General features: G+C 44.7%; 2 protein-coding genes and 1 long non-coding RNA gene across 6 annotated transcripts; 1 reads left to right on the top strand and 2 right to left on the bottom strand.

Annotated features, from left to right (window-relative positions):
• Nucleotides 1–14,464: 14,464 nt before the first annotated feature.
• On the bottom strand, nt 14,465–52,607 carry Samd13 (sterile alpha motif domain containing 13). 4 transcript variants are annotated; one of them, XM_029474875.2, is made up of 5 exons: nt 52,558–52,607; nt 52,054–52,261; nt 47,832–47,917; nt 30,578–30,689; nt 14,465–14,667 (listed from the first exon to the last, which is right to left on the bottom strand). In XM_029474875.2, exons 3-5 carry the CDS (start codon nt 47,882–47,884, stop codon nt 14,524–14,526), a joined length of 309 nt encoding a protein of 102 aa, XP_029330735.1. In that variant the 5' UTR covers nt 47,885–47,917; nt 52,054–52,261; nt 52,558–52,607; the 3' UTR covers nt 14,465–14,523. The 4 variants fall into 4 exon arrangements, with proteins under 4 accessions (XP_029330735.1, XP_029330736.1, XP_085691565.1 ...); XM_029474876.2 differs by having other exon boundaries at nt 52,054–52,216; nt 52,558–52,599; XM_085835439.1 differs by lacking the exon at nt 52,558–52,607 and having other exon boundaries at nt 52,054–52,530.
• Nucleotides 14,603–19,826, bottom strand: LOC110291441 (dnaJ homolog subfamily B member 6-like). The gene is made up of 2 exons (XM_021158606.3): nt 18,936–19,826; nt 14,603–14,667 (listed from the first exon to the last, which is right to left on the bottom strand). Exons 1-2 carry the CDS (start codon nt 19,610–19,612, stop codon nt 14,640–14,642), a joined length of 705 nt encoding a protein of 234 aa, XP_021014265.1. The 5' UTR covers nt 19,613–19,826; the 3' UTR covers nt 14,603–14,639.
• Nucleotides 16,853–17,993, top strand: LOC110291442 (uncharacterized). The gene is made up of 3 exons (XR_002377567.3): nt 16,853–16,916; nt 17,160–17,215; nt 17,795–17,993. It is a non-coding gene; the product is annotated as an uncharacterized LOC110291442 (long non-coding RNA).
• Nucleotides 52,608–62,808: the final 10,201 nt, after the last annotated feature.

Raw genomic sequence — 62,808 nt, 5'->3', positions numbered from 1 at the left:
ACGATGGGCACAAGGCCTCTGGACAGCAGGACGCAGGGATGATATTTACTTTGGACTGTGTAATTTCCTGACTCTTCCAAATATGAAAACCTATTGCTTTCATGATCAGAGGAATTTAAGCATAACTGATGACTTCAAATGGGTTCAGAGTGGAAAGGCAATTAGCTTTATATCAATCACAGACATTACTCATGTACATGTTATTCTATAAAGTTTAAAACAGACGACTTTAGAAAGCCACGGTTAAGACCTGTGCATATGAACAACCAAGTAACTTTTCTGTGCTTTGAAATGCTCTCTTTGTTTTTAGCATATTGATTTTATCATGTGCATGAATGTTTTGTCTGAATGTGTGCCTGTGCACTATGTGTGTACTTGGTGCCCAAAGATGCCAGAAAAGAGCATTGATCCACAGGATTGGTACAGACAGCTGTGAAACTCCATGTAATTGAATTCTGATCCCCTGGGAGAGCTGCCAGTGTTCCTCACCATGGAGCCATCTCTCCAGCCATTCCCTTATTTTTAAAACAACAAAGTCTACATTGTTTTAGAAATATCTCTATAAAGCTCTTAGTATTGTTGATAAATTTATTCATTTCGCTTTATTCTACTTTGGTCTCAGGTGCGTTGGCAGTAGACTTCCATTGCTATAAAGAACTACTTGAAGTAATTAACTTTAAAAGAAAAGGGGTTTATTTTGGCTCAAGCTTTTAGAGATCTCTGATGACCATTCTGCATTGGGCCTCTTGCAAGGGTGGCACATCCTACGGAGAGGACACACACAGAGGAACTTAATGCCACTGCTCAGAAACGGAGACATAGAGGACAATTCTGGGGTCCTTGAATAGTATACCCTAGTGACCTATAAGAATGACTCACAGAGGTCCAGCTCTTCAAGGCTCCACTGTCTCTCAGCAATACCATCCTGGAGGCCAAACACCTTTGGGAACACTCATCCAAGTCATAGCAAGGGTGTGGCCGATGGACAGGAAAACTCACTAAAATCCTGGCTGCACCTTATACACAGCGCAACAGTTCTCAACCTTCGGAGGTCAAACGACCCTTTCACAGGGGTTGTATATCAGATATCCTGCATATCGGATATTTACATCACGGTTCATAACAATAGCAAAATCACAGTTATGAAGTAGCAGCAGAATAACGCTATGGTTGGGGTCACCACAACATGAGGAACTGTATTCAAGGGCTGAAGGATCAGGAAGGCTGAGAGCCGCTATGTGCAGTACATGTCCAGCCTCTTTCCATTGCTGTGAGACCCGAGCGTAAAGTTAGCATCAGCCTGTGTGCATCAGGTGAGAGGTAAGAGGCCTGAAGACTGGTAATTTACAAGATTCTCTGTACCTGCTTAGAGAAGAAAGATCACAGGGCTGGACAAGGAAAATGCCACAGCAATGCTCATGTTACAAAGCTCGTGAAACCCCCTGGACTTTCATAACCAAATGTGGCGTGTAATTTTAAATTCACACTCACCCCTTGCTCTGTGCCGCAGCCCCTGAACTAGCTATACTTGTTATGCTCGGAGATCAACCACTGCCAAGGCCAGCCGCCCACCCCGCCCCCACAGCTAGATTCTCCAAGTCCCTTCTGGCTCACTCAACTTTTCCTTTCAATGCTGGGAGCTGCAATCACTCTACACCTGACCAACCAATCCTCTAACAGCCACCCAGGCTATGCCCTTTCTCTTGCCCATCTGAGTCTCGGCAGATAGAAAACACCAGACAGCCTTATTATTTTAAAACCAGCCATATAACACAACCGCTGGGCGCAGAATCTATAACCCTAAACTCATCAGCTATCCTATGTTAGAATTCCGCTGGTGGTGGAGGCCGCTATTGGTTCAGTTGCCCCCAGGCCTTACATGCTTCCTGTTTCTCCTTCCAAAGCCTGACTGAAACACCCCCTCTCTATCTCTTTTCCTCCTCTTCCTCCTGGGACCTGGAAAACCCACCATTTTTTTCTTTCACCCAGCGATTAGCTTCTGCTGTCTTTGTTGACATAATCTAGAAACAATTAGGGAACCAGATTTTAGTATCAGCTCCTCCCCCTACAACCAAATTACTGGGGATTCAGCATCAGAAGCCCATGACAGGGCAGAACAACCCTGTTTCAAACACACAGGCTTTCCCCTTCCCTTGGATGCAATGCTGTGGCGACCGAGATGGATAGCAAAGGAGCCCTGGGCATTCTACCCCAGATGTGTGACCATGAAGTCCACAGACTGTCCTGTTTGGTGGGGGGTGTTTTCTTAGAGTTAGGATACATTATTGAAAACCAGCCTGTAGTTTCGGCTACTCATTTTGGCTATAACCAAAGGGCCTGAGCTGTAAACATCTGTGAAGTCCTTTGTACCGCAATGCTGATAGTTTGCTCTGGGAGTCTACAGGGGTAATCCTGTAAGCAAACGAAAGGATGGACCATCTAGAGACCGCCATATCCGGGGATCCATCCCATAATCAGCCTCCAAACTCAGACACCATTGCATACACTAGCAAGATTTTGCTGAAAGGACCCTGATATAGCTGTCTCTTGTGTGACTATGCCGGGGCCTAGCAAACACAGAAGTGGATGCTCACAGTCAGCTATTGGATGGATCTCAGGGCTCCCAATGGAGGAGCTAGAGAAAGTACCCAAGGAGCTAAAGGGATCTGCAACCCTATAGGTGGAACAACATGATGTACTAACCAGAACCCCGGAGCTCCTGTCTCTAGCTGCATATGAATCAGAAGATGGCCTAGTCGGCCATCACTGGGAAGAGAGGCCCATTGCTCGTGCAAACTTTTTATGCCTCAGTACAGGGGAACGCCAGGGCCAAGAAGTGGGAGTGGGTGGGTGGGTGGGGCAGTGGGGGATAGGATAGGGGGGACTTTTGGGATAGCACTGGAAATGTAAATGAGGAAAATACCTAATTAAAAAAGAAGTCCTCTCACCTGGAGCGTGTGGTTGTAGCGGTCCAGATTCTGGTATTCCATGTAAATCTCATCCCATCGTGAAAGACTTGGGCCTGTATATCTCTCTCTTTTCCTTCCTGGAATAAGCTCATATTATTCTTCATTTTTTTTTAAACCCTGGCTTCCCTTTTTTTTCTACCCTGAATTAAATAAATTGCCTTTTTGAGATAGTGTTTTACATATCTGCCATTGAAATAGAATTCAATGTTTGCCAATTGCTTCCATGTTTTAAGGGTAGAACTTTGAACTTTTCTGATCCTTTCAATGCTTTTCTTGTGGGAAGAACACTTGGCTGTGTGACGTAAGGCCTGGTAAGTGGCCTTTGCAAACCTTTGCCTCCATGCCTGTCCTCAGGAGGAAGCCGAACACTGTTCCAAAGCCACGGATTTCAAGTGTTCCCACCAGACACACTCCAGCTCCTAAACTCCATCAGTTTTAAGACTCCACCTCTTGTGTGTCTCATGGCCTAGTTCTGGGCTCTCATGGAGCTCCGTGGCCTCCTTTCTTCCATGTGCCTTAGCTTCGTTTCAGATTTTCCTATGAGTTGTTTGAAAGTTTCATACAAGCTTTTTAAAAAGCATACCTCTGTTGATAGCCAGGCCAATCCAGGGCTTTCCCAGAGGCTCTGATACATGGAGAGGGAGCACAGTTCCTTTTCTAAAAACAGGAATACACTGGAAAAGGCCAACAATAGCCTGAGGCCTGAGCCGTGGGAGAGCTACAGCTTCAGAACCTGAGAATCCAACCCTTTGCACCCTAAAGGGCTGTGGCTATCAGTCCCAAGGCCACTGTGTGCTGGGCCTGTGATGCATCTGTAATATCCTGTGTTCCCTTTGTACAACACTGCTTGCTTAGCTTCCTGGTGACTTCATCCCATCGTAGTTAGCTTCCTGCTGATGTTGTCCCATTTTCTTCTGCAACTAGTGCATAAGATCTTTGTACGCTTGCTTGGCTTTAGGCATAGCTTATCCAAGACCTCCTGGTCCCAGGTTTCTGTCTTCTTTATCTTCCGATTGTGCCCCCCCCCAAGACTGTCACTGAAGGTGACTGGACTGAACCATGTCTTATCACCCCCAACTAACTCCCAACTCATCACCCTTTCCCTTCCCACCATGTCTTTTTTTTTTTTAATCCTTAAAAACCAAACTTGTACCACTCAAATATTCTTGGATGTGAGGTCTTCCAGTGTGGTACCAGGGGCTGTACTCTTAGGAAAAATGTGTCTCTCCCTCTCTCAGCAGCTAATCCTTGCCCACAGCTCCATGGCTATGCATTGGAAGTGTGTGCTCATATCACCCACCTTTCCATTCAGAGATTTGTCTGGCTTTAGCTTGTACAGGTAGTAGGACTACTGTGTCGTACTCAGGGGATATTGCTTCCCGATCTGAAGTTACCTACTACACCAGAGTCTTACCTTCCTTCTGCCCTCTCTTCCCTCTGAGGGATCCTTGAGCCTTAGAAGTGGAGTACAGTGTAATGTTCCTCTTAGGCCTGAGAACTCTGCAGTCTCTTGCTCTCTACACTGTAGCTCAAGGCTGGTCATTAGAACCATTAGAAACAAACAGAAGCTTCTCAGATAAGGAGTGGGAGATTCCTTCATCTATGAGGGTGATGACAAGAGATAAGGAGTCAGTTTACTCTTATGTCCATTTGGCAGCACAATAATAGAAGGCCTATGACCTGTCTGGCTATAGGTGCTTAGCTGAATAATGGTGCCAGCTATGGCTCTCATCCTATAGAGTAGGACTTAAGTTCAATCCAAAAGTTCTTCAATGCTCCAGGATGCTCACGCCACTATTGCAGCTGTCGGCATGTCTTTTCAGATCAGTCATTAGTGTATCGTACAGGGCTCATAGCTGTGTGATGGGAGATTCCCTTTCCCCTGTGGGAGCTTACACTGCTCCTTCCAGCATCACGAAAGCTAGCCAATAGGGATGAAGCTTCCAGGCCAGTACACCTTGGTTTGTGTCATCTTCCATGACTCAAACATGTAGTGTCTTCAACAATAGAGTCAAGTTCTGAAGAGTCATTAAGATCAATAGAAATAAATACCTTTTAATGTTTGGGGAGGAATCTATGCTATGGTGCTGAGGCTGGCTAGTTTTCTGTCAACTTGACACAAGCAAAAGTCATTTGAGAGGAGGGAATCTCAGTTAAGAAAATGCCTCCATAAAATCTGGTTGCAGGCAAGCCTGTAGGGTATTTTCTTAGTCAGTGATTGATGGGGGAGGGCCCAGCCCATTGTGGGAAGTGCCCTTCCTGAGATGGTGGTCTAGGGCTCTATAGAAAGTGGGCTGAGCAAGCCATGAGGAGCAAGCCATGAGGAGCAAGCTGGTAAGCAGCACTCCTCCATGGCCTCTCCATCAGCTCCTGCCTCCAGGTTCCAGCCTTGTTTGTGCTTCTGTCCTGCTTCCTTTCATGATGAACTGTGATGTGGAAGCATAAGCTGAATAAACCCTTTCCTCCCTAAGTTTCCTCATGGCAACAGAAACCATAACTAAGACGGAACCTCACTGACCGGCAACTCCAAAAGAAGCCAGTTATACCCAGCACTGAACTCTTATATCTTATGTATCCTCTGTCCAGTAAGAGAGTTGTTGCCTGTTATAGGTTAGCTGCATATTCTCTCTCTCTCTCTCTCTCTGTTCTGTCTTCTCTCTCTCTCTTTGTATAGGTGTATGTATGCATATGTGTATGCATATTTTAAACTGTATGTGTACATGTACATGTCCATGTATGCGTATATCAGTGTGTTCTATCTTCTCTCTATTGAGCATCTCTCCCCATAGCCTTTGTCCAGACTGGCTCTCAGGAACGCTTGAGCATTTCTTGAAGCCTACTCAGACTTTTCCCCAGGGGAAAAAAATACAGGTTCATGTCTCTGTAAGGACATGAACTTAGTTCCATTGAGGAACTAATTTCCACTCTATCCTTAAAGCATAAGGGGATCTAATAGAAATTTACTGCTACATCCACTCCAGTAGTGACTCGCATGACAGGCCTAGAAAGCCTGGAAGCAGTCTCGAGGCAAAGAGTTTCACGCATCCTGTATAACGAATGCACCAATAAAGTCCTTGCTTTAGTCGGGTGTATGGATCTGTGTGCTTTCCCTCAATATTGTTTTCTTATAAGAGCCTTTAAGGATTGATTTTGACATATAGCTAAGTTAGATTAGCCTCCATCAGTGTCCTAGGAAGTCCTTGAGCTGACTCTCAGCTTGGAATTCAGTAAGAATGTTACCTATTCAGTAACATTCAAATTTACCTCTAGTAGAGACAGTGAAAGTAATCAGGCATTGCAGTTTACTTGAATAGAGCTAGAAATCAGGGCTAGTTACATAGTAATTACTTAGAACAATAGCCTAGTCATACCCATACACAGGAATTTACAATGGCCTAGGAAAAAGGTAGGTTATGGTTTTAGAAGGAACTGTAGTATTATTCATGAAAGGGCTAGTAGATGGATTTCCCCTGGTGCAGGTTTTTCACTAGGCCCAGAGGAATAGCATAATCAGGCATTTACTAATCAGATCCCTGGTGGTGGGTTTGAGCATTCACCTGGCTCCTGTGTTTAACTGATCTTAATTAGGGATTGTTCCTAATCTCAGTTGTAAACACGGCCTGGCTCCCCCTAACTTTTTATGTATGCATTTTCTTTGTTTTTTGTCGATGTACCTTGGAGGATGTATTCGCCTAGCTTTCTTGTTTTTCTTCTGTATTAAAAGTCTAGTGTTTGCTTGGAAAAAATGCATTCAGATACACACTCTCTGTGTGTCCATGTCTGTTTGTCACCCATCTGTGCCAACCCCTTACTCGCCTGTAACCGGAACACCGGAACACCGAGTTCTCCTGTGGATTGAGGACCCGACTGAGGTCTGTCTGCAGCAATTTAATGCATGAGGAATGCAAGCAACCAAACCTGCAGGTAAGCATCCTGCTCTCCATCTTTTATGAGAAAAAGAGTAAACACATGAAGAACAGAAGAGGGGGCTCCCTGCTGGATTAGCTCCTGGGGTTGCCTAACAAATCACCATGAACCTGGTGGCATAAAATAGGATATTTATTCCATCTCCATTAGTTTCATGGCCAGTTGTCCAAAGTCAATGTTCTAGCCTGGTTGTGCACCCCCTGCAAAGGCCCCAGCAAAAATGATTCTGTTCTTGTCTCCTTTAGGGGTCCTTGTCTCCTACTGCATCACCTCCATTTCTACTTCCTGAATCACAATGATTCCTTTTCCTCTGTCAGGTCTCCCTGTATGACTCTTATAAAGACATTTGTCATTGGGTTTGGGGTCCATTCAGACATTCAGTTAATGGAATCTATAACGGCTATTTCCCCACATAGCTTCCAGCAATTAGGAGGCTTACTTTTGCATTTAGGGTTAGTAACCCACTACAGTAAGACGATGGCAGCTCTGCTGAAATATGTGGCTTGTTAGATGCACACACGCCATAGTTCCCCTCAGAGCTGGAGAAGGGCCATCACTCTTTCCATGACCAGGCATCACACAGACACGCATACACTCATGAGGAGCTTGGACTTTGGGTCCAGATGGTACCAAGTCTCAGGATAGGCTCTCTCAGTCCCTACCTGTGTGACCCTAATCACGTTCCACTCTCAGCTTTGGAGCTGTCATGGCTGAGATTGGACTGATGACTCTACTTATTTCCCAGGACACAGTGTGACAGCGTTATCAGTGGTGGTACCAGTGGTACCGAAGTTATAATGCCTTTGATTCCTGCAGCTGGATCTCTGTGTCCTCGGAAGAAAGGACATTTTATTTGCTTAAGAACCACAGAGATAGGCTGCCCCAGACTGACTGACGGCTCAGGGACGGTGCCAAAGCTCAGGCTCATCCACCTGTGTTCTGCCATCTCATCCTCAGAGGTGATAAGGCTTTGTGATCATGAGAGGGACAATAAAGTGACTGCTAAAGAGGATGGGAATGTTACCCATGTGAGTCCAAAGAATGCACTCCCTCCAGCGCTGGAAGTTTTGGTCCATGGTGGCTGACTATCAAATCCCTCTGCCGAAGATGTCTTTGGCAGAAGGAAGTGGTCTCATCCAAGTTTGTATGTATTCCCTGGGAGAGTTTCACAGTCAATATCTAGTCACACATGAGCACAGAGGAATGGGATCTGGCTTTTCGCATCCAACCTTCTGGCAATAGACACTAATATTGACTGGGACTTTGATGTGGCAGCTAATACTAATTTGGTGGCACGTTAAATACACTAAGCTCTTTTTATTTAAAAGGGGGCAGTGATTCATCTTGACTAAAATGGATACTCATTTCCCACCCACAAGGACTCAGCTGGCACAATCCAGGGACTTCCAGAATCCTATGGAGGGCCTCACTTAAAGGTAATGAGGCCATCTGTAAGTGGCCATATATGACCCTGTTAACTAGGGAGCCATCACAATGCTGCCGGTACAGTAGTGATGGAAGGACCCCTTGGAGGTGCAGCTGTACTCCAATCTGGAGTTGGTACCCTGTGATAATAGGATACTGTCCTGAAGACAAGGATAGCCTCTAAACACTTGACTTATGTGTGGTTTTGTTCCAAGTAGACAGAACATTTGGGTTTGGTAGCCTGAGGTGACAATGGGAAGGCTCTACTTCCCTTCCCTTCTAGTAACTGGCTTGGAAAATGGTGCCTCTCGGTCTCAACGTTAGGCTGTGTGGCATATTCTCAGGGTGACACTCGACTAGAGGACACAACAGGAGTGGTTCAGACAGGATCATTCAATCGACAAATTTGGCACTTTTCAAGAAATACAGCTGTTCCTAGCGTTCTTCCAAAAGAGCCATAACCAAACCAAATTCTTAGAACTCTTCTTGGCGGGGGTGGGGGTGTGTGTGTGGGAGATGCTGTACATGCAATGTGTCACTGAGTGGCAACTGCTTGGTGGAGACTGTGGATGGACACACAGAGTCCAGACCTCTCCATCCGTAGAGCACAATATAATCTGAGGGTAGAAACAAACCTGAAGTGATTTTAGATAATGGGGAAAACCTCAGAGATTTGTACAAACTGGACTTGTAGACAGGTCAGAAGTGAGCCAGAGGCCAGAAACCAGACCCCTGACTTTTATCTCAGTGTTCCCCCTCCATTGGGAATCTGTAGCTCTGGGAGCTTGCCCTGTCAGCTGTGGGCAGGTAAAAGCTGTGGTCATGATCTCTAGACTCTGCATCAACACGGCAGAAGGCTAACGGCACACAGACGTTCTGGTGGCCGGGAGAACCTCGGCACTAACAACATACTATTGCAGTCTTCCCAAACAGACAATTGAGCAGAGCACTGCCAACCAATTTGGCTCAGATTAAATATTTTATTCAGATTTTTAATTTTTGGTTGTTTGTTGTTGACCCAAACCCACCTACATTGCAATCAGAAAGGCACCACAAAGCCTCTCTTTTATGAACTTCACGAATGCCTTTAAATGCCCACTTTGAGTTAACTCATCAGGCTTCAAATTAACTCCTCTAGATTCTGGAACCCAGTACAAATTCATGTGTAGTTTTCTTCTCAATGTTTCCTTTAACTGACCGTAATATGTTTAAAAGGATCCATGCGGCTTTACTTCGTTTGTTTGGTTTATGTGCTCTTACGATGATAAAAACATCTAAAGCTATTCAATAGCCTAAAGGAAGTAACTGTCTCAGTTCTTAGCCATGTGCTTCAAGAGGCAGCAGCATGGGGCAAAGCCCTTGTTAATTGTGGGATGGTACCAGACTTGAAGTGAGGGGAATTCTTAGCAATAAACCCACATTTGAGCACACTTTTGGGTGTGACTCCAACGACGACCTAGGCATAGCCTTTCAGCCCACAATGTTCTCCCAGCCTTGCTTGTCTGCCACTGCTGCGGACAGAGGCCGGCCTATATGATCTTACTCTGCAGAAGAGAGGCACATTCTGTAACTGGAGGAGGCTTGGCATTTCCTGATTCCTCCGTTGAAAACGGTAAAACATCCCCACTTCATGGGTGTAGAGTTTAGCTTGTGGGTAAACAAAGACTTCTGTGTCCTTACTTGCAGGCTCCTCCATCACTGGACATCACTACTGGTCTGTACCCGACTCTCCCCCAGGGGACATCACTACTGGTCTGTACCCGACTCTCCCCCAGGGGACATCACTACTGGTCTGTACCCGACTCTCCCCCAGGGGACATCACTACTGGTCTGTACCCGACTCTCCCCCAGGGGACATCACTACTGGTCTGTACCCGACTCTCCCCCAGGGGACATCACTACTGGTCTGTACCCGACTCTCCCCCAGGGGACATCACTACTGGTCTGTACCCGACTCTCCCCCAGGGGACATCACTACTGGTCTGTACACGACTCTCCCCCAGGGGACATCACTACTGGTCTGTACATGACTCTCCCCCAGGGCTCACTGAGGCAAATTGTCATAATCACCAAATGGACTTGGATTTCATTATCTTTTGCTGTCACACTGCCACAACTGGCCAGAACTGGTACCAGGTTAGTGATTGCCCATGGAGCTCCTGTATAGAACATACAAGTGGCTTGTTATGTGCACAATATACTTCCTCCTTCTTCCTGGGGTTTCTCTTCCCTGTCTCAAAGCAGAAGGAACAAGATTTTCCTAAGAAGCATTTATGTCCTGGAGTAGTCAGCTCTTTGAACATTTAACTTCACCCCCACATCATTACCGAGAAGCAGCTCGTGGCTCTGGGCCCAGACCTGACCCCTGCAGATCCCATTTGCGAGGACTGTCAGGACAAATGAATCACTCACTACCAGTAAGTACTTTCTTCCTTTGGCTTCCAAATCCAGCAGAGGCTGGCAACAGTGGGTCATTAGACTTTTGCAAATTAAATTCCCCCAAAAGACAAATTTTACTAACGCAGTAGAGAGATGATTTGTGGTCCTGAAAACATATACTAAACTCCAAGGACAAAAAAATTTTAATATTCATTTGGTTATTTGTTAAAATCAAGATGAAGAGTGTGCCAGAAATTGACCTTTCTCTCCACATCGATGTCCATTAGCTATCTGCTACCAAAAATAAATCTCATGAGGGATTGGAGGGAGAAAAGGGCAGGGACTGTGTAATTATATTTTAATTGAAATTTCTTTTAAAATAATGCTCATGCTTGCTGCAGGCTCCGGTGCAGTACGGCAGCCTGTTTCTTTTCAGTTACATTGAATTGTAATCTCTAATTCCGGAATTATCTTAATCTAAATAGTCTCTTCTCTCTCTCTCTCTCTCTCTCTCTCTCTCTCTCTCTCTCTCTCTGTATGTATATATTCTTAAAATAGTGTGGGGTACAGTTAGTGTCTAAAACTCAAGTGCCACAGACAGTAGTAACTACAAGTTGTTCCCAAATAGTCCTTACCCTTCATATGCCTTAAAAGGAAAGCAAATCCTGAGGTTTAAGAAAGCTGAGCAAGAAACAGGTTCTAGAAACAGGCATTGCGGCAGCCTGAGGATGCTATCGGATGCCTTCTGACCACGAGGGGCTGCTTTCATAACCACACAGAGAGATATGACCCAGTTGCTCCAGTTTGGTGTTACACTTTGTTAGTGGTATTGACAACCTTCAGTTGGGATTGGCTCAGGCTCAGTAGCCCAGTTACTAGGGTGTTCTAGGCTTAGGTTACAATGTTAACAGTTAGGGTGCAAACCTGGGGTCAGATTTTATTGCTCATGCAAGCTGGCTTAGGGCAACTATGTTTCAGTTTGTAACAGAATAACGAGGCTTGGGCTTTTAACTAGCTAGGTTCCTCGGTTCCCAGTAAAGGAATATTTCTATATTGCTAGTGTCTTCCACAGCTTCCGAATGGCAATGAGGCTGGTTCTGGTTAGGTGCAAGATGAAGCATCAGAAATGTCCTAAAGGAGGAAGTTCTAGTCCCTTCTTCCTTTGTTCTCTTACTGGTTAAGATTCATGTGGTGATGGCAAGGTCTATGACAGCGATTTTGTGCTGTACAATGGCGGAGCAAAAAGATAGGAGGAGCTACAATGCCATCCTCACCAAGGGTGTGCCATCATCTGCTCCCCTTCCTTGGACATTTAGATAGGGACAACGTAGGTCTGGATCTTGTCAGGATAACTGGAAATGAGGGTGAGGTGGGCAGTTCCTGTTCCTTCATAGATGCTTGTTTCCAAGCATCACTGAGCTAAGCTGATGAGGTTTGGCGTACCCCTTGAGCGATCACTTGAGCCTTATGAGCTCAAACGCCAACGGAACTTCACAGCTGCAAATTTCTTTACACAGACTTGATAATCAAGTTCTTCCTTCTGCCATCCTTTTCCTGACCAGGTCTCCACAGGCTCTGGCTGTTGACTTAGTTGCCTCTGTCACTTCTTATTGCTGTGTTCTGTCTACTGTGTCTGTGCCCTAGTTGGGAACTTGCCCTACGTGGGTGGAAAATATCCCGTTGATAATCACTTTTCCTATTTATAGTTCTAGATACCCCAGAAACTCCTTAGCTGATATAATTTGAATCTCATTTTTTGTTTGAGAGAGGGTATCCTGCAACCCAGGCTAGCCTGGCACGCAGTCTACCAGCCCAGGCTGGCTTGAACTCCTGATGGACCTGCCTCCACCTTCCAGTGCTAGGGTTCCATATGCTTGCCACCATTCCTGGATTATGTGGTATTGAGAAGCAGATTTAGGGACCGGTGTGTGCTAGGCAGGCAGGCAGGCAGGCAGGCAGGCAGGCAGGCACTCTACCAACTGAACGACATTGCTAGCCTGGAACGCATCTGTGAATTTTGAATGATTTCAGTTTCTAGGTCTTTCCCCTCTCGTCTTTAGGTGTTATGGTCTCACAAAGAGCTGGAGAGCTGTTCTTCCAGAGCCCCGGGCTTTGTTTCCCAGCACCCACACACTGGCTCACCTAAGTCTGTAACTCTAGTTCCAGGTGACCTGATGCCCTTTTTTGTCTTCTGTGCAAACCAAAGATGACATGATACTCAGACATACATGTAGAAAAAAACATTCATATACATAAAATATAATAATAAAAAGTAGAATTAGACTTTCTATAATTCAGAAAATGATCCCAGTAGAGTTGCAAGGTACTCTCTAAAACAGGGAGAGGCAAACCCAGAGGCCCATGGACCTCTTGCTGAGCTTTTTGGCAAAAAATTATGATGTTGATAGGCAAGTTAAAAAAAAATTGTTAGAATCCTACCAAAACCTGATTGCTGGACTATAAGAAAAAATGAGATCTGCTGGGGTGATTTAATTTATATGAGGCTCAAATTATATAGTTTTATTTTATTTAAAATTTTAAAATTTATCATCATCATTCTTATTGTGTGTGTGTGTGTGTGTGTGTGTGTGTGTGTGTGTACACCCAGGGCTTGAACCCAAGTCCTCAAGATTGGCAGCAAGCCACTGAACCATCTCATTCACTCTAACGTTTTCTTTTGAAGGCTTAGCCTTCTCCCTGTGTTTTGAAGGCGATGTTAATCTTTAATCCTCAAAGGAGGGACCAAATGAGAAGAAACTAAAGACATACTTGGTGAACTGAAATGATGCTTTATTGCAATCACAAATCACCAACTTTATGAGACACGGCCATACATCACTCATAAGTGTCTCTTGGAACAGAGATGGAGAAAACCTACTTGTTCAAGTTCTGAAAGATAGGTACTCAAACCAGGGGACCAAACACAGCAGAGGACAGCCAAAAAAACAATTACAGCATCATGGAGGGCTATATATATAATATAAAAATACTCTGTGCTATCAACAAAGCTTTGGGATCATCTATTAGCTCTTGGCAAAATTCTTCAAAAGGAAATTATTATAAATATAAATCATAAAAAATCAAAATAACAGCAAAAAACGCTAACTGCTTTCTTCAGCAATAGGGAACTGACGTAAGCAGGAAATATTCTTACCCCCGTGACAGTGAGTTGATCACGATAGATATCTCCAGTGCAAAACAAGTCTCTCTCCTCAGAGTTCTGCTCCTGAAGGGGGCCTGGTGCGTGCTCGATTCAAACACAGCGCAGCACATCCCCGTGAAACCTTAACAAGGTCAAGTGGAGAACCCTCTACAAAAAAGGGTATTGGCAGTTTCATCCAAAGAACATACGTCTAGGAGCAGAGCGATGACTCCAGGGAGAGAGCAGTCCTCCCTCCTCCCTCCTTTCTTCCTCCCTCCTCCCTTCCTCCCCTCCCCAGAGAGCCTTGTTCATTCTCATTTCTAAGTCTATAGCCCAAGGACACATATTCCACTTCTACCCTTTTTAAGGGAGTTGATGGAAACCACTCTATGATGAAACAAAGAAAGTTCTTGTAATATCAAAGCCCCTGAGGGGAGGGGTACCAAAGCGTCCGAGACAACTTGGTTTGACAAGGACAACTATCTTACGTCTGCTCTGTCTTTGCTCCTCCAGGCTGAGTCAGGCCAGCTAATGGCTTGCCTCATCTATCCAATAGGATAACACTTTGTTGGATGGAAATTCCTTACATACGCACATCTACGCGTTCCGTCTGCAGAGTTTCACAACATGAAACTAAGTTACAACCCAGTGTGTTTTGACTGAGACCTCAGTTTGATTTTACTATGAAGAGTTGTTCTTTAAATGCTTGGTCTGAAGAGGTTTTACATGATATTCATAGATTTTCAGAGCAGGCCCCAGTTTTAACTGAAGTCCTGTCAACACGTCATTTCTCGTCATCAAGAGCAGGGATTTTCCATCAATTTCCTAGAAGGGAAACAGAGGGGAAAGCCAGTGTGTGAGTAAGCCCAGGCACTCTGGGGGATGGAGATAAAGGGAAGGCTGAAGTCACACACCACTTGTCCCTCGACTAAAACTACTGTCGTGGTGTCAACATGCAATCTTCTATCGCATCTTCCATTTTCTCTTTCCGTTTTGAGATTAAGCACAATTTGTAGCCGATATTGTTTTCAAGACCCTATTACAAATCCTAAGAAACTCAGGGGCAAGTTTAAAACAGTGTTACCCATCTCAGGGAGCAGAGGTTGCTTCCGAAAGAGATACAGACATGCTCCAACCATAAAATACACGGAAAGTTATTAGAATTCCCTATAGACTTTACATGTCAAAACCACTGTATAAATTACAACAGGCAGAGATTATTATTCCTAGTTTACAGACAAAAAAAAGGACATAGTAAGAAGGCTACTGGCCTGAGACAAAAAGAATCAGGAAAGACGGACATGAGACCCGAACTCTTGTCTGTCCACATCCTTTGTATACTTTTCTGCTGTCTCCCTCTCTCCCGGTTCCTCTCTCTACTGTTTTTGGGGATGTTGGGGGGAAACACGCTAGGTCAGCGCTCTACCCCCAAACCCTTCTCCTAGCCCACCCCTACTTAATGCACAATTAAAGATTGTTATCAAGTCTTGTGTCTGACTGGAAGGTTTCTGAAAATCTTGCCAATTTTGATATCGGGGAATAATAACCATGGCCCACCCAGTGGGAGAGTCTTTCTTCTGGTTATTCCTCATTCTGAAAACCGCACTCGCAAGCTGAGGCTCCCTGCCATGCTTCCTTTCACCAAGGGTGTGAGCACTAGGACCCAGCCAGCTGCCCGTCCCTTTCCCCTGGTGCTTTAGACTCCACCAGGCAGGTCCCTCTGGCATTGTAGGGACTACAAAGGATGAGAATAAAGTGGGCTTCTGGGAAAGAGATGAAGGCTGTGAACGGAGAGGAGTCTTTGAATTTACAGAGTGGAAGCTTCGTGCTGTCTGTGGACCTGCCTTCATTATTGTTGGCTTGTGGAAGTTTCATGTCTCTTAAGGCAGAGATGGTCCTTAGGAGGCATGGCTCAGATGTGCTTAAGAGTTTTGTTCATAGTTTTGCCTGAGTACTGGACTGATGATCTGGGCTAAAGACGCAAGGACCCTGAAGTGGCTACTTAAAACTGTGACCCTGTTTACTCCTGCGCCTAGGGAGACCATTGCTCCTAACTCTCATTGATCTTGTCAGGCTGTGGAGAAGATGTGTTGGATTCTAACAGTGTGGAGAAATTGCACCAGGTCGAGGGCTGGAAAACCCTCCCATTCTGCAGCCCTTTCTTCTGTCTCCTGGGAGATGTGGGGACTCGGGGTTCCCAGAAGGTTTCCATGTTCCCCGCTACATGTGCTCCTTCAGCTGAGTGACACCTGCCTGTCATTGTCCCCTACCTTGCTCTCCATACCTCAGGGGACATGTCAGTCACTGTCACCGCACCAGAGAGGGAACTGCTACTGTGGCCCTACAGTGCTTTTCATTTGGGGGAACGTTTATTCTTTTCTTTATTTTCCAGCTACTAAACCATCTGCTGACATGTGAGAGACAGCCACCGCCCAGGACAAAGCAGCTGCTTCAGGGCAGAGTTGAGCATTACGCATAGACCCAGGAATTGACTCTAACACTATAAAGCTGGTACCTCACGCTGCAGTTGGTGGTTATGACTGCCCATCAATGAGATGCGCAAACGTTCCAGCCACCTGTTAACTATTTTGAGGTGAACTTACTTGAGAAGGGTTGTTGTCCCTACTGAATCCCAGGAGCAGAGCAGAAGGTGATACGTGATGGCAGCAGAACCCAAGACACTGTGTTCTCAAGGTGGAACCCAAGACACTCTGTTCTCAAGGTGGAACCCAAGACACTGTGTTCTCAAGGTGGAACCCAAGACACTGTGTTCCCACAGTGGAACCCAAGACACTGTGTTCCCACAGTGGAACCCAAGACACTGTGTTCCCAAGGTGGAACCCAAGACACTCTGTTCTCAAGGTGGAACCCAAGACACTGTGCGACCACAGTGGAACCCAAGACACTGTGTTCCCAAGGTGGAACCCAAGACACTCTGTTCTCAAGGTGGAACCCAAGACACTGTGCGACCACAGAATTCTAAAGTTTGGTGGCCTCAGCGTTCATCTCAGCCTCTGCTCTGGATAAGGTGCGCTTGACTGGGAACCCCTGTGGAGCTAAACCTTACCTGCTAAGTAAGACACAACCCTCTATATCTTTCAAACAGGCCCCTCTGTTTTCAGACCCTGTTTTCAGTTCTACACACACAGACTTCCTTCACTAACTGAAAGTAAATCGTGGGCAGAAGAAACCAGTGATGGTCAAGCATCCCTCTGCGTTCCTGCTGAGTGTGTCTGTGAGGTCTAGATTTCACTTGAGAAAAAAATGGAAAGTCATGTTTTATGTTCCAATTTGATGCCTTTTCTGATGTCCTGCAGGCATTACAGCTCACAGAGGAAGTGTATTGGAAGAATCCATCTGGATGCGTCACTATGTAAGTGTTGAAACGCATTGACATCAACTCCCACACTTTCCCCTTGACCCCCAACTCTCACAGCTCAGACACGGAATGCAGTACTAGGTGCTTGTGAGCTTTGGGTCAGGCAGTTGGCCATCTGAATCCAATCCCCAGCAGCAGGGGATTCTGTTCAGTCTGAGCTACGTATTCATATGCATTTTGCATATGTATGCAGAGTGTATCCAGCAGCCTGATACCCTCATCTGTGGGTACTAAACACATATGCCCTTTTCTGAATACGGTACCTAGCAACATGTGAGCAACCTTGGACCACCAGCTGCACATACGAGCCCCACTCCAAAGCAAGGGACATTTATCCTCCCCTTTGCAAATGAGAGGCACCGATAGAAAGCAGTATGATCTGAGCCCAGGTCCGCTCTCAGCTTCCTTTCTGCATCACTGCCAGGGGGATGTATTCCCACTCGGGGAGAGAACATTCCCCAAGACTAAAATTTTCAAGAACTGCATAAAACATGCCCCTCATCAAAATCGCACATACGGGAAAGTCCCTTTGATTAGGACAGCTAATAATCTGTTATTTAACTTCCATAACAGACTGAAGTTGCAAACGAAGCCCACATCTTGCCAAGCAGCTGTGACTGTACTATAGCATCATCCATAGCTTTCCTGAGGAGGAGGAAATCGCCCCGATCCCGGCAGCTCATTGCTACAGACTGAAGGGGTGAAATGCCACCAGTCGACTCCAGCTCAGAGGGACAATCAACCCAAGATTTTGTACATGATTAAAGCCAGAACAAAGAGATGATTCATTCACAGGCTGGGTTTCTGAGTTACTAGGCAAGCATTTGCTAACTTCACTGTGCTACAGGGCTCCTGTCTTCATGGTAAAGCAAACACCACATTCCTGTTGGGTCAGAAAGTTAAAATGTTTCTCTAATTTGAAAGTTCCAACAAGTACTGATTCATTCCAGCAAGGCATAGAGAAGACAGGACTGAACTCCCGGTGGAGACAAGGGGGTCCCGGACTTACAAATCAAGGAGACAGAGTGGTCACTATTTCACTGGGTAATAGGCAGGGCCTAATAACAAATCTCTTTAAGCCCGGTTTCCTCACCTGTTAGGTGAGGAGAGCAGCAACCTGATTGCACCTGGCTGGATTCAGAGAACATCTACTGAGTAGCGAACACACGACATGCAGATAAACCCTTAACCCAGTACTTCTCACTGTCTCTGTCAGCATTAATCTATGTGGAGGACATGCCTCAAGTTGGACTTGATCATGATATGAACCATGGGAGACTCTTGGGAAGAGAGAGAGAGAGAGAGAGAGAGAGAGAGAGAGAGAGAGAGAGAGAGAGAGAGAGAGAGAAGACACAAAAAGAGGCTCAGGGAAAGAACAGGAACAGTCACCAAGGAGGAGGCCGCTGTGTGGGAAACAGCAAGGGCAGAGCACCATGAGTCTGGTTTTCACTGTGGTGTGGGATCCAGCCCCCACACCCTGACTGAGGGAAGAAAGCTCAGTTTTGAAAAGAGGCTGGAAGGTCAGCTCTGCTCCTCACGGGTTCTCTGTGTTAACATCTGACCCACAACTCCCCTCCACAGTGGAGAGAGCTTTGAGCTAATCAGCCCTCTGTCTAGGCCATTCCCCCTCAGATTTCTACTGTTTCCAACAGGAATCAAGACACACAAATCTCATTTGCAATTCCTGGTGAAGAAGACAATGGCAGGTCCTTACCAACCACGTGAAGGATTGTGACGAAATAGCCGTTCGTTCTCTATTTTCTTTGGTCCTCGAATGTTCTCTACAACTCTCTTTGTGACAACTCTCTTACCATTCACTGTCTTGCTACAAGTGGTGACCAGTCTGAACTTTCCCATTCCTTGGCTTACATATGGCACAAATGTCTCAGGGTCATCAGAATAAGATCTGGATTCATGGGACACAAACGTAGAAAATCCTGTGTCCATGATGGGGGTGACAGTAAAGAAGGGGGAAGAGGCTCTTCTGGACCCAGTCATGGGCCCTGCGAACAAACAGTCTCCTGAAAACAGGTCTTCATCTTCAATGACCTTCTGGAAGGTGTGGCGTGGCCTCCGAGAGCATATTTTTTCTTCCCAATCCGTTTCATCTCTGCTGTCGTCAACTCTGATGGTCTCCCCTTTGCCACGGCCGTCACCTCTGATTTCCCCTTTGTTTCGGTTCCATCGGGACCTGTCATAATCCTTTCGCTTCTTGGCGTCAGATAAGACGTGATAGGCTTCTGCTACTTGTTTGAATTTCTCCTCGGCTGCTTCCTTGTCTCCTGGGTTCTTGTCTGGGTGTACCTGCAGAGCCAGCTGATGAAAAGCTCTTTTGATATCTGAGGACGACGCGTTCCGTGGCACCCCTAGTACTTTGTAATAGTTCACCATGTTTCTTTAAACAGCCTTGTCCCACTGAGATGCAGGGTTGAGATTTTGAAGAATTTCCATACAACTTCAGAAAGGAAGATGGTCACTTATTCAAGTTTACAGTTTTGAATTTCCTCACATGGTTTTTGGGGTGAAGCCTCTTCTGGTGGAGAAATTCCTCTTCAGCTAGTTGAACCTTCACATGCTACCACACCCCTGTCCTGCCTTTGGTCACTGTGGGCTGTGACTATGAGGTCATCACTTTAGCATCTCCCAGACTCTCAGCTGAGGTTCTGCCTGCCTTGTTTCCATAGTGGTGGGGAATCTGAGGTGGCCACTATAAAAACTGGAAAGACCTTCTCTGTTTCAAAGACAAACATGCACACAATAAACAAACACCCAGTGTCTTGTCAACAGAGAGAAGCCATTTGTGTAGCTTAAAAAGCATTTGCCTTGTTTGTTTTTAACAGCCACACGCCAGCAGATCTAACATCCAATTTGGGTTACTAAGGGAGCAAATGTTTTTAGTGTCCTCTTCTGTGTCACTGGGACTTGCCTTTGTGGTATTTAAAATGATTTTATTTTACTATTTTATGTGTCTGTGTGTTTTGCCTGCATGTATGTCTATGTACTGCTTGTGTGCAGTGCTGGGTGCCATTTGCATGCAGTCTCTGTAGAGGCTACAAGAGGGTATTGGATCCCCTGGAAATGGAGTACGCACAGTTATGAGCCATCATGCGGGTGCGGAGATTTGAATCTGGGTCCTCTGGAAGAGCAGCCAGTGCTCTTTATTGCTGAGCCAGCTCTTCAGCCTGTCATGATGGGGATGATGGGTTGGGGGTTGTCATAATATTTTAAATCATATATACATTTCTGATGAAAGAAAAACATCATTCATCAAGTAAGAAAACTGGATCAGAGATGACTCTAGGTATGGCTGTCAATGGACACATTGTTAATGGGAACGGCTACCCATTGAAGCTGGGCTGACTGTACACGGAGCCAGGGAGCCGAGCCAAAGCATGTAGTCCTGACCATGGATCCCATGTCATCAGAGAACACATTGTTAGTGGAGACATCTAGGGAACCCAATCTGAAGTTGACTCCTCATTCAGAACATACTAATCTATCTATCAGTGTGAACCCTTTGGAACTTTGTCTCAGAATTTAAACTAAACTAAGTAGCAATATCAAAACCACAAATATTTTTTTTTTAAGGAATGGCATTGGGCCTAGCAAGGCAAGGGCATTCACTACCTGCCTTGACTTATTCCTTGTTGCTATAGCAAAATGCCTGCGTGTACGATTGTGTACTGCTTGTGTGCAGTGCTGGGTGCCATTTGCATGCAGTCTCTGCAGAGGAGAAAGGGCTTACTCTGGCCCCTGTTCAAGGTGTCTGTCATGGTGGCTGAGTCAAGGCAGTAGACCTGGAAGCAGATGATCACATGGGATCCATGGTCAGGGCTACATGCTTTGGCTCGGCTCCCTGGTTCCATGTACAGTCAGCCCAGCTTCATTGAGTGGCTCTTCCCATGTCAGTTAATACAAACAAGAATAATTCCCCACAGGCAGGCACACCCCAGGCTTGTCTGCCCTAAGCATCTCCCTACCTGTTCCATAGAACACATAACTTCACATCCCCCAGACTGCATAGTTTGGTATAGCCTTCACTGGCTTTTGGCTAAGGAGATAAGAGGGGTGAAGGGGAGAGGGGAGGGGCAGAGGGGAGATAGGAGGGGCGGAGGGGAGAGGGAGGGAGAGATGGGAGGGGTTGGAGGTATACCTCTTGCAGGTAGACTATGTTGCCACCTGCTTGAGGCCTTCTTGTCCTTCCTTCTTCCATTAGCGTCAGTGACCAGAGGATATTGAGCACTGCCACCAAGAATGACATAGGCTCTCTCCCCTGGAATTTTGAACACAGTGAAGCAAACCATTTCTATCACTCTCCTCAGACTGTTGGTCTGAGGAAGAAATAAACCAAGCTATCCGCCACAGTGGCCTACTTACATTGAGAATCTACTCCTGACGTGCTAGCAACTCAATGAGCCCCTCGCTGTCTTCTCTCCCTCTTACAAGTCTACCTTTCATTTCAGTGCTCCGATATGCAGTGTTCCAAGACCCTTCAATCCTTCTATGTCAGGCCCATGGTTGACAGGGGAGCCATTCTTCCACTAATCCTACAACACAGCCTGAAGACTAACAGACTTCTTGTTCCCATGCCATGAGCACCCAAGCCAGGGGGAGCCTGTGATTTTGTGTCTTTAACTCCTAATTCACTGCTGCTGACAATAATGGAACAAAACCCCAAACATGACACACTCCACTCTCACAACCATAGCAGGGTAGGTCCAATATCGAGGCAGATTTTATCTTTCCCCAACTCCCTTTCCAGTCTCCTTGATGGTCATTTTTAACTATTACTACTATTGTCTTGTTTCTAATTAAACCTCTATTCCCTTTGATCTAAGTGGAACAAACAAGCAAACAAAAACAGAAAACAAAAGGAGGAACTGGCAGGAATTTCCTAAATGTCTCCCCAAAACAGAGCACATTGGGTCCTCCAAGGAAATAATACAAATGGTGGTTCATTAGTCAGGTCTAACTAAACTGGAAATTTGGACTCTAAGAAAATTTGTGGTGTTGATTCAAAAGTCTGGAGACTGGAAAATGTTGAGGTAGAGGGTGGTTGAGATCTGGTCAGCATCTGAAAGCCTGAGAACTAAGAGCTGCTACGTACGTTTGATGGCAGATGGCAAACACCTCAGGTCACACGGGGGGATATTCACCTTCCCCCATGTTCTAGTTTCCTTCTTGTTGCTGTGAAGTAGGAAGCCTGGAGGAAAGCTGCTTGCTGACTTGCTCACAGGCTCATCTCAGATACTTCCCTGGGTACTCCAGGACTACGGGTGCAACAACACTGCCTACATGGGTGAGGCCCTCCTCACACAGTTATCAAGGTAGACAGCCCCTCTCAGACACGCCCGCAGCCCAAGCTAATAAAGATAATTCCTCAGTTGAGACCCTTTCTTTCCAGCTGACCCCAGGCTATGTAGAGTTGGCACTTATGTTAACTGGGCTACTCTACCTTTGCTTTCTACTGGAGCCATCATTTGCTGAGATGATTCCCACCCCCACTGGTGCACTGATTCAAATGTGAAACACCCCTGCAGATGCTCCCAGACCGTGATCCCGGACTGGTTTCTGGGCTTCCCTTGGTCAAGCTCAGGTAAACTTGGTCATCACCTTTGTCTCCAGTGCAGCTTAAAGCAGTCTTGCCTCGATCATTCTGTCATATTTTAAAAATAAAATATTTAAAAGTTTTATCAACTAACAACCATTATATATAATGGTTAATATTACATTATAAATCTTTATTATAATAAAAATTATATCATAGGCTGGTGAGACCCCCAAAACTATGATGACCTTAGCATCATTCATAAAATTCATGTAAAGGTGGGTAGAGAGACTTGACTCCTTAGTGTTATCATTTCATCTCCACATATATGCTATGAGATATGTGTTCTACTATACCATATATACATATAATTAATAATTATAAATAGTAAATAAATAATGTAATCGTTTAATTTTTAAATTAAGTTTTATATCATATAAACTATGCAATGTTAATCATTTTTAAGTATACAGTAATGGAATTATTCTTACCATGTTGCTCAGTGATGACTACTATTTATTTTTTTTTTTTTGTCTTTTTTTTTGGTTTTATTGAGACAGGGTTTCTCTGTGTAGCCCTGGCGGTCCTGGAACTCACTTTGTAGACCAGGCTGGCCTCGAACTCAGAAATCCGCCTGCCTCTGCCTCTGCCTCTGCCTCCCAAGTGCTTTTCTGTCATTTTAATAAACCTTACATTCATTACAGGTGACTCAGCTCCTGGTGACCATTAATCTGCTTCTGTGTCTATGAGTGTCTACTTCAGATATCTCATATAACACTTATATGACAATTACTTAGCATGTTCTCAAAGTTCATCCCTGTTGTACTCCTCCTTTTATGGATGGATAATTGTCTATTTTATGCACAGACCACATCTTGTTTATCTATTTCCTTGGTTGTGGCATTTGGGTTGTTTCTGCCTGGTTATTGTGAAGGATGCCTCCATGGCCCTTGCACAAGCACAGGCAGCTGAGCTTTCCTCTTTATTTTTGAAGAACTGCTGAGTCATGCTGAGTTATGCTAATTTACGCCTGACTTTCTGCAGAGCCACTGAGCAATTTCCTAGAGTGCTACACCATTTTATATTGATATCTTCAGGACACAAAGCTTCAGTTTCCCCACATTTGGGCTCCTCCACAAGCAGGGTTGAGCTCCCTTCGCTGGGGGAGTTCTGCTTCATTTAATTGGTCACCACTTCCTGTCGTTTATTCGATCTGATTCTTTTGGGCACTTCCTGCATATCAGTAAGTCTGGACTTCCAGTCTTAGAAGAGAGGCCACGTCCTCCATGACATTCTGGTGTCTGTCTCTCCCAGCATTTGTTTGCCTTCCACTCACTCCTGTGTGACAAAGGCAGGGTTCTTCACCCTCCTCCCCACCTGCACCACTGAAATTCCACTGGCCAACTTCCCAGGCCCACTGGACATGACCTTTATGAGGTACTTTGAACTTGTTGATGAGTTCATTCTCCATAAAACCCAGCCCTTCAGAGATTTCTAGAAAACTTCTCACCACTAGTGTCCCCCCGTTTCTAAGGGTGTCTTCTCAATTGTTTCCCAAAGGTTCCACAACTTCTGAAATAGTGCCACGAGCTTAGGTTCAAGTTTTCAAGTGTGTGTGTGTGTGTGTGTGTGTGTGTGTGTGTGTGTAAGAGAGAGAGGGGGGGGTCCCAGCCATTACCCTCACCGACCCTTGACTGTTGGATCTGAGCTCTCAATACAAGTGTCTTGGAGTTGCCAAAACAACAAGTGTTTCAGGGCCCCCATGCTTCTGTGTTAGGTCTTCCACTGCATGGAACAGTCTGGGCTTCCTTCAGGAGGTTCTAACAGCGACGGTGTTAGGCAGCTTTATTAATGTCTGTGGCTACTATTACTTTCAGTGTTGTCTCCTTCTTCACAGGGATTGTTACAACTACGGAAATCACTAACTAAGTAAATTTTCCACACTTGGCTCTCTTGCTGTTTCTCGCTTGGTTTGTCTCAAACAACTAATGTAGCTGCTTAGCTTAGTCTATTCAAATAAAATAAACTCTATAGAAACAAAAATATTTTAAGTATTTTTCATTACCAATTTTGCCTTCAATTAACTCCCCTTGGCTACTTTCTGTTAGCATTACTTATTTGCTTGAATTTTAACCTTTTTCTTAATCTTTCCAAACGGAAGAAAATGAGTTGCCACATCCCCTATATATTCATTATACTATAGAATATTGTAAGCAATTCAGAGATTCCACCAACTGTTAAGAAATAGCAAGCATCAGCGTACCTTGGATATTTTCACTGCTAGTAGTACAAAATGCTGACTTGTTAAGTGAAGTCCCCCTTCTTTTCCACACCCCCCCAAAGCGTGAGGTTTTAATTGGCCCAATTTTGAGCTGAATTTTTCACGAAGCTAGAGAAAGTCATGTGTCACTTGAACAATTTTGTACATAAGTTTGTCGTAATTTTGTGACATATTTCATCGCTGTAGAACCAGAAGCTCCACAAGAGCAGGGCCTGTCCCTGGTCTAATGAGAATCATAAGTCTCGAGTCACTGCAGTTGCCTGAGTTTTGGCACGGAGCTCACTGTTGTTCTCATAGGCTTCCCACCTAGCTACCTGCATTTGAGAAGTGTATTTGGCAAAATGCAGCAACTCAAAGCTCTGTTTGTCGTTATTAAGATGGTGCCTTCAGAACTTGTTCAACGTTAGCAGCAAGGAGCCAGGTGAAGGCAAAGTCTAGTCTTCAGCTTTCAAATTATGTCTTATTATGTCAGACGGGCATTTTAAATGAGGAATTGTTCCTTCCTGTGGCTGAGGGAAGGGTAACAGAGTGAAATTAATTTGCCACTTTGAGTTGCATGTTATTTTGTCATACTCTGAGGGGGAAAATTATCTCGGAGGTACACAGTGTTCCAGCAGTAAAATGACTGATGTCACTCACTCACTCACTCACTCACTCACTCACTCACTCACTCACTCACTCACAGGAACGGGAGCGTGGAAGGGTTGGAATCACATGACAGTGACTGAATGTCAACTCTCTGCCCGTGTCTTCCTTCCACACTGTACATGTGAGTTAGAAGGATGGAGACAGAGAAGTGAAATAACTGCACAAACCTTGGAAGGATTACCTCTGTGACCTGGGATCGACTCCAACTTGAGTGGTGAAGGGCTCTGGAGAATTCACTGTCAAGAGATGACCCTGCTTAAACCAGAACATGTTGCTTACTGCCTTCAGAGTCTAATACAGTGAATCCCACCATAACGTTCTGGGGTAGGAAGAGGTATTTTTGCTGAGATCAGGACCCACGTTCATAAGTAGGCAGCTGTTATATTTTTTTAAATCATCCACTTAGAAAATCACTAATTCTCAAGTCACTTTCGTGTCTCATTCTATGCCATGGGAAGCCTACTTCAGAAGGGCCCATCTCAAGATAGCATCTTGGACTCAAAGAAGGAATGTAGGCAATATTCCATTGTTTAGCTTAACATTAACTGTGTAGACATCTGAGTCCTATCTAAGCAAACATCCTAGGACCACCAAGTGACTATGAAGAAATTAGGAGACAATAAGCCAAGGGTAATGACTCCACTCATGGCTGTTGCTAAGATACTTGGGAAACTGGTCACTTTATCATAGAGTTTGTGGGAGGGTGGTGCTGGCACTTGGCCATCCCTGCCTCCCACTTTTCCTAACCAATGCATCCTCCCGCAGAACCTTCTTAATGAATCCAGTGATTTGCCATAAAGTCCCCAGAGGTTGGAGAGCAGCTGTCTAATGCCAGAAGCTAGCAGCTGACCCCAGGGAGGACCACATCCCTAGTCAGAATAGCAGTGCGGCCCAACCCACATGTGGTCCTGATGCCTAGACTTCCTCCTTGGTGGTGCTGATGATGTGCTCTGGCTTAAGCTTGGCTTTTGCAAACCTTAAGAAAGCCTGATGCAAGTCTTTGAGCCGCAGAGAAACTTAATGGTTCTAACTGCTAAAGTCAGCTGCAGGTGCCCAGCCACCTTTGTGGTAAAGCCTTCTGTGGAGGCAGAGTGGACAGAGCAGTACAGAGAGCTACTTCAATTCTTCTAGAAGGGCACTAATCCTATCATGGGGCCCCATCCTTAGGATCCCATCCAAGTCTTCCTCCCCAGGATTTCCTCCCAAGAGCCTTTATTCTAGGATGATCCCATGTGGTGTTAGGTCTTCACCAGGGGTCATATGGAGAACTCAAACATCCAGGCTGTAGGGATCGGCCCTGAAGCAATGTGCTCCCCGAATCACTAGCAACTATGCTGCCACTTGGGACCTGTTCTTTTCAAGGGTGGCTTAGTGGTTGTTCTCTGTCTTTGCATGGCTCCTGCCAAATGGCCAGGCAAATCTAGCACTGAGGAGATGCTAAAGATGTTTTCCTATGGGTTTTTTGGTTGCTGTGACCTAACAATGCACCTGAAAGGGACATGGCTTTGGGCTGACGATGATCTTCAGTGTTCATATCAGGATATACCCAGTGAGTGCTGACGTCAAAGTAACTGCCAGGGAGATGCTAGAAGCAAGACGCAGGGGGAAAAGTCAGGTAATGTGTTAGAGGACATGCCTCCGTCCACATGAATCAGAGCAGGACGTGGCATACCATCATGTGACGAGACCCCTATTTGTAATCCCTTCGACGGGGATGAGAGCTGAATCACTTCCAGAGATTAAGTCAAGGCCCACTCCTTGCCCACCAAGCTACACTCCAATGGATAAAGGAACTGAATTTCAGGACGGGCACCATTTTCTGAGAATTCCTTTATCAAGGTCTAGCGTTGACAGACTAGATTCATCGGCGTTGTGAGGGATTTCTCAATGACATGTTCCAATTACATCTCAGTGTTCCCAGTGCCAGAATGAGGTCATCCCTGGGAAGAAAATACCACTGCTGGGCCAAGCTCTGTGCTGGCCAATCTCATTCGCAGGGTTGTGTGCAGAATCTGCAAGGCCCACAGAGCAGGCTGTGCCCTCACCTGGGGTGTGTCTGGCAGTAGTCGGTGCATAGATGCAACGTGGGGAGGCTCTGGGCATCAGGCACCTGGCCAGAAAAGTGTTTATTTAAGCCCCCTTTTTTGTAAACCTTTTAAAGGCATTATTTAAATTTAATTTCAGAAGAGAGCTACTCAATTACAATGACATAAATGGACATTGTACCATTAAAAACCCAAAATAAAATATGCTCTAGACATAATAGTTTCTACTTTCAAACCTGAGCGGTTATTTTCCACTAGAATTTTATTATAAAAATGTTCAGACATGAGGAAAATAACTTTTTGCGAATATGTACATCCTTCCTCTTAAATTCTACAATTACTATTTTCTAAACTTACTTCATTTTACATATGTATATATATATATATATATATAATGTCATTGTTGAGTATTCTTGTAGTTCTTTTCCTTCTCATATAAAATGTATAGGCTATGAAACATAAAGATATGAGTAATTTGAACAAGCCAGTGTCCATGCAGTGGCTACATATGTAGACACTGACAGTCCACAGCCTGATCAGGAGACAGTGGTGTGTAGCTTTCTTGTCCCAACTGTAGTGGTTTGAATGAGAAGGCCTCCCATAGGCTCAGATTTAAATACCTGATCCCTGCTTTGTGGTTCTATTTGGGAGGGTTAGGAGATGTGGTCTTGTTGGAAATATAACACTGTGGGCAGGCTTTGCAATCTGACTTTCAGGCTCTTCCCAGGTCTTGTTAACTGGCTCTGCTGTGTATGTATGGTTCAAGATGTGAGCTATCTGCTTCTTCCTGCTCCTGCTGTCATGCCTGCCACATGCCGCTATACTTAGTCACCCTCGATAGACCCTTTGGGACCAGAAGTCAAAACAGATTCTTTCTTCTATAAGTTGTCTTGGTCATTGTGTTTTATCACAACAGAAAAGTAATAAATACACTAACCCTAAGTAAGATCACACACACACACACACACACACACACACACATACATACACACACGACCACACGTAGCCTTTATCAACATACAGAATGTTGGTGTCACCAGAAGGTTCCCTCATATCCTTCAGAAATCATTCCCCATCTCTGCCTATTCATGACCAAGCATTTTCTTTTAAATTGGCTATTGATCTGTTTTACCAGTCTGATAATGTATCATACTCATTTGGCATGAAGTCTGGTGCATAATGCTTCTCTCATTCAGTATGTTATTGATATTCATCTAAATGCTGTATATGTCAGGCATTCCTTTGTTTTCATTACTGAGTGCTATTCCATTATGTAGACATCAAGGTTTGTACACTCATTTTGTATCCAACTGTCAACCCAGGCTTCCTCGAGTTTTGCCGACTGTGGGAAAAGCTGCTGCTGACAGCTTCAGGCACATCTCCTTGTAGACAGGCGGTCGTTTTCCTTTGGTGAATACCCAGGAGTGAACCTGCTGATCTTGGTAGGTGTGAGTGTTTCTTTCACACTCTAACCAGCAGTGTGGGAGCATCCTGTTTTGCTACACACGCTCATTTGGCACCAACTCTCTTTCTAATTTTAATTCTTCCAGTGGGTGTATGGTCACTTAAGCTTCTATTTTGGCAAATTTTCCAAGCTAACAAAAAAATAAGTATGTATAACGATCAAGTTTGAAGGAAATATTGCTGGAGGAGACTGACCTACGTGGCATTTAAAGGGTTACTTATCTGAATTTGGACTGTGCTAATAAGCTCTGGTGAAGGGATGTGACACGGATAGCCAGACATATTCTTCAGTTTCTAATTCTCTCACCTAGATTATGAGACAATGAAAGGAGACTACAGGCTGTGGCAGTAGAGGGAGAGCTTTGTGTTCTGAAGGGAGGACCATAAGCTCTTCCCTAGCCACCTCTAGGAGAGCCATTGCCAGAGAGCTGGCTCAGCCTACTTAATGGAGTCACACATTACCCAGAGAAGAGATGCCTGCTCTTCCCTGTCTCTAATGTCAACTCCTGGGTCCCAGAGAAAGAAATTGACATTTTTGAACATCAATCCTGTGCCAAGACCTTTGGGGGGAAATTTGTATATTTTTCCTTTAAACTGTCAGAGCGACATCACTGCCAATCAGGTATGGACAATCTCATGTTAAAGACGTGAAACAAAGACTCATGGTGCTCCAGTAACCTTCCTCCCGGACAGACAGACACATGTGCAGGTGCACAGAAACCTGAGCCTGACTCTGCACCCTATGCTCTGCCTTGACGAGCACCCACAAAGCAAATCACTAGGGCTGAACCATCCCTTGGGACCCGGAGCCAGGAGTGGTAGCTAGTCCCATGTGTCTCACCAATGAGTCTGTCTCCCTCTCTCTTTCCTGCTGTCTACTGCCTCCTGCAATGAAGACAGAACTGGTTCTTTCCACTCATGAGCATGATCAGTCCTTTAGGGGCCTCCACTAGAAATGATCTTAGCCAGCCTCTGTGTAGCTCTGCTCCAGCCGCAGGGCTTTATGCTTGCAGAGAGTGACCACCAGCTGCCAGTCTCTTGCTGCTGCTGTTGCTGCTGCTGCTGCTGCTGCTGCTGTCTAGGTGCCTCTTGGTCCCCTCACTGCTCTCTGGTCTCCCTCTTCATTCCCCTCTCAGTGTGAGGAGTCAGGGAACTGTGTCTCTTCAGTCTGTGTTATCTGTTTTATTTTGTTTTTTGGTTTTTATTTTTTGGGGTTTTATTTTTTTTTTTTTTTTAGACAGGGTTTTTCTGTGTAGCCCTGGCTGTTCTCTACTCTGTAGACCGGGCTGGCCTCAAACTCAGAAACCTGCCTGTCTCTGCCTCCGAAGTGCTGGGATTAAAGAGTGTGCCACCACGCCCGGCTGAGTTACCTGTTCTTGAAATGCACCGGCTTGCTCCTCAAATCCTGCTGTTCGGAAATAATTGACAACGTCCATCACGGCCCAGTCTGCAGGATCGGGAGGCCTCCCATTTTCCATGGAACTGCAAAATACAAATCCTGTCAGAGTGTGGCGTGTGTGCAGGTAAGCACAGGCTCACTGCCTTGCCTCCCAGGGCTGGCCTGAGCCAGCTCACCAGGAGCCTGGTGCTCATTTCCCTCGGAGTCCATCCCGGTCTACCCACGGAAGGACTCATGATGTTTCCTCTGTGTCTTGGTTTCTTGTGATCACTACTCCTGTTGGTGCAACCAATGCTTTCTTAGTGAGATATTTGAGCTTTAATGAAAGTGATTCCCACAAAGACCTCTTCTCTACTCATTTTTGATAGGCTATAGCTTAATGTGTCTATTGTAATTTCAGTATGAATGTTCATTGTACAATGTGACTCAGAAAGCCATTCCTTTAGAAGGCCTCTCTGCTGCATTCTGCCCCTCCCCTTATGACACTCTTTCTACCTGATGAAACCTTACCATTCCTACCTATTCAAGGGTCGCCTCTGTGCTAAGGTACTTCCCGGCACCACAAGGAAAGTACCTAAGTTATAATCTGCTCTGAGATTCACTACTCTATTCAAATCATCATCATAGTACCTGTCATACCGAGGTAAACACTTTTTTCAGGACTCTAGTGAGAGATGTGGATCAAAGATACACATGTGAACCTGACTGGTTCTCACTGTATTATTCTGAGTGTCAAGCATGTGCTTAAGGAAGTCAGTCAACATTGTTCAAAATGAATTACAGTGACTAGGGAGATGGAATAAGGCAGCTGTCTGAGAAGTTCAGGTAACCCTTCTCAGTAGTTCAGAGAGGTGGGAAAATGACAGTGAGAAAGAAAAGCAACGGTGCAGCATCTGGGATGATCTTACTTCAGGTGGGTCTGTCTACACCTCACCCAAGGAGTTCCCAGAAGGGCCATCTGAGCTCATTGTTTCTCTGATTAAATCCTTCAAAGGCCTCCTGATCCTGTGGTAGGTGTCTACAAGCTTAACGGAAGTCCTTCAGGACAAAGACCTCCACCTTTCCAACTAGGAATGCATTTGGGAGCAAAAGACAGAACAACCCCTGTCTATGTGCCTCTCAGTGTTCTGAGAGGACACTGACCACCAACAGACTGTGCACGTACAGCTGCAAGATCCTCCAACAGCTGGGAAGGACATGAACCTGCACTGTGACAGGCCAGACCTAGACCATTTCATCTGAAGCAAGGTCTAAAAGGCCATCAGGGGTTGACTATAAAGACGTCAGGTGAGGATTATTCCAAGATCTGTGGTAGGGATGCAGCCAGCCAAGGAGCCATGACAGTCTTGGAGACCACACTGAGGATTTCGGACTTCTCCTAAGAGAAGCGGGAAGTTGGTGAATGGCCTTATGGGAAATGGGTAATGTAGTTGAGGCACCTCTAAAAGAGTACTAGAGAGGAGGGAGAAGGGGAGACAGGGTGTGGATGAGAAATGTACTATAGTTATCTCTGCAGGTCAGGATCTCAGGCAAGAGCACTGGCTAAGAAAAACAAGGTGCATGCCTTAAAACAGTCAACAATAAAATCAGCACTGCTTGGTGTCGGATGAGACACAGAGAACACAGGGGTAGACATGCCATGAAACCGAATGGATGGTGGTGCCTTCACTGGCATCACACCCCTGGGTTTTTGTCATGTTAGGGTTTAATGGCTCTGGACTCAGAGTAGAGGGGGGAGCTGGAGGACATCTGGGAGACAGAGCCTTGATGGCAAGCAGACACCCTCACCCGCCCACCCCCACCCCCACCCCACCCCCAGTGTGGTGAGAAGACTGCCATTCTGGAATTAGGTTGCTCAAATATTTAGTCCAAGTCAAAAAGATCTTTTTTGCCATTAAGACAAAATGTCTAGATTTGGAGAGATCCCAGAAGGTCTTCACACATCTAAATGGCCAGAATCTAGACATAATGTTTCACTCATAGCAAGAACCTGAACACTCAGTTACAAACAAACAATAACCGCTACAATAGAACACCAACCAACCAACCAACCAGGCCATCCGATTTCCATTCTTAGAGAAAAGGGAGCCCGTGGCTTACCAATGGACATGCCATTGCTCATTTCTCAATGATCCTTAGTTTATAAACATTTAGAGCCAACTAGTTAGATGGGTTTCCTCTTTAAGTTTAGCCTGAATCATAAGCAATGTTTGCCTATGTCTTCAAGTTTCTATTCCTGTGAAAAAACACCATGACCAAAAAGCCACACGGGGAAAAAAGAGTTCATTTGGCTTCTATTTCTATGTCACAGTCCATCAAAAGGAAGTCCGGGTAGGGCCCAGAGTCCTGATGCTGATTACTAGCTTGATCCTTGTTGCTTGTTTATGTTTTGTCTTGTTCTTTAGACCCTGAGACCACTGCATAGGGGTAGCGCCACTTGTAATGAGCCCAACTTCAATCGTTAGTCAAGAAAATGCCCATGGACTTACAGTAGGAACGCTGGCTAAGCTCAATTGTTGTTCCCTCTTCTCAGATAACACCAGCTTATGTCAAGTTGACAAACAAAGCAACAACAACAACAAAACTACCATGTGCTAGCTGGTTGTTGTGTCAATGTGACACAAGCTAGAGTGAGTAGAGAGGTAGGAGCCTCAGGGAGGAAATGCCTCCTTGAGAGGCTGTAAGACACTTTCTCAATTACTAATTTGTTGTGGATGGCCACGGTGCTGTTTGTATTTTGATGTTAATTCTGCTTTCCCAGGAGAGGTTGTCTGGACCAGGAATGAGTCACTGAGTCACCCACTCAGGTAACTTCTTGTGAACGTTCCTCTAATGAACAAAGGAACCAACCAATCACTGGGCAAGTAGGCGGGACTTCCAGGTTGGACATAAGAAGAGAGGAGGCAGGGGAGAGATAGGGTTTTTGTTTGTTTGTTTTGTTTTTCAAGACAGGGTTTCTCTTTATAGCCCTGGCTGTCCTGGAACTCACTTTGTAGACCTGGCTGGCCTCAAACTCAGAAATCTGCCTGCCTCTGCCTCCCGAGTGGCATGTGCCACCACCGCCCGGTGAGATAGGGGTTTTTGAGTGGGGATAGTAACAGGACAAGATGTAGCTACTAGTGTCTCCTGGTTTAGATGGCAAACCCACCAGGATTTGCCACTGGAAGATTTAGATTTAATATGGCTTACAAGATTAGGATTCTAGTTGATGCACCCGGTGATTGAGTTACCATTGATTCTGAACTAAGTTTGTGTGGTATTTTCCTTCACACGGCAGCTCGACTGGCTTCCAGAAAGAAAGGTACAGCAGTAAAGCATGGCTTTGCAAGAAATGCACCCCAAAGGCTGTGAGAATTTTGAAGCATGGGGCTGGTGTGGTAGCCTTAGCAAGTTGGGTGGAAAGATTTCAGAGCTCTGAGTCAGAGAGTCTCCACAAGATGCGAACAGGCAGGCCATTGCCTGCCAGTGCCTGGCTGGCCAGCCCATCAGTGCCTTGCTGCCAATAGTGTGGACTCAGTTTTTAATACTTCCCTTAACACTGATTGAGGAGGAGGGCCTAGTTCATGGGGTGTGGTGCCATCCCTGGGCTGATAGGCCTGGGTTCTATAAGAAAGCAAACTAAGCAAGCCATAAGTGGCAAGCCAGTAAGCAGCAGTTCTCCACACCCCACGCATCAGCTCCTGCCTCCAGGTTCCAGTCCTGTTTGAATTCCTGTCCTGACTTCCTTCAAGAATGAACAGCAGTGTGGAAATATAAGTCAAATAAACCCTTTCTCCCCAACTTTCTGTCTGGCTATGATGTTTGGTCACAGCAATAGAAACCCTAAGTAAGACGACCATAACAGCCTTATAGTTTTGAATACAGGACTTCCTACTACTTAAATTATCAGTGATATTTCTGAGGGGAGGAACTCATTTTCACAATAATAATAATAACAATAATCAAGTACATTTTTATACCAATGTGATTTTGGGGGTGGGGTGATCTGTGTGCTGAGATTTTTCATCACCTTAGCAAAATAAACAAGCATGAGCTGACCCTGAGGAATGTCTTCAAGGCTCCACTTTCCTTGCGTCACTTGGTCATGATGCGCCTGAAGAATGCTTCTGCAGGAGCTTGCTAGTCTAACAAATCTTTTAGGTTTTCTAATAGTCTCACTTTTAGCAACAAGCAGAGTCCCACAGAGCAGACTTTTAAGTGCCTGGGAAAAACTCAAGTTCACATTTTCTGTGGTTGACTTCAGTTAGCCATCTGTCTTCAAAAGCATGGTATTGGACTGTGATAACTGTGTGCTGCAGTTTGATTTCAAGACCGAGGCTCTCTGGATTCCTTTTGGATTGCTTTAACACCATCACATCCACAACTCTGAGATGCCCTTGACAATTTGAAATGCTGTAGAAAAAAAGGCTGGCGAAAGTGCTGGTGGTGTGGGCAAGTCCTGGGGCACTGAGAAGTGTCACTTTCTCATTGGCAGGGTGAGGGAATCCACCCAGGGTAAATGGGGTTAGTAACTAATTAGTATACATTTATGGTCTGTCTAGTTTAAGTTAGATAGCCAAGAAGACTGAGGTAATTTAGAAAAATTTAACAATATGGGACTGCTCATACCCTAAGAGGACAGACCTGTTTAACGCCATGATTGTTCTTTACCAGCATCAATCGCAGGTTTGTGTAGACACACAAAGACGTGGTACGGGAGATGGACTACAGAGTGTGATATGCTTCTCTTGGGTCACAAAACGTCAGTCTTGCACCCCCATCTGAACTGGAAACCCACTTTTTAAAACCCACTTTTAGGAAGTTGAAGCTCAGAACAGGGAAGGAACTCACCCTAAATAGCACCCTAAATAACCCTAAATAGTAGGTTAGATCACCCCAGAACTAGACTCCAGAGACTCTTTACTGCAAGTCTGTGCTCTTCCTCTGAATTCAGCACTGGACAACTACTGATTGGCAGCTATGCTTTTCCCAGTATTGCACTAGGTGCAGGATAAAGAACAGAGAATGCACAATTCTTGCCTCTGGAGAGGTGCCAATTACATGAGAAAAAACAGAAACAGCCAAGCAATGCTACAACTAAGGGGGTTACAACGTGCTAATTAGGATGTATGCAACAGAAGGCTGGTTAGCTGTCCCACTTGAACAGTTAAAGACTGGTCATTTAAAAAGATATTTGTTGGCCCTCAGGGCATAAAGAATGCAAACAGGCAACCTCAGGAAATAGGAGGCTGGGGGTACCCCCCAGAATGCACCAGAGACCTGGGAGGTGAGAGACTCCCAGGACTCATAGGGAGTGACCTTTGATGAAATGCCCAACAATAGGGAGAGGGAACTTGTAGAGCCCACCTCCAGCAGGAAGACAGGACATCAAGTGAGGGATGGGGTTGCCATCCCACAGTAACATCTCTGACCCATAATTGTTTCTGTCTGAAAGAATTACAGGGATGGAAATGGAGAGGAGCCTGAGGGAAAGAGGGCCCAGCAACAGGCCCAAGGTGTGATCCAGCTCAAGGGGAAGTCCCAAGGCCTGACACTATTACTGAGGCTATGGAACACTCACAAAAAGGGACCTATCATGACTGCTCTCCAAAAGACCCAACAAGCAGCTGAAAGAGTCAGATGCAGTTATTTGCACTCAACCAATGGACAGAAGCAGCTGACCCCTGTTGTTGAATTAGGGAAGGCTGAAAGAAGCTGAGGAGAAGGGCGATCCTGTAGGACCAGCAGTCTCAATTAATCTGGATCCCCGATATTTCTCAAACACTGGGCCACCAAGCAGACAGCATACACCAGCTGATATAAGGCCCCCAACACACATACAGTAGAGGACTTCCAGGTCTGTGTTCATTCAGAGATGATGCACCTAACCCTCAAGAGACTGGAGGCCCCAGGGAGTTTAGAGGTCAGGTGGGATGGGGGTTGGGGACATCCATGTGGAGACGGGTGGGTTGGGAGGAGGTGTGGGATGTGGAGCAGTCAGAGCGTGGATGGGAGGGGTGAGGAATGGAATATGGAGTGTAAAAATGAATTACAAATAAAATTAAAATTTAAAAACCTTTAAAAAAACAAAAACAGGATTGCTTTGCACAATAGACAATAAATAAACAAACAAACAAATAAATAATAAAAATTTTAAAAAATTGTTACTCCAAACGCTCAGCTTCTGAGCTTCAAAGAGGGTTGAGTTTGCTGACCCCATCAGGGTCTTCAGCGACAGTTCTGAGGACAGTACTGTATCATTTAAGGTCATCTTAAGGGAATGTGGAGAGGCAGGATTTAAGACCGAATGGTATCTGTAGCTGGGTGAGTTTGGGGGTAGGTTTGCATGGCCCTTTGTTTGCTGGGGTAGTACTGTGCCTGCTTCAAAGCCCTTTTTTGTTGCCAAACTGAGATATTCAACTTTCTCCACTCTAAATGGACTGTTGTCTTCACATGTTATCACAAGTACACATCAGATTCCAGCAGGAATTTAAATGGCACCATTCCATACTTCTGAGATGGTGGTTCCATTGTGGCCGGAGTTTTGCATTGATGAAACGAGACAGAAGTATGCCATGGTCTCTTTAATACTTCCTACTTACTATCATAGTGGAGTCTTTCCTTGAAAATGTACATAAACGTGTTACATTATAGGCACGACATCTGAAAATGTATGAATATTATGCTTCATTCAAAATATCAAGAAAGTAAAGGGGCAGAGCTGCTCTTCAGTTTTCTTACTTTCTCCAGTCCGTGTGTCCATTACCCTTCTTCTAGCTCATGGGCATACAGCTAGGAACGCCACATGCCAGTGAAAATTACATCATGACTGAATAACGAACACTAGAAAATCCTTCTCCTTTAATGATATAACTCACTTTTAAGAAGAGATAAAGATGCAATAATTTTGATAGTCAACAAATAAAAACCTGGCATACACACACACACACATATATGCAACTTTACTGAGATGTTCTTGTGAGCATTTTCATATCTGCACAATCATGATTTTATGAGACCAATGTGCTGCCCACCACACCAAGTGGACGATACACCATTATTTTTAAGTGCTAGCAGAAAAATGTCTCCATTTCTCTTTCCATGGAGGCTGGCCAAAATAGCAGGACCTTTCTCAGGATCTAGCTCAGATATAGTTTATGGTGTTTATGATGCATAGACGCTGGGGGTTGGTCAGAGAAGAAAGATTATGATGGCTGAATGATCTTCACTGTCAATCTGCACACTTCTGGGAATGTTGGTGAGGGTATTCACGGAGAGAAAAGACACACACACACACACACACACACACACACACACACACACACAGAGAAAGAGAGAGAGAGAGAGCTCCTCAAGCAAATGCTAATACAATGCTGTTCATTTTGATATTCCCTTAAGTGTGTTACATATCCATCCTACAGCAACTGAATGAACAATGGGAAGCCATGGGGATGTGGTGTCCTTGTGTCTGGTATTTGATAAAGAAAACTGGTACCTGGAAACCGAGTTGTTGCCACAATTTTAGTTGTCCATTTGAATTAGAAAAACTAGGAATTAGTTTGTGAGAAAAACTAGAAAACCGTGGAGCTAAAGGTTGGAGGGGTCTAGAATGCTCTAAGCAGAGTCTGATGGAGAACCAGAGAGCTGAGAGAACTTCAGACAGTGAGTGCCTGGCCATAAGGTCACAGGGTGAGAACTATAATGGAATCGGATTAGCGGTCTTCAGGTTACATTCTGGCAATGAGTTTGTCTGCATTTTGTGTGTGCCTTGAGACTCTGGGAGTGCAGCAGTTAGTCCATGAGAGGGTATTTTATAGCTGCTCGGCACCAACGCTCAACACTGTTGTAAGGCTATGATTTACTAGCAGAGCCGCAGTGCAGATTGGGAGCAAAAGCAGACTGGATCGACTGGAAATACTTGTAGTCTGCCCAGAAAGGGTGTGTGCTCAAGGTGAGACCGAAGCATTGTAGTTTGTTAGAGATTGACCACTAAAAAGAAGCCAAGTACTTTGTCCTGGGCATAAGAATGAAGCCTTGAGGATACTTCATGAGAAAGCAAGACTCTGACCCATTTTATGGTTACATTATAGGGTGCAGAAATGTAAATGCATCCAACAGACTCTCCCTGGAGGAGAGCTATCTCTAGGACATCCTATGTGTACAGTCGATGTAGTGGACAATTTCCCAAGATCCAGCCCCTCAGAAGTCACAGCCCAAGAGACCTGGCTGCTTTTTGAGCTTGAGGCTAACTCTGGTTTGGCAGGCATGTGGAATGTAATATTCTAGAATCCCAGAGCCTTCTGGAGAACAGGAAGTGTGCAGCTGCATTGGACTCCCTGGGGGCAGCTCCTGAGAGGGAAATGCACGAGACTATGAGAGTTTCTGAATATCTCCAGTAAACATGAGTGTCTGCTGGGAAGATCTGCAGGCAGGGAATGGTACAAATGAGTGGACAGGCCCTAAGGCCTGAACTGGCAAGACACAGGGTGGGGCTGCCTGCCAGCTCTTTGGATCCTACATCCTTTTACCCTGAATAAGCTACAGACTTCCTATTTTTCCTGCTGGGTTATGTCTTCTTTTGACTTTATTCATCTCTACTCTCATGTCAACTATCTCCTTTTTTAACTAAGAATGATTCCTGGGTAATTGTGTATTGTAAGAACACAATTTTTAAGTTGTGTTCACAGGGGTTCACAGCTAAGGGTTGCAGCCCATCTCAGAGAAGACTTTGGGCTTAAACTTTTGAACAATATTGAAACTGTTAAGAATAAGGGTCTTCTTGGGGTTTAACTAGGTGCATCTTGGGTTATGAGAAGGCTGTGGGCCTCTGGGAACCAGAGGTGGAGTGCTGAGGTTTGACATGGAGCACACCACTGAATTCATCCACTGGTGGATCCATAATTTGATGGCAAGATTGGCAGGTGGTTTGTTAAGGGATGGGGCCTAGTGGGAGGAAGTAGGTCACAGAAAGTTAGATCTCGCCCTGCATTCTATCTCTACTCAGCCACCATGAGTTGACCAACTTTGCTGCTGGGTACCATTGCACCACCATGATGCTGTGTCTAACTTCATGGAGACTGTTGACGCTGACTAAAGCCTCTGAGATTCATGAGCCCAAATAAACTCTTCTTCAAGTTTGCATTTTTCAGATACTTGGCACACAAATAAAAGGCTGGCCAAGGACACCGTGGATAAATATAATCTGTCTGAATTCCACAACTCTTTTATTTTTTTTTAACCATTACAGCTCTCTTTCAGTTTATGAGAGAAAAGGAGCCTCAGATCCTGGCTAATGATTACAGCAATGTATCAGTCATGCTGCTCTTTCCCTAAGACTCTGATTACGGCAATGTATCAGTCATGCTGCTCTTTCCCTAAGACTCTTTCTATACGCTACTTATTTTTACACTCAGAAATGGACTCTAACTTTGCACTGCTTTTATTTTTATGACTTATTTTTAAATCAAATTATGCCACTCTTTGCCCGTGTTTTAAAATAGCCTCTGGCTAAAAGTAATTTAACTCCAATTATAATAAATTAATGTTGATCTCTTTGCTTATAAAAAAAAAAAACCTAAGAACTCAGCAACTAAACGGGATTTCACTTTCTCTTCATTCCCCGCCCCCTTCTCCCATCATAGCAGCGAGCAGAGATCTGGATAAAGGCTGACCCAGGAAAAGGAAGGAATGGTTCAAAGGTTCTGGGATATTTTTTTTTCACTTAAAAATATTCAGATAAGTGGGGGTGGGCGCATTCAGCTGCACCGTACCCAAGGGATGAGACTTCTGGGAAGCAAATAGCTCATGAGGCTTTCTGTGTGTTCTCAGGCCCAAGGCTGAGAACTCAGAGCGGTGATTTCAATACAGCTTTGGTTTGAATTGAGTCAAATGGACAACAGGCTCAACTCTAGCTTGCCCATGATTTTGCTTATGCCACTTAAATCTTCCTCTCTGTTTTACTTCTAGACATGAAGGGTCTACTCTCTTGGTTTTAAGTAGCAGTTTAAATGTCCCCTTCTGATTACCGCCAGTAAATGTTTCATTACAGTTATTAATTAATAAAATTTTAATGAGTCTATGATGAGACAGACACTTGATAAACACTGGACCCACGGCCTCGTGGAAAGGACGTATTTTTGGAATTGGCTGGGTGTGTGGTCATGCCTTTTCCAACTGTGAATTACATGAAATACAAATGCAGATCTAAGAAGAAAATCTGTGTTCAACCAGAGATATGCAGAACTGGAAACTACACAACAGGATAATAAAACATGGCAGAAATGTGACACATTCCAATAATGTTATGTTGATGAAATGTTAAAGTAACATTTTTGATAGTTAAATACAGCACACCACTGAAATTTGTTTCATTGTTTCACAAATAACCTCTAGAAACTTTTAAATTATCTAAGTAGCTACAGACTTATTGCTTATCATATATAGATAGATATGTATATATATACACACATATATGTATATATGAAAATACCATTATAAAGGGATATATATCCCTTTATTTTTATATTAAATATTTACCAAGTGAATGAGTTTGTGACTGTGACTTAATTTGCATTTTCTTTGTCACTTTCAGTATTGAGTGTAATGGTTTGTATTTGCTTGGCCCAGGGAGTGGCACTTTTAGACGGTGTGGCCCTGTTGGAGTAGGTGTATCATTGTTGGTGTGGGTTTTAAGACCCTCATTCTAGTTGCCTGGAAGCCAGTCTTCTACTAGCAGCCTTTGGGTGAAGTCGTTGAACTCTCAGCTCTGCCTACACCATGCCTGCCTGGATGCTGCCATGTTCCCACCTTGATGATACTGGACTAAACCTCTGAACCTGTAAGCCAGCCCCAATTAAATGTTGTCTTTTATAAGAGTTGCCTTGGTCATGGTGTCTGTTCACAGCAGTAAAACCCTAACTAAGACACTGAGTATCTCCTTACATGCTAACTAGACACTTAAATATCTGTGGAATTTCTTGCCCTTCAGAAAGTGTTCAGTAGAACAAAAGCTTTGGTGGTTCCAACATCTTACTGATGCAGATGAAAAAGAAACAAAATAATTTTAAACAAGGATTTGTATTAGAAAACCCAAGGTTTGTGGCTCAAGTCTTGGGGATTTTAGTGTGACTGAATGAAAGAAGCAAGCAGGAAGAGCGCTCCTTTGTAGTGTTTAAAACTGTCAAGGTATCACATGAAAATGTCTTTATGTGAAACAGTCCCACACATACCAAGTAGTGAATATGCATGATGAAAATGTCTTAGACAGATTAAGTATATGTTTTAGTATGTAGCCTTTTGCTACTAGGGCAACAAGCCTGAAAAAGCAAAGACCTAAAGTTGGAGTTTCCATCTTGCTTTGATTCTCTTATAGCCACAACATAAAACCCCGTTCAACTTTGAGACAAGTTTGCTACAAAATACCTCAACCAAACTCACTCCAGCTCATAGGTCTGAGGAAAGGTTTGGTAGCTCAGAGTCTATCTGGGGTCCAGATGAGCCATCTTGAATTCCAAACAGTTGAGTTCAGATCTCAGATTTGCCATTTTCCCATGTGATTTTCAAACGAAAATCTATTTCACATGGTGACTTCCTGGCTTCTGGTTATTCATTTTTAAATACTGTAGTATATTTAAATATCAAAGACTGCATTAATCAAGTGAAATGCTATTTGTGAAGACAGCACAAGTCATGACTCACAGTAGATAGGCTTGACTCACAGTAGGTACTGTGAGGCTTTCTTTTTTTCTTTTTTCTTTTTCTGAGACAGGGTTTCTCTGTATAGCCTTGGCTGTCCTGGAACTCACTTTGTAGACCAGGCTGGCCTCAAACTCAGAAACCTGCCTACCTCTGCATGGGATTAAAGGCGTGCGCCACCACGCGCGGCTCTGTGAGGCTCTCTAACTTGGAACATAATGACTGTCATTGCAAGTCACTGTATAATTCATTGCACACATATCTTCTTTCGATCCTTACAACCCTCAGTCTCTTCCTTATTGTTAAGAAAATTAAAGCAGGGATAAATTAAGTGAGTGTTACTCTTCTGATATCTAAGAAGCAAAATCAAGATGAACGCCAGTGTTCTGAAGATATGACCCGATTCAAAGTCTCGAGCACAAGCCTTCGATGTCAGTCTTGCTGGCCTGTGGCTTCCTAAACTGGGATGAGTGGGTTGCTTTCCTCCTAAAGGGAGCCATCTCGTCTCTTCTTACTTTCTTCATTGGCACAAAATGTTTTTTAAGAATTAATTTCAGATTTACAGAAAACTAAACAACAGTGCAAATATCTCAGATACCTTCCACCCAGATTCCCCAATTTGTCAGTATTTTACAACATTTGCTTTATTATGCCTCTTTCTCTTTCTCTTCTATAATATATGAAGCAAGAAGCACAAAAGGGAAGGCAAAGGAATGCTCAAGATTGAAATATGTTTAAAATGTATGGTCCTTTTATTACAGGCTCAAGCAGAAAGGACCATTCAAGAATGTCAATGTGTGTGTCATGTGTGCATTATGTGTGAGTCATGTGTGTGTCATGTGTGCATCATGTGTGCACCATGTATGAGTCGTTTGAAGTCAGTGTCACATGCTCCTCAGACACAGCATTGCTCAGGATGCCTGACAGGTCCCCAAAGAGGGACGGTTTTGTGCTTTGGGAAACTTTTGGCAGTATCAGGAGGCAAGTTTGATTGCCATGACAGAGATTAGGTATAATGGAGACCCAACAGCAGAGGTTGTGGATGCTGCCAAACATCTTACGATGCACAGCCACACCCTTAAGACTCCATGTTTCATGCTTTTAGAGAGTTTCCATTAGCCTCCAACTGTTCCCTCTCCCACGTTATGGATAGCCACCTGTGGTCATGTGGGTTAAATGAGATGCCTACTTCCAGTCAGGATGGAGTAATGGAGGCCGTGTTTACTCTTCTACTCATAAACGGAACTGAACAGGCAGGCAAAATATATAAAATAATATGGCACTCAAAACATTGGTCATAGCCACTAAAAGACCATGACCCTGGAAGAAGGGAAAGAAGAAATGTTAGACCAGTGACTGAGGGCCTGGAAAGGTTTTCAGTGTGCACTCTAGACAGACAGGAGGAGGAAAAGACGCATAGAGTCCAACTGGAAAGACCTGCGCAGGGCTTCCCTGAAGTGCTCAGCAGAACTCTCTATAGGAATTACCTGAGGCTGAGGCCAAAAAATCACCCAGAAATACCAGAGGGAGGGGACAAACACTGGAGTTCATGCATGGACAAAGGTAGTGCCTTCTCTCACCTGACAGAAAAGACAATCTCATAACTCAGGAGTACTGGAGCGCTACAAAGGAGGGTCTTGTCTCAGCAAAAGGCCAGGCAGCCTTAGAGCAAATGCAGCTCTGGTCCTGGGATAATAGGACTTAAAGAGATACTTGAAAGAGCTTCTAAGAAAACAGTGCCCAAAAATCTATATCATGCAATTACAGGACTCTCAGGAAAATCCAGCACCCATCAGAGTAACATCCATGATGCCCACCCTACAATCAAAAACTACCTAACACTGTGTCAGTCCAGCCCAAACCAACCCATGCAGGTACTAATGAAAACACCAGCAGGCTTTGTCAATGTAAATGCCACCAGATTTCCTTATTGGGGGTGGTGATGGTGGTAGTGGAAACAGCTGATTCTAAAACAGTAAGGAAATATAAAAAACCAAAACTACCATGGCAACCAAGAACAAAGTTAGGTAACACTACCTGACTTGAGGCCATAATTACTAAAGCTCTGATTATCAATACGGTGCTACACTGATACACATATATGCAAGCAATCAACAGAACAGAATAGTCTACTAATAAACTCACATATAGAATCAATTTGTCAAAAGAAAAAGTTGCAGAAGCATTTGAATAAATGGTTCTTAAAAAGTGGCTATCCATAGGTCAAAACAAACAAACAAGCTATCACAAACAGCAAAAACTACTTTAATTCTCATCCCACATGCCACATAAAACCTAAAAACCTAATGTGAGGGACTGTAGGAATGCTCAGAGGTTAAGAGTGCTTATTGCTCTCGGAGGACCTGGGCTTGGGTCCCAGCACCCACACTGGGCAGCTCCCCACAGCTTAGAACTCCATCTCTACAGCGTCCCACACCTTCTTCAGGCCTCCACTTGTGTACAGACCCACACAGAGACACTAACATATACATGAAAGTAAAATAAATCTTTAAAAAAGCCTAACATACTTAAACATCATAGTTCTACATCCCTAAACCTAAAGTTATCAAGCTTTTAGAAGAAAGTTATCAAGACTTTGGTCTATGAATTCTTAAATTTGGCACCCAAAGAACTCTCCATAAAAAAAATAAATAAATTAATGCAACGACAGCAAAATTAAAAACCAAAGACATTAAAGAGAGAAGAAGGACAAGAGAAGCCATGAACTATGAGAAAGTTTCAAGCCATGGCAACGAACTTGTACTGAGAATACTCAGAAATTCTACGGCACAAATATGAAGAAAAAAAAAAAAACCTCTAACCCAATAAAATATATATCCATAGCACATAAAAATTCTACACAACCAATATGAATAAAAGCCAATGACACATTTGAACGACAGTGCATGCAGGAAGATCTATGGACATCAAATCAGCACCATCGAAGGCAGTTAAAATCAGAGGGCATTAGGGAAATGAGAACTAAACCCTCACCAACTATTGCGAATAGGACAATGATTTCATGAGGAAATGGGATGCCCTGCTGACAGTAATGAGGTTGGGAAAAAGTTTTTTAAAAGTTTAACATACACCTATGGTGTAGCCAAGCACTCTAATTCCTTCCTAAGTACTTTCACAAATGAAATAAAGCACACATTCACATAGAGACATGGACATGGACAATCAAAGAAACTTTATTTGGATAATACTACAAAAATGGAAACACCTCTACTCCCCGGCATCATGTAGCTGGATAAGTAGTTCTATGCCCATCTAACAAAATATCACTCTGCAGTACAATGAACCAAGCTGCATACGGTAATGCATGCCTTTAATCCTAGCACTTGGGAGCCAGGGCTGGCAGAGGCTGGCAGATCTCTGTGGGTTCCAAACCAGCCTGGTTTTCATAACAAGTCCCAGGCAAGCAAAGGCTACATAGTAAGACCTTGATTCAAAACAACCAACAAAACAAAACAAAACAAAACACAAAAACAACCAAACAAAAAGCAATGAACCAGTAATACAGTAGTATGCATAAAATTACAGACTATGTTGAGACACCAGCCCCATAAAAGTAGGTGTTTTATATGCATATTATATGTGTATAGTGTCTACTCCTATGCAAAATTCTGGAAAAGTCAAAGTAGTTTACAATGACATATCCATACCCATGGTTGCCTGGGGATATGAACCCAGGAAAAACATAGGAAGGAGAGACTACTGAGGGTTATGAAGACAGTGGAGATGGGGGGGGGGAGATTCATTATCTCAATGGTAACAGTGGTTTCATGGGTATAAAATCATTAAAACTTACCAAAATTTAACTTTCAAATACATCTAGTTTGTTATATGCATGCATCATATTTCACCATTTTTTTGTTACTCTTGGGGATTATTACATCTAGGGCTCCACACTTCCGGGCGATTGCTCTACCACCGGGCTACCTCCAAATTCCTCTTTTATTTTTGAGACAGGGCCACATGTATATTGCGCAAGCCAGCCTTGAACTCACCCTAGAACCCATGTCGGGCCTTCAGCCAACCTCAGCTACCCAAGAAGCTGGCTTCACAGGGCTTCCTTATTAGGTTTGACTAAAATTGTTCATCTTCAAATTGAAATAAAAAGAATGAAGACGGGTTCATCAGGTACACTAATCATGTTACTATGTAGTTAGCAGACATGCGGAGCTCATGGCTACCATGCTGGACAAGACTGTAGAGAATATCCCTGTCATTGCTTGTTCTGTAGCTTATCTTTCACAAGTCCCGACCACGGAGAGCACGTGACTGTCGCCCCGCCCACCGTTGTCTGCCTCTTCTGAAACAGAAAAGTCGGCAGCGGCACTGCCTCAGCAATGCACCCATTCCTGGAATTGTTTTAAAGCGGATTTTATTGAGTTACTTTTAATGTAACGTTTCTGTGAAGCAAAACATACATTCTACTCATAAGCACACAGCACATGGCCCCCTGCTCACCCATCACGGCTTCTAGGGACAAGACGCTAAACAAAAGGAAAGAAAGGACAACCACCTGGAACCTTCTTCCTCCCCGTAACCAAGAGGGCTACAGTTTCAATACAGCTCCTCTTGATGGACTCAATGACATCCTGCAAGGTACTATTTTCTTATGGTCTACTGTGTATAAGCAAATCCACAGTCTCCTTGTATTTTCCTATTAAAAAGACTCCAACACATAACCCTTAGACAGCAGACGTAAATGGGAGTGTCCGAGTGAGAGGAGATATTCCGAAACCCTTTCCATATGCACTGAAACATACCACCTTCAAGGAAAGGTTCAAAAGCCAGGCAGAGAAGTTGTCAATCTCAGCATTTAATGACCGTGAATTTCTTTCCTCACAATAATCACTTCTAGTTTTGAAGGTTGATGTGACATTATTAAAACAAACACAAAGACTGAAAGGTGTTTGGGCGCCCACCTAGCGGCCTATGGACTGGGGAATCTACCATCTCAGTTTTTGCCTCAAATGAGAATATGGGGCTAAAATCCTCAAGACTCTCTGATGCGTGGCCTGAAACCATCATCCTTCCACACACACGCCTGACATCACCATTGTCACAGAGCTGAACTACAGAACAGGCAGCTGGAGTTAAGAGGGAAGAGGACAGGTAGCTGGTGGCCAATGGAGATGACTAGACCCCCAAACTGTACCCCATGGGAAGCCATTCCACGCTCCCTGGCCAGCCAGATGGAAATCTACTCCAGGCAGTAAACAAGCCCATGTTTGGTGGATGGCCCGCCCTTACTCCCTGATTGGCTGAGCAAGCCTGCCTGGTGAGGTGATGTGACCTGTGGTGATTGGTGAAGGCATGGTTGTGGCTGGAGTGGAGAAAAACACTTGTAACCAGAGAGGCTGGGGGATTTTGTAAAGAGAAGCTGCCTGAGTAAAACTGCATTAAGAAGAACCGGTGGTTGCATCTTTCTTGCTGGTCGAGTTGGACTCGACATACCCCAGCAGCCAAGGAGAATGCAAACAGACACTGGGCCCCTGCGTGGTTGGCAGAAGCAGAACTCGGAAGGCCGCCTCACTTACTTTTTGACACCGACAGGGCCATTTCCCTTGTTGTCCATGTTGACAGAGAGCATGGGGCAGCGGGCAGAGTTCCTTTACTTCCGCAACTAATCAATAAGGGAGAAAAGCTTGGGTTTAATTCTTCAAAAGGGAGAGGAGACATACTCCCAACCGGAAACATACAAGTCCACACAGTTCACTCATGGTCGTTTCTGTCTCCAGTCCCCTCCTGCTGGAGAGACGGGATCACAGCTCAGAGACTGGAGGACAGCTCAGGGTGCTTTCTTTTGCATTGCCTTCACAGTAAGAATGTACAAATAAAACTGAAGCCTCCTCCCAAACGAGGGACTGTGACCTGGCAGGGCTTCCTCCAAATGCCTAGCTCCCTGAAGACATTGCAACCCATACTCAGAAGGAGAGAAAAACAAGCCTTCATTTCTGGACCCTTCTGTGATTTTTTTTCTTCATTTTTCGGTCCCCTATCTTTCAACGAAATGCAGAAGGGACTTAATTAAAGCCTTTGTCAGAAAGTATTCCCCTACTCATATATTATTAGCGAAACGCAATCTGGAAGGTAGCCATGCCAAAGTAAAGCAGAAAGCTAAAAATAAATAAATAAATAAATAAATAAATAAATAAATAAATGCCAACAACAAACAAACAACTAAAACCAACCAAAATAACAACAAAACCCCCAGATATTGTATCACAAAAGGGGTGGTGGTGCTCAAGGTGGGGTGTTGGGATGTTAGGATCTGTGTGGGGGCTGGGGGTTAGGGGGTAGGCAGCTCATCAGATTTATGTAAAACCATAAAAACATTTGAGATACAGTAACACCACTGTCTTTTTGTTCATCAGGTGACGAATGTATAAAAGATAAAAGCCCTCCCCAACTTATATACAATTAGCAAAAGGGGGGGAACCTGCTTTAAATACAAGAAAGTAAAACTAAAAAGCCTGGTCTAGAAATCTGTTTCCCTGAATTCAGCTGAAGCCATAATTAAATACATTTCCTCTCAGACCACTTTAGACTTCGACCCTCCTTCTCCAGGGATCCCTGTGACACCGCAAGTGCACTGTTCAGTAAATTCAGAAGATGCCGTTACTCTGCCAGAAGTGGATGACTAGCAAACAACATTGCAAGTGTGAGATCAGAGCGCTTGTGCGCGTGCACACTCACACACACACACACACACACACACACACACACACAAACTTCCAACTGCCAAGCCTCTAAGATCACTGCTAAGCCAATATTTAATATATAATATAGATATTAGCACCCATGCACACAGTCACAGAGTAGACACACACACACACACAGAGAGAGAAAGAGAGAGAGAGAGAGAGAGAGAGAGAGAGAGAGAGAGAGAGAGACGCTGCTCCAGCCACATGAAGAATGGCACTTTAGTTGGAAACTATTACACATTCACCATTTTCGATGCATCTCAGAAACAAAACAGAACAACTGAAGCCACGCTCTGCAACAGCGCACCACGCCGTCTTATTATCCTTACTATCATTTATTTCCCTTTTCTTTCATGAAAAGGTAAAAAGCAAACCTACCTAGAAGCAACTAAAACACAGCGTTTTTTTTATAGGCTTATCAAGAACAGCCAAAGAAACCCCAATGCTTTCTTTCACAGAGTAGTCGGGCAAGAGAATTCAAATCAGGAGGTACAATTTGACACAGGGAAATAAAACCAGGCTGGCGTGCAGCCAACACGACTTAGGAATCGCACACAAGCCGCAACTGCCTTCTGGTTGGTTCATGGCTGACTTTTTAAAGCTACAGCGTGCCTGCTCACTTTGGCTAACTACCTTCAGTGCAATTAGTGGGGATGATCCCCACTTCCAAAGAGGCAGAATTCTCCTTGCACATGCCGTGTACAAGCAAGAAACTCTTTCCGTAGCTGCTTACTTCCCCTAACCCTTCCCTGTTGCCACACAGGCTCTTCTGCAGCCATACCATGTTTCAAACTATTTCGCCTTCTCCCTGAGGGAAAAATCAGAGAAAATCCAGGGCTTACGGGCTGTCCACAGTGAACACTCAGAAGCTGAGTCCTGCATTAGTCTTTCTTTTTCCTAACAGAGGCGGGGACAAAGTTCCCGGAGCAGCTGGCTTTTAAGGAATCTCTTTGTGAGGATAAGGAAGGCTCTGGTCAGCTAGCAAATCCCTCACTCCTCATAGGAAGTAGCATCTCTCAGAGAGAATATGAAATAGAAGACCAGAGCTCCCGCAAACATTCACACTCCACCCCAGGAGGCCAATCAAAACCAAACAGAAATAAGCAAACCCCTTTTCTCTACAAAAGAAAAACTTCCAATTTAAGGGTTGTCTCAGTTGCATAAAAAACTTAACACCTCCCCCGCCCTTCCCCCAACCCCCCAAGAAAAATTCAGTCAACACTTCTAACCCTGAGCATTGGATCCTGCTTAGGTCACATATAATTAAGGCATGCCAACCTACCGCCATCTTAAGTTCCAATTCAGGAAACTGAGAGTAGAGGAAAGAGACTAGGGTTGAGTTTTTGATTGTTATCTGTTCAATCTTACAGTTAGTTCCTGGATTGGCTGGAAACTGCTACTTGGTTTGTAGGTATGTGTATATAGAGGTGGTATTCCTCTCTCTCTCTCTCTCTCTCTCTCTCTCTCTCTCTCTCTCTGTCTCTCTCTGTCTCTCTCCCTCTCCCTCTCCCTCTCTCTCTCTGTCTCTCTGTCTCTCTCTCTCTCTGCTCTCTGTCTCTCTGTCTCTCTCTCTCTCTGTCTCTCTCCCTCTCCCTCTCTCTGTCTCTCTCTGTCTCTCTGTCTCTCTGTCTCTCTGTCTCTGTCTCTCTCTCTCTCTCTCTCTCTCTCTCTCTCTGTGTGTGTGTGTGTGTGTGTGTATAGGGGTGGTAGTCCTGAGGTGGGGAGATATTCCTGTCCCATAAAACTTAGCATATTGTATATATGTGGTGGGAAACAGCAACATTTTGATGCTTTTAATTCAAGATATCCACTGACCCCAATGCTTGGCACCAACAAAAACCCAAGCCAAAACAGTGACAAAACTAATAAACCCCACTCAAAACAACACTCAAAGATCAATACGAGGACCCTGAGGACCCTCGGTTCTCAGCAAGTCAGATGTGTGCATTTTAGGCAGAACCTAGGATAAACTGGCTTCCCTTTTCTCTACTAAGCCTTAAGGACATTCAGAGATCAAAGGTTAACAGGTATAGTCTAAATCTGGATCCTGAATGCCAAAATCACCCACACACCTGATTTTAGGAATAACATTAGAAATTTTCAGCTTCCTGAAAGACCATAGCTGAGAAACATTTATTTCAAAGTCTCTCTTTTCTGGGCTTTGCCTCTTACTGTCTCATTGCAACAAGCAGCTGTAAATTTTTAGGGGTGAATGGTAACTGCTCAGTATTCCTATGTACTACTTGGGGCAGAGGTCCATATGTGGGTGCATTATCATGAATGACCAAAATAGGGTCACGGATCATTGACCGTCAGCAGATCCATACTCTGGGACTTCATGGGAACCCCTAACTCATTTCCCAATGACAAAAGATAAAATGGATGGCTTTGCATTGTAAGTCTGGTGGGTAAGGGAGTCAGGGGACAGCACAGCTGAGATCAGTTCTCAAAGCAGCTCTGATCACATTCTCCAAGGGAAAGGCTCAAAGAGATGTAGGCATGCCTGAGTTCCTGAGGCACACTCATGGGAGCAAGGACTCTGGCGTTTCCCCAAGCGCCTTCTCCCTCCCTTCCTGCCTGCCGTGTTCAAAAGTTTGCCTACGTAAATGTGTTTCTGGAAGTGTTACAGGTCACTTACCAGCTAGTTTCTAACTTTGGAAATAAACGGACATTTGTGAATGTCTGTGTGGATTCAGCCACTCATCTTTGTACACTCCACAAGCACATTAGCCATTTGCTCTTGTCTGAGGGACATGTATATTAACTATGTTAACACTGTATTTGAGTTACGTGAAGCACGTGAATGTTATATGCTTTGTGATTGCAGAACGTGGTGTGTGTGTGTGTGTGTGTGTGTGTGTGTGTGTGTGTGTAGGGGCGCCCAAACAGGATTTTCTAAGGCAGGACATCTGTACTGGGGTAGCTGTGGATACCCTGGCCTCTGGATTCTGGAATAGAGAACCTTTGGGACCACTTGAAAGTGCCCTCGGATGGGGGAGGGGAGGCCAGCAGGAAGAGCGCACTTTGACTGGCTTCTATGTTGACCCGCACCCACCTCCAGGAAGCACCGACGGCCCAGGAAAGCCAGGCTGTTCTGTAGGAACCTTCCACCTGGTCCCGCGCTGGACCGAAGTCCCCGAGGGCAGGGCTGCACGCGTCCGGAAGGGCGTCTCCTGGGCAAAGCACCGGCGTCTTCCCCGCCAGCGTCGTCTAAGCAACTGGAGGTGGTGCGGGGGACAGAGGGAAAAGTTTCTTCTGAGATTCTGAGGGAGAACAGGGCGGTCTCAGTGTTGGGTGGGAGCTGCTAGGTGTGTGGCGCAGACCCTAGCACCTACGACCTGTCCTGTCCCGCCAGCTCTGCCCTGCTCCACTCCAGGTGACAAAGTGCTCGCCCGCGGAGCACCGAACTCACAGGGAACCGCAGGGCGGGCGTTTGGGGTAATTTGGGTGTTTTGTTTGTTTGCTTATTTTTGCTCTTATCCTGGTGTTCTCCGGTTCCTTTCATCCTGGAGAGGAGGGCGGGCGTGTTCCCAGGACGGCCTGCGAGCCCATCACTTACCTCCCACCCAGCCGCCCGGTGGCCGCCACGCGCGGAGCCCAGAGCGGCCCGAAGCGCGGGGCACGCCGGGAGTTGTAGTCCACCGTGGCGCCGGAGGGTCTCGGAAGCCGGGCGGAGGCAGCGTGGAGAGGCAGAGGCTCTAAGAGGGAAAGGACCGAATCCGCTGGGAGTCTGAGGAGGACATTTGCCAAAGCCTCAAAACTTCCAGGGAGCAGAAGGGAGGGGCTCCTCCAGGGAAACTCTGTACAGCGGAGGTTTTCGGGTTACCAACATATTCTGTGGATAACCCCTCTGAAGTTGTAAGTCTAACTTTAGCAATTATGATTACAAGACACTTCCCAGGCCAAGTTCCTATTTTGTAGGGCTCAATTTCCTCTTCCCTGGGAACACGTGTTTCGCATACTTTGCTTAGAAGCTCCTGTTTTTCTTGTTGAAGAAACTGCATCGCTCCATCCTAGGGTAATTGGACTCTCCATTTACAGACCACTCTATAGCACTCTTTACAAAGCGCTGTTTATTTATTTACTCCATTCTCTTCCATCCATAAAGCAACACCGGGATTAATGCTGAAGATGTGGCTTTGTGTGTAACCCGAGGAGAGGAGCTCGGAGTCACCTGTACTTAGTCACTTCTCTTCGTTGTTAGGAGGAGAGAGGGAGAGAGGCCTGGCAACTGCTGCTGTAGACACTGAGCTAAAAAAGATCTTTCCTGGAGCGTATTCTTGAAATAGCCGGTGAGGTCTGCAGAGATAACTCGGGCAGTAACATGCCTGCCTGTTAAATGTAAAAATCTCAGGAAGTGTTCTAGAAATTAGGCTTATTTTATGAAAAATGAGCCAGAAAGGACACTTACCAGCAAGGAGAAAAAAGCCAGGTGTAGTGACTTCAGATCTGGGAAGGCAGGGGATCCCTAAGGCTTGCTGGACAGCTAGCCTGGGGTCCTTGGCTAGTTCTAGACCAAAAAGAGACTAATAACAAACAAATGGAGACTGTACCTTTAGCCCAGCACTTGAGTTTGCCTCTGGTCTCTATACTCACACAGACGTACAAAGACACTTGCACCAAGGAACACACACCACATACCACTCGCCCATCTGTAATAGTCGGTAAATAGATGAGCAAACAGCTGCTCCGGAGCTAAGCCAGACAGGGTGCCAGTGGACACAAAAGCCTCCAACCTCGACTCAGAAGCCATCTTGATAACCACTTGCAAAGGCTATATCAACCACACTTACGGGCAGATCCATGGCTGGCAGTAGATTGCCAGTGCTGATACTTTGTGGTTTTCGGTCTTGTGCTCTTGTGGGCTTTCTCTATGTGTGAATGTGTGTGCCTCTGCATTTATATGTTTCTTTGGCTCTTTTGTTGTTGTTGGCTTGTGCGCTTGTTTTGTCTTATTCTGCTTTGTTTTTAATTTCATCATATTTTATTATTATTTTTTAGATACCTGTTTGTTTTCTAATGGGAGAGAAAAAGAAAGGGAATGGATTTGGGTGTGGGGGGAGGCTCTGGAAGGAGCTGGGGGAGGGAAACCAAGTACATCTTGGGAAAAATATTTAATTTTAATAATAAATATATATTTATTTTATATTAATAAAATAAATTAATCGTAAGTGATAGATACATAGGTAGCCACCCGATACATTAGTAGAGCAAAGCGGAAAGGAAAAGGCAGCAGGAAAGAAATTTAACGGAAGATTCTAAGATAAAATATGATCTTGTAGGGTCAAAGGAGACCAAAGACAGCCAGGGGATGTGGAGGCCACCGAGACCTAGAATCCCGGTGTTGTCGCTCCTGAGTTAGGTCTAGGAACAAAAAGTTATTTAACCTCTCCAGATCTCTTTGACCTCAGCATTAAAGTGTAAGAAGTGCCAGTTGTGTAACACTAGCTCTGAGTGGCAGTTCAGATTAAAATAGGCAGGAGACACTTAGAATAGTGTGTGGCCTATTCTAAGCACGGGGCTAATGCTACTTACTATTATTACCTACAGAAATTCCTTTTGTGGAAGTATCAAGAAATGAATTGGCGTGGAAGCCGTGTGGGGAGGCTGTGACTGTGTTCTAAGCTACACAGCATCTTAAACTGCAGTGACAGACAGGAAGCAGCCAGGAGAGTCTTCAGAGAGAAGAGGCAGGGCAGGGCAAGCATCTGCATGTGGGGGAAGAAGAGGAGGGAGTCCAAAGCAGTTATCATGTTCTGGATTTAGAATATGCTTGGGGTTGCCATTTCACACACAGACAGGGCCATCGGAATACAAAGTTTTGGAGGAAAATAGCCGGTTTGGCTTGAAACCAAACAGGAGCTTTTCTGGGCGTGAATGACCATATAACAGTTGGAAATGCTACTTTGAATATTATGCTGCGATACAGAGTTTTAAGAGCCATTCATAGAGGAGAGGAAGTTGGAAAGCTTGTGCAGAGACAAGAGGAGTGGGCAGGAGGAGCTGAGGTGTCCTGCGATGGTGGCAGACAAGGGGCTGGTCAAGTGCCAGACAAGGGCTGCAGGGGTGGAGTCCAGCAGAGACAAGGAAAGGAGCCGTGATGGGGGGACAGGCCAGCAGCACTGTCACAGGGAGGGGAAGCCGGCCACACAGAAGAGACCATTGCGCGTATAACCTGCACGGGGGGGATTGTTTTGGAAGTTGGTGGGGGTGAGTTTTTCTTACTGCTGACTGGAAAAGGATGGAGTTGCTGGAGCTAAGAATGCTGCACATCTTCCATTGCAGGGGAACTCCTGAACTGGCTCACACCCTGTGTGCCTCCATTGTGCCACAGCCCTGCAGTTCACATAGGGAAGTCCCGTGTTGAACCATCCCAGCTCACACTTAAACATAAAGTGCTTTTCACGTGCTTTTAAGATACCTTGGCTTTTCCTGGAGTGTAGCCGCTTGAATGATGACGTTATCCGTGGACTTTGCGGCACCCGTGCAGTTCACCTTGCGGGGCTCCCCATTTTTCCCCAGGTGATCATATCCTGTGGACACAAAGATCTACCTTACCAGCATTTATTTCTCCTTCCTAATAGTAATTACCTCCTAAAATGGTTAAATTTGATTGTCCACTGGGCTTGATGTGGGATCAACCAAGGCATGCGTGGGGCAGTTCTGTGGAGGAATATCAAGGAATCGTTAGATGAGGGGAAGAAGCCCTTCCTGGTGCTCAGCGCCTTCCCCGTTTCTCCCTCCCCCTCAATCTCCACAGCATCTGCTGAGCGCTGCTCTGTGGATTTCTGAAGACAGAAATAGCCGGGTCACCAGCGTGGCTGGGTTAGGGACTAGAAGAATAATCAGAGGAAGGCTAGGGATGACCATGGAGGTGGAGACAGACGCTGTGAGGTTCGTAGGCAAGGCAAGGACGTTGCTTTGACTGTGAAGTGGGCAGCTGTCGGAGAGATTGGAGCACATGAGTAATACGGCAGAGCTCATTTTTAAAGGAGGGTTTTGGCTACACTGTCAAGGATACATCATAGGGAACAAAGCGGGGATAGACTAATAAAATCACTGTAGTGATTCAGGCAAGTTGCAGTGGATTCTTGAACCAGAGTAGTGGCACTGAAAACTGAGGGTTACTGTCAAGAGTGTGCACTGTCCTTGCAGAGGATCTAAGTTTGGTTCCCGGTACGCACACCGCCACCACAATTGGATTGCAACCAATTATAATTCAGCTCTAGGGACTCTGTTGCCTCTGTCCCCCAAAGATGACACACATATGTCCCCTGACACATGACACATATACATATTTTTTTTAAATACATATTGATTCTGGAGAGATACCTCAGCTGTTAAAAACACTTGCTGTTCTTCCAGAGGTTTGGTTCCCAGAGTGTATATGGTGCTTCACCGCCATCTGTAAGTCTGGTTCCTGGGGATCTGATGCCTTTTTCTGGCCTCCAAGGGCCCCAAAGCATACATATGCTATACAGACATACATATAGGCAAAACACCGATGTACACAAAAGAACGCTTAAAAAATGATAGGTTAGATATGAAAGAAAAACCCAGGAATTTCTGAACACACAGCAAATTCAGGATGGAGGAAAAATGTAGACAAAGGATATGAGGGCTTTGGAGGAAAGAGACGTTGGGAATGGGCCCAAATCCTGGACTTGTCATGAATACTGACAGGTGTGGATAAATGGAGATAATGAAGTCTTCCTAGAGGAATCAAGAAATGCAGTGGCTTTGAGTTTGTGAGTGTAGGGAATGAGGGTGTAGGTTTGGGTTCTGTAGATGGAAAGGAAGAATCAAGTAGACTCTTGGCCTGTATAATATAATAATGTTGAGAGCCTAGGGTGGGAATCTTGTGGAGCCTTGTTCACTCATGACCTCTGCAGGAGTGAGGCAGACTTAATCAGGCTGCATCCTCCCCATTCACTGGGCCTTCCACTGCCTGGGTCACCTAGAACCCCACCAAAGCCCTGATCGTTCTGATGGTCTTTCAATGGAATGGTTTTCAGGCATGGAGAACAACACTACTGACATCTAGATTGAAGGCATGAATACCTGGAGGTGGAGGCTGGTTTTTTTTTTTTTTTTTTTTGTTTTGTTTTTTTTTTAAGATTTGTTTATTATTTGTAAATACTCTGTGGCTGTCTTCAGATACCCCAGAAGAGGACACCAGACCTCATTATGGATGGTTGTGAGCCACCGTGTGGTTGCTGGGATTTGAATTCAGGACCTTCGGAAGAGCAGTCAGTGCTGTTTGTTTGTTTGTTTGTTTGTTTGTTTGTTTGATTGATGGTTTGTTTTTCGAGACAGGGTTTCTCTGTGTAGCTCTGGCTGTCCTGGAACTCAACTTGTAGAACAAGCTGGCCTCGAAATAAGAAATCTGCCTGCCTCTGCCTCCCGAGTGCTGGGATTAAAGGTGTGCACCACCACCGCCTGGCTCAGTCAGTGCTCTTAACCGCTGAGCCATCTCTCTAGCCCCCTATTAGGAGGTTTTTAGAAGACTTTTCATCAAATAATTTTGCGGCAACCAAGTGTCATGTCTGATCCAAGTAATATCCTTACATTAATAAAGAGATGCTTCAAGATGACTCCACCCCAGTCAATCAGTAGAGCAAAGGGTGGCCACCTTCTAGCCCATTAGCATCAACATAGCTTTCTTTATATTATGCAAGTTTTCTCTTCAGGATTACAAATTACACTTAATTTTATGAATTAAATGCCACCCATTTAATTGTAGTTTTATGTATTAAACAGACTCAAAGTTGTTCCCAGTCCAGGATTTTGTGCTTCCTGACTTTGTGGTTTCCTGAATTCCTTGTTGTTCCTCCTCTGTCCACTGTCTTGGCTTTCCTGACAGAGCCTTCAGAAGTTCACAGATGCTCTGATGGCTGAGATCTTGCTTATGTGAATGCCTGTCTCACTGTCACTGTAGAGGAGAGACAGGTCACGCAAGGTATTTTCTCCCCCTTTGCTGTCCATTAGCCTTAGTTCTGGTCTCCTCTAGCCCCCGATACGGCTTAAAATGCATCTCGTCTCTTTGCTTATAAAGAAGTTTCATCCTCTGTTGGGCAACCCACAGAGACGTTTAAAAATCCTCACAGCCTTAGCGTTCCCATCAGACTTTCCCGGAATATGATCACATCTCTTTTCAGACTGAGAACTGAAGCCCACCTGCACTTCACAAGGCCCCCTTATTACATTTCCTTTCATTTCCATTTGTTCGTCTACGTCTTTAACAACAGCAAGCATTCTGGGTCCTTTTCACTGCGGGTGATGCGGGCCTCCCATCCTCCCTCTGATCTGTCTCATTCCATGTCATTGTTTCCCATTCAAGATGGAGGGGAGTTCATTTGTTTCCTTACATTTAGAGAAGGAAGGGAGAAGGAGCCGAAGAGGAGAATATTCATGAGAGTGTGCACACATAGATGACAGAACAGCCTGCTGGAGTCAGTCCTCGCCTCCCATGCAGTGGGTCTTGGGGATGGAACTTAGGTCATCAGGGTTTTACAGCAAGCCCTTTATGCACTGAGCCCTATCATCAGGCCCTATTGTTTGGGGTTTTTTGTTGTTGTTGTTGTTTGGTTTTTAAATAGCTTCTTTCCCATCCAGATTGCTGCAGTTTTTACTCCTGGTCCTTGGTGTTTTTTAATACAATTTTCAACGATCCTCTTATTTATTTTCTCTGCTTTTCTAGGTGTTTTTTATTTTTTACCATTATTTAGATCCTGTGTTGTTTCTCCCATTGCCCCCATCACTGAAGGAATCAAATCTACCTGATTTCTCGAGAATAAAGTGGATGGACCCATTACCCACTCGTCGCTGGAGTCCTCCCCACGTTCTGCCTCCGATACTGATGGCTCCTGTTTGTTGGTTTGTCATGATTGGCAGGAGTGCCAGGACAACAAAAAATTGGCCTTGAGTGTGGGAGCCTCAGGACGTCACTCTCCTAGTTATGACCAGCTTTCCCCTGCAGAGAATTGGGAGTGACTTGTAATAAGAACCAATTTTAAAAGCTGTTCAACCTCAGAATGAAAATAAAACATTAACACTGGAAGAAAAGCAAAAATACACACATATGTGGTTATGGCACTGTGCAAAGTTATTAAAATTAACGAGTCAGTAAATTCTTAAGCTTCCTGACAAAAATAAGAAACATGTAATTAGACATATGATTTTCTTCAACTCTAAAATAAAACCTATAAGTTATTCGGAGAAAAGTTTTTTTAAAACACTTGGTTCTAGGGAAAAAAATAACCAAATGGAGTGAGGTTTTTAATCACAGGATTAGTACACGGAACAGTGACACCCATTAAGTTTCTATTTATAGTGATACTTAATGAAAGCAGAGAACAGGAGAGACAAACACAGTCCAGAGAAAATGCGCCCCTGTTTCTAAGACGATATGATCCAAACCTATTTGGAAGATTAAAATCTCTCATACAGAATATGTCCTCCTTTGGAAATTGTCAGTGTAGGTGTAATTAGTTAAGAGAAAAATCATTCGTGATCAAGCTAACCCAGTAGTGCTGGTGTCCTTCTTAAAAAGCAGAAAGAAATAGAGAGGAAGGCAGAACTATGAAGGCAAAGAGATACAGGCAGGGGTAGAGGTTGATGCTAAGCTAGTGCAAGCCAAGGAATGCCAGCAGCAACAAGAACCTGTTAGAGGCAAGGATAGATAGACCCATTGCTAGAAAGGTTAGAGGGAGCACGACTCTGTCAATGCTGGTTTCAGATGGTGAGTAATAGAGTGTGTGTTGTGTTAACATCTGTGACACGAGCTAAAGTCAGCAGAAAGGGAGGAACCTCAACTCAGGAAATGCCTCCAGAAGATCTTGCTGTACGAAAGACTCCTGACCATTTTCTTAATTGCTTAATCAATGGGGGAGGGTCCAGCCCATCGTGAGTGGTATCCATCCTGGGTTCTTTAAGACAGTAAGCAGCATCCCTCTATAGCCTCTGTATTGAATCCTGACTCAAGGTTTCTACCCCGTTTAAGTTCCGGTCCTGACTTCTGTCAACAATGAACAGTACAGTGGAAGTGGAAGCCAAATAGACGCTTTCTTCCCCAAGTGTCTTTGATCACGGTGCTCTTTCAAAGCAACAGTAACCTTAACTAAGATGGCAGGCTTTAGAAACTAATGCAGACGTTACAGTTGGTTCAACCATCTTCCTTAAATGTTAGTTCTTCCAAGATATGTTATGTATTGTACAACAGAGAGTTTCGATGGCAAAAATTGGGGTTTGGGTGTTGAATAGAAAGCAGACCCATGTGTTTCCAATGAAAAAGAACTCGCCAGCACTGGCGGAGTTGAGGTCCCTGTGAATGCTGCAGTACCCGAGGTTCTCATTTAGAGTTGTGGTCATCACACCACATGTGGAGAAAGTCAGGTATGTATTTGAAAACAAATCCAGGGTGAGGTGTGTCTGTCACACGAGAAAGATGAGTACTGCAGAGGTGATCTAGTCTAGAACGTTTACACGACACGTAATGCCAACACTTTACTGTGGGGACTGGATGATGTGTGTGACTATTAACCGCGAGTCGATGAGAAATGAGGGATAATTTCAGAATAACTGACAAGCCAGGACTTAGCAACTGAGGGATAGCAGACTGAATTCTCTGTTGAAACTAGTCTGTCACTGAAAACGCACCATGGAAACAGCCATCTCCCCAGTGCTCCCTATAGGGTCAGTATGCGCATATGTGCCTTCCACAAATTGTCCCAGTCCTCTGTTTCTTCCCATGCAGGGACTTTTTTTTTTTAATTCCCAGGAAAATGGCAGTAAGAAGCAAAAGTTTGCACAGAGCCCCTTATCTAAAGATCAAATGTTTGGACTTTCTCTAAAAATGAAGCATCAGTCTAGCAGGATGGAAGAGATGGGCAAGACTCTTGAGAGGTAGAAGTGATTACAAACTCTGAATTAACATTCCGAAGTTTGTAGGAGAAGGATGAGCCATTGGAGCGAGGCTCATCGTCAGGAGAAAGGCATGGGAATGAGAAGGGCGGGGCTCCAGTTCAAGTTGGGGTGGTCTGGGTTCTCTTACAACCAGTAAGGGGTTTTCAGTAGTGAACACGGGGATTCTGGTATCTGAATAGATGCAAATGATAGGAATATGACAGAAATAAAGGACACCGTCTCTGAAGCATTTAACACCAGAAGTAAAATACCTCTGAAATGCCAGGACGGGCCTAAAATCCATACTAAAATATATTAAGATAAACTATACAGAACAAAGTTCCATAGTGAGTCACTTAAAGAAACCAGGCATAGAAAGACAACACCGAAAGACCTCACAGGCAGACTTTAGACTGCCTCAGAAGTTGAGGGGAAAGAATGGTGGTCATGGGAGGCTTGAGAAGATGGAAGAGGCCCAAGTCACTGTTGACTGATAGTTATTAAGTGACATTAGAGAGGAACAATAAGTCATTGTGTGGTATCGCATAAAAAGGTGACAACGGTGACAGGGATATACTGCATAGTTCAAGAGAAGGAGTTCACTGTAAGGACATACTTTCTGAGGAGACAGAGATAGATAACCTGTCCTGGATGGGGGCACAATACTCTAGTAACATGTATAATTGGGTTTTTTTGGGTCAGTTTAAAAACAAATGAATAAAAATAGAAAATTACACCCCCTATAGATGAAAAAGAACAAAATAGTATTTTTAGAAGTGAGATAATAGAGAGAAGACTCCACCACAGAGACGATAATATTAGAGGTGACAGAGATGTTAATTACTATGGTTTGGTCATCATACATTGTTTATGGGTATCGAACTGGGTAGCAGTGTACCTCAGAAGTACAAATGTTATACCTCAGTTAAGACTAGATATTAAACATTTTCAAAAACATAAACATAAAAACCGTGGATGGCTTACCAGCAGAAAGGCCACTCCTGAAGAGGGAATGGGGAAGTGGTACCAGGTAGAGCCTGACACAGAACGCTGCACTGGCCATCAAGTGATGGAACCTCCAGCTGGTTGCTTAGCAGAGGATGCAGTTAGACACTTAACGCCTGCAAGTAGGGCCCCAAACGGAAATGATCAGGGAGACAGTAAATGAGGCATTTAAAGCCTGATGAAAGAAACCAAAGAGCCCCAAACTCCCGGGAATCTTCAATGAGAAACTGAAAGATACAGACACAAACACACTGAATATCTTCAAAATGCCAGAGACAAGAATACATTAAAATTAACTAAAGAGGAGATGGAGAGGCGGTTCAGCAACTTGGAGCATTGCTGCTCTTCCAGAGGTCCCAGATCCAAATGCAAGCACCCACGTGGTAGCTCACAACCATCTGTAACTCCAATTGCAGGGAATCTAACATCCTCCTTGGGACTTGGTGTGCACCAGACAAGCACATGATGCACAAACATACCTGCAAGCAAAACACTCATATACATAGTTAAAAGCCTATGCTGTCCTTGAACCCTCAACGTCTTCTTGCTCCAGTGTCTGAGTGCTGAAACTATGGGTACATGCAGTACCCCCTAACCCTCCTACCCCCCCATCCCACCCCCATCTCCTGCTTATCGGAGAAATCGATTGACTCCAAGTGCCTACATATGCAGGATGACCCTGACTGTTTAGCCAGTGGCAAACAAAATATTATTTATTGGAAGTTCAAAAGACAAAAGGCCAGACATGGTCCTTAAAGAGATGTGACACATAGTAAGTAACTAAAAGCCAAAGAGTGATACAAAGAGAGTAATGACTGACTCTGGTGCTGACAGAGGACATGCAGTGTGATGAGCAGAGCTTGGGAACCTTCTATGACAGTCATGTGTGTGTGTGTGTGTG

This window comes from Mus caroli, unplaced genomic scaffold (genome assembly GCF_978045245.1).
Source record: "Mus caroli unplaced genomic scaffold, Mus_caroli_1 scaffold_3, whole genome shotgun sequence".
NCBI lineage: Eukaryota > Metazoa > Chordata > Mammalia > Rodentia > Muridae > Mus > Mus caroli.
The sequence above is the reverse complement of the archived record's forward strand: the minus strand, read 5'-3'. Positions and strand labels throughout refer to the sequence as shown.

Bases quoted from the DNA above. Each gene is read 5' to 3' on its own strand.
- LOC110291441 (XM_021158606.3), bottom strand. From the start codon at position 19,612: ATGGTGAACTATTACAAAGTACTAGGGGTGCCACGGAACGCGTCGTCC. The intron at 14,668-18,935 runs GTAAGGACCTGC...TTTCCCTTCTAG, and splicing joins CACAATCCTTCACGTGGTTG to GAAATTGATGGAAAATCCCT.
- Samd13 (XM_029474875.2), bottom strand. From the start codon at position 47,884: ATGCTCTCTGTCAACATGGACAACAAGGGAAATGGCCCTGTCGGTGTC. The intron at 30,690-47,831 runs GTAAGTGAGGCG...TGTATTTTGCAG, and splicing joins GGCCCTGTCGGTGTCAAAAA to TTCCATGGAAAATGGGAGGC. The intron at 14,668-30,577 runs GTAACTCAGCCG...TTTCCCTTCTAG, and splicing joins CCGGTGCATTTCAAGAACAG to GAAATTGATGGAAAATCCCT.